The following is a 71,590-nucleotide window of genomic DNA, read 5'->3' as shown; positions in this document are numbered from 1 at the left end:
GTGACCCACGTACACCAGAGAAGGTGTGGACACAAAGATGATCTGCAGCACCCACAGGCGGATGTGGGAGATGGGGAAGGCCTCGTCGTAGCACACGTTCTCACATCCAGGCTGCTGCGTGTTGCAGACATAGTCAGACTGCTCATCGCCCCATACAAACTCCGCCGCCGTGCCCAGGATGAGGATACGGAAGATGAAGAGCACCGTGAGCCACACCCGGCCGATCACCGTAGAGTGCTCGTTAACTTCCTCTAAAATATTACCCAGAAAGCTCCAGTCACCCATGATCGGTCCGTAGCACTGCAGAATGAAGGGTGGGGTAGGGAGGGACATAGAGGGTGCAGATGGACAGGGAGGGTGGGGTAGGCAGGACAGACAGGGGGAGGGGAATAGAGAGTGCCAAAAAAGTAAGAAATGTAGGCGAGACAAATGCAATAAAGTAAAAAAACAAAAACCTTAGCTCCAATTTCTTGCTATTGCATGTGTTTTTGTTCAAAAATCTGGAAAAGCTGAAACTTTTAAAGCTCTGAAACAAAGGCTTTTGAATCCAATTGGTTTTCATTGTAAGAAGATATAAAACTATTTTCCCGATATTTAATTCAAACTTTTAGCAAGACATCGACTTGGCTGGAGTGAGGGCTGCTTCTCAGAATAAAGATGACAAACTATGTTGGACATGAACAAAGTGCAAACCAAAAAATCTCACACTAGCTGTAAAACAAATTCCACAAAACAACTCACGAACAAAAACCAATAAAGGGAGATCAATAATTAATATATAGTACCCTCCTCTCTAAGGTATGATATAGGTTAAATGTAATCAAATGGGCAACTTGCCACAGCTGCGGCTCCGGCGAAGTTGAGTCCTGTCCCGTTCTCTTGGCACCCGGCAGGGAAAAGTGAACTTTTTTCTGCCCTCTTTCCCACCTAAAGCCCTGTCCTTGTCGCCCCACTGAGCAGATGTGAATGAATCGGCTCTGATGGTTGGTTTTTAGTTTGCTGCAATATTTAAGCTTGGAGCCAGACGGCCTTTATTTGCCGGGCGACGTGTGGTGACGCAGGAGACAATAGGATCAACGGAGCCAGAGCAGGGATGTATGGGAGCAGGCCTCAGGCTCCCACACCAACATGGACACTGTACAGCCGGGGCACCGGGTCCATGCACAGCAAGTCCAGCTCCATGCATGCAACTTCCTCACACATGTGTGCTGTATGTAGAAGCACAGATACAGTAGATGAAACAACAACAGCAGCTGATGTGCCTCCAGCGGCACTGCCATGGCCAACATTAGAGCAGAGAGCCAGGTCAGTGACAAACTATCAGCTCAGGCACAGGGATGAAGGAGAGTTTATGTCCTCGTGCATTAACGCCGGACATTGTTGTTTATGCAACAATTCAGTCAAGGTAGCAGTTTCAGAAATGAATACAATTAAACGTTCTCATGTCAAACCCTGAAAATGTTTTTTTTTTATTTTTCACCGGTGGAGGTGATGGCCAGTTTTTTCAAATGTTTTTATTTTATGGATGACTGAATAAATAAAAATTTGTTTCTATTAAAGTATTATCCAAACAGCTACAGCAGGCTGCATGGACACCACAGATTAATATTATCCTCAATCCCATGTATGAATTTTCAAATAAGGTCCATTTTGAACAACTTTGAGTTTCACTATAAAAATTTGATCTTTATTTCTTTGACAAAATTCATAAATCACTGACAGACATTTATTGTAGTTACTGTAATGGTGGAACCAGAGTTAGTAAATAGTAAATAGTCATTGAATAGATTATGACACTAATTTTATCCCAGGTTTTTGAGACAAACTTAATCAAATTAAACAGCAAAATTAAAACAGTTTACCTGTGCACCTGGATATTTCATGGTGTTATTGAGTCATTTCATGGACAATGTACATTCTTGATGATATGTGGAGTGCAAACAGGTTTTGAATCTGCAAATATGGACAAAATAAGAATAGATGAAATTCTTCTTATCTTATTATTTTATCTAATCAGATCCTTCACTGATTAGACAACAGAAAATGTCACACTTTGTGGCAGTGCTTTGTAAACAGAGCAAATTCCTCAGTTAAATGGTTGATAAATTGAACGTGAGTTTTCACATGGTCGATAACTCTGTCCACCTCTGTGCGTTCATTTGTCTGTGCGTGTGTATCATCATATCTGTGTCACTTAGCAGGAATGTGAAGAATGTGAACCACAGAGTGAAAGAACATAGCCTAGTGAAATGTCTCTATTAGGGATGTTAGTCAAATTTTTCCTGGCTCGGGAAAGAAAAACACACAGCAGCGATCTTTGATCACTGAATCATTCCACAGATGCTTAAAGAGAAGTCACAGCAGTGGCCAGAGAGTTTCGTTTGAGGCTCTGAAACCTCCAGATTCTCATTATTGAAACAAGGTTTGCATCGATTTGGCAAGTAAGTTAGATAACTTATCAATAATTCAACAAAACCATAAAATGTGTGACATGTGTCTTTGATTAATGAACTTTACTGGAAGTGCACTTGTTCACTTCTTCACAGTTTATCACCTGACACATATACAGTTGAAAATACAATTTGTGCATGCTAAGATATGAATGCACACAAGAACAGCAGTATTATTTTTAAAGCTATTTTATGGATTTACAATTGATTTGTATGATTATTATCATCCTAATATGATTGAAGACACTAAGTACTGATTTAAATTGAATACTGAGGGGGTAACACAATTTATATTATTAATTATGTGTTAAAGCAATACCAATAAGCGCTAATTAACTTGCCCTAAGCAATGATTGTCACTGTTTGCTTCCCTTTTTTTCCTCAAATATTTAATAATACAATGTTGTCTTTAAGTTAACACATCTGTCTTTTTAAGAATTCTCTCTCATAACAGTTAATCGAAATATGCTTTAAAAAAAACTTTAAATAACTAAATATGTGTGTCATATTTTTTTAGTCTCATATACATACAATACGATTTTCCCATGGAAGTATTTTTCCTAGAAAAAAAAATTGCTGTGACTTGTTTGTCAAACTGGGAAAATGAGACAGATGACTTTTTAAGCTACTGACTGATGATTTTGACATAACAAATGTTGCTTTATTAACATTAAGCAGAAGCTTAACTATGTCTAAATGCTTCAGTGCAAATCTGCAAATCTCAGTAATGTAGAACATCTTGAAACACAACACAACTTCACTATCGTGAAAAACAGACCTGCTGTGTGTCACCAGTGTGATTTCTCTTTGCAGTCAACAGTTAATACGTTCAGTACAAACCTTTCCTGCACCTCTGAAAAGTTTATTTGAAGAAAACTTTTGTTGGCCTGTTATCTAAACTGTTGAAAACTTGTTCTGCCGGTACAACACTAATGTACCAAATCGAAAGAAAGAACACAACAATTACATGGCAGCCAGAAACAGACAGTTTATTTATACTTTCAAACTCATTTCCCTTTGCAAAGAGGGTTGGGGTTAGTTTTCAGGTTTCCATGGTTGTTACATGCTCCCAGGACCCAGGGTTTCATAAGGTGAAAAAGATTTGAACAATGGCAATTTGTTTATAAGCTCACATTACTGATATTTCTAAATTAGTTATCTCAAATATTATGCTCCCTTATCTTTTAACTGAACCTATAAATATGTTCTGCTTTTTTTCTCAAATCTCAAATGAGAAAATTCATCAAATTATAAGGTTGCTGCTTTTTAAGGTGGCGTGGTCTTCTGTATCCATTGAGTGTTTGTGAATCAGTGTGACAAATTGTGGGCCTTTAAAGTATTGATTAACTTAGAAAATAGTGTCCATTTTAATGTATAAACAGGAAGGAAGCACACAGAAAAATGTTGTGTTTTTTACTGTTGTTACAAATATATCAGTGGTCAAAATTAACAATCATTCATCAATAGAAGTCATCACTCCTTATATGGATGTATCTCCTATCTGCCCATCTCATTACGGCACGCCCCCTCTGTCTCTCGACCAATAGCGTTCACGGTCCTAGGTGACATCAGTGGGCTGGTAAACTAGAAAGTCCACCTCTTGATGTCTGCTCTCTGATCTGTTGGTTAGTGGCAGATTTGGCCTCAAAACTGAGCGCCACTGATCCCACGGCTTTTTAAAGTGGATGATGTCATCTTAGAGCAAAAGCCAGAGTGAGGCACTATCTTGCCGTGTTGAGAGTGTCCCCAAATCATTTTGCTACAGTTTCTTTCTGAATGACATTGCGTCCAGGATCAGCACCAGTGTGTATGTTAGCTGACTGGATAGCTAAAACTATAGTCTCCATGTGTCCAGGAGCAATGATATCTTCTTATATAAAAATGTCCCCCAACAAAAAACCCAAATACTGTCTCTCCTGTGGGCGTTGGATGGCACATGGTTGTGTCGAAGGATAGAAGCCATGTTCAGATCTCTGTGGAGGCATCAGGGTGTATCCACTGAGCTGGGGGACCAGGGGACTCCCTTTAAAGAGCTGTGTGTTGGTATAGTGGACGCTTGCATGCTAAGCCCCACGGTGGGCCCGTGAATGGCACCGGGATTTCACACAAAGACATGATGTCATGATGCAGGGTGCGGACTCTATTGAGCACGTGCAGTGAGGCGTGAGGCCAGATTAGACCCCCGAAGCAGGGCACCAACTGGCCGTTAATCAGAATGCTAACACGCTAACAAACATATCGTACGGCGATCTGCCTACGGCGCGATGGTGCCACGCGCTTCCTGCTCGCAGGGCCTTTGAAAGACAGGAAGTAACTGAAATCTTACTTTTGTAACAACCTTATCAATATGATGCAATTCAAGACATACCGTATATTTTATCTAACAATATGCATTATGTGATTCTGACGTGTTGGCAGGTGGTTGGTTTGATTTGGCCTCATGGTTGCCTCTCACACAATGAACATCTCCCACCACTCCCTGAGGAAAAACAGTGTGTTCTTCTACTCAAAACAGATGGACCACAATGGACACATAATGGATGCCTGTGTGAGGTGGAGCCATTCCCTTTGATCCACCTGAGAGTATAGTTTCATGGGTCCCCTGTTTGGCCCCATAAAGGGATCATGTCGTTGTTAGAGCACATGGCTGGTCCGACCAGACTGTGTCTCCTCAGGACGACAGCAACAGGACACAACAAGGACTGCACAGTCCACAGTGCTGGTAGAGCAAGCATGCAGTCTTCTGAAGCAGCAGTAATTACATGAAAAAGATGGAAGAGAGGGTGATAAAAGTTAGAGGGAAGACAAATTGTAAAATAAAGCAGAATTAAATGTAAAAAAAAATTACAAGGTGAGTGAGAAAACGATAAAGTTATATATAATATGCTAAATTTGGTTTTAAATGGGTTTTTTTCCAGACTTGGAGAAGCAACAACAACAAAAGCAGGATCGCCTTTAGTTTTTAGACAAGCAATAACTTATTTTCAGTCATTTCAAATTAACCCAGTGTTTTTCTCAGTGCTGCCGAGAAGTGAAATTCCACTGAAGGTGCTAATACATAATATATTTATAACAACAATGGAACAAATAAATGAAGAAAAAAGTGCTGCTCGTTGCAGAGCCCACAAAGCTCAATATGTTGTCTTGCGTAAACAGATAATACTTTTTTGGGATCACGATAATAATAACCTGTGTGCAGAATAATTAAATATATCTTCCTGGCCATAAGTTGTTTGAAAACTTCTTAAAAATGAAACAACATATTGTGAACTAAAATACTGACAGTCTCACCCCTTGTTTTGTCTTTTCTTGTTGCTAAGCATTTAAAGGCCTGGAGGTTTTGCTGTCAGCTAAAAATGCTGAGGTCAGAGGACGCAGAAGTCTTCTTGTATTACACAGTTTAGAGTTTATTTGAATAATCTATTGAGGCTGATAGGGGGCAACCTTCGCTCAGAAGAGGACGTACAACCAGCGGATTTGAGCCTTTGCACAAACACAAAGGAGGCTTAGACACTTCGAGACATTATTCAGAGCCTTCTGAAAATGAGAGTTAATATTAGTTGTGAACATCAGATGAAAAGACAGAAATTACTGGAGTCAAAGTGATTCCTCGCCCTTCATTTAAGTTTGCATTCACTTTCATCCTCTGAGCAGAGGCCAGAGCTGTGAGCGCACGAGTGATGCACCAAACAACAAATATCATCACCACTTTTTACTTTCTTTTTCATCTAAGTCCTGCTCTTCTAACTTTGCAAAGTAAATGTTTATGCAGCGAGTATATAGTAAAATATTAGAGATTGTTATGTAAGAATGTATTAGACTATGACACTTCTCCTTGAGCCCTATAAGTACATGGTAAGGCAACCATGAAGCAATCCAGTAAATCTCTTCCACATAGTCTGCTACATTTATAACAGTCAGATGGAGTTAAAACTTAATGAGATGTGCTATTTTTATTTTTTTTTACTTTTTACCCAGGTTGCTCTCAATGGTGGTGTTAACAGACAGTATGTCACAATATTATGCCTCCCTCATGTTTATGTCAATACAATGCAGTCGTCCTCATCACCACTGGAAACTATAATAGATAAACTCTACAAACATAGTTAGATTAGACACATGGTCCAATCAATGGTTTAATCAAGTGTGAAAATCCTGCAGCATCTTCCTTTTTCAACGAAGTAGCCTACCTGCAGTTTGTTGCTGATGATGATAATTTTCTCAAACCTTGTTTTTTTTTTTTCTTCATTGAATTGCAGCAATGACAGATATTTAGAAGGAAAAAATGATCAGTGTTAATGACTCAGTTAAACAAAGTGGGAAAAGTTGGCAAAAATGTGGTTTAATCTTTAACAATGTGTTTTTAAAACCTTGCTTTATCAGCAACTTTACAACATCTTTAATATAGAAGTAGCTGTAGTTCAATCACCCAATCAGGTGAAACTCTAATATCTAATATAAAAAAAAGTTTAAAGATTAAATAAACCACCACAGCCACATAAAAGAGAATTAGAAGAATGAACTCATTTGTGATGTCAGTCCGTATTTCTTCAACAACTAATCCTCCATCGTCTCGTAGATCATGACTGAACACCAGTGTTTGCTAAAATTAGTTAATTTGACATTTTTTGTTGGTATTACTCATCTAGTTTGGTAAACAAACACCATATTTTCCTTGCTCACTTTTTTAAATCACATGAGCGTCACTGTGTCATCCATCGTTTCACACAGAAAGGAGGCATTCACAGCAGGTTTAGAGAGATGGTATCAGCGATGCTCTTCGCTGATAGAACATGACCTGGGGACAGAGCTGAGTCCCATGACATAGCACAACACTAAGACCTCAATGGTACAAGGCTTATGCTTAAAGACAGAGACACTCTTGTTTTTGTAGTGTGCAAACGTAAGTCCGTACATATTTGTGCTCGTGTGTGTGAGTTTCATCATTTCTCTTTGTGTGTTAGTGACCTACTACCTTAGTGACAAAGCCTCTTTTTTCTTTGTAGGTTTTTTTTTTTTTTTTTCGTGAGTCATCTGTTTAGAGCCACTTCTTCTGTTTTGAATGGAGGTATTAGACATCAAACCTTCAGCAATTTTCAGTTGGCAGTTTTTGTTGTTTTTCCAAGCCAGCCACTTGTGCACAGACATTTCTCTCTGCACTTTCAAGTGTGAACATTCTTCTCATTTCCTCTGAGAACCAAGCAGTAATTTCTTTCCTGCAATGGTGAGAAAGTTTAAAGTCATTAACAAAGGCATCCAAGCTTCACTGAGTAAACAACGGTGACACTGCAGCAGCCACTTGCTTTGGTGGAAACCGGTGAGGGGAGTCGGGGACGGATAAAAACCTGATCTCAGTGATCTGGAAACTGAGACAGAAACGTGTGCCAGGCAGACAGAATGATTTTGAATATATGTTTTCAAAGGCACATAACATATATAAGCTACATGAACGCATTCACACCCATAGACCCTTCAACATGTGGCACATCTGGTCCCGGGCCATAGCATTGTGTTTTTCAGGGCTGTGTTCTTGTTGCCCAGCTGGACTTGGACTTTGACTATTGTGTTTGGGAGGTCAGATTTGTTGAATTTGGACCAGCCCGCTGTCCTTCATGTGCTCTACTGCTCGCACAGACGACAGTCTCATGGGACAGGGTCATTTAGAGCCTGGAAATGTACAACCAGGCCTTTTAAATGCACTTTACTACAGGAACTGGCACTAAAAACACTCACATACATAAAGATTTTGAGAGCTTAGAAAGTAAAATGCGTCATTATGAAGGAAAAGTAGTGCTTAAAAATTATACTATGTCCCTCTGTAAATATTTTTCACCGGCAATTGTATGACAGTTTGTTGGAGAAGTAAATACAGATTGATGGTTGGTAAGATTACGAAAGAGACCGGTGTGTTTAAATGGTGAGAAGATTGGACTGTTTGGACTCACTACCTGCATTTGTGCCTAAGGCTTCCCCTTCCATGTCCTGTTACAACCCCAGCATACACCGTCCTCCGGTGTCTGTGAGGATGCCCGGGTGTTAAAGGGGCCAGTTATTGTCTTGTGTATATGTTTGGGTGGTTGATATCAAATGCTTGTAATGTTCCACCAGTCAACTTTAATAAACATGTTGATTGAAACATAAACGTCAGAACGTACCAAGAACTAGGAAAAGTTCACAATGCTAACGGCCCTGAATGCCACAATAGTAAAGAAGTATAGCACCAGATTACAGATGTTTTTTTTTTTACTTTTTAACTCTTACAAACAAACACTTAATTAAATGTAAGTGTGCTGCTCACAGACATAAAGTCAAGCACCAATATGGCCTAATGAAAAATGACAGAAGAAGCTGTTTGAAATTACTGACAGGTTCAACACCCAGTAGTTCTTTGTTTTGTTTTGTTTTTGTTTTTGTAGATACTGCACATAATGTACAGTAGCTATGTACAGTATCACCTCCCAACCAAATGACAAACTAAAATACTATTAATCATTAACTGAACATTCTTTCATCTGAGGTTTGTCTTTTGAAACTTCAGGGAAGCTTCACATTGTTCATTTAACATCAGATGTGTGTTGTTGACTCAGGGAATCAGTGGTTGTGTATTGCTGCCACCTGTGTGTGGTATGATGTCCAACATTGGGACTCAGCCCTACAAGTCATAGTCGGCACTATTATTGTTATTACACTTATGCACACAGAAGAGAGGAGTTGAGAGGTGCCTGGTCTGTCCAGGACGACATTAAGACCTCAAGGCACTTAATTAAAGTGAATGTCTTCAATTTGCTAATTGTAATGAAAAGGTAAAAACTAAAGAGCATGAAACACAAAGGACCCAAGATCAAGCGCCTCAGTAACAACTCACCTAATACCTGTTTTAGACACTTTAGACACTCTATGAACCTAAAGTAAGACCTGGAGTGGAACAGTTTTCCTCTTCAACACATTTTAAATTCAAATTCAAATTTTTAACAATTTGTTTGTCTCTTAAAGATTATTCTGTTTTTCATCATGCTATTGTTTTTACTATATTACGTAAAGGACCTAAATCTCTGTAACTTTTGATCAGAAAATATGTTTTTTATATACATTTCTATCACTTTATTTATTATTCTGTGCGCATCCCCAGGGAGGTCCACAAAAAAAGGATAAAAACCTTACACAGTTTGGTCTGATGCATTTTAAATATCATATTATATGTTGTATAGCTGCTGAAGCTTTTAATTTGCATACACTCTCCTAAAACTAGGCCCACTTTGTTTGTTTTTTTGTTTTAGTGGATGTGTGTGTCCCAGACAGTGTGAGGCCTGTAATTAATTTAATTTTAAAGGACCAGGCCCTGCATCAGGAAACCAGCTAACCTGGCAGCTTCACGAAGTCTGGACCTGTGAGAGAGAGACAGGGAGAGAAGGAGGTGAGAGACTAGGCATGAATTGTTCTCACTATTGAAAAAGGAAGTGGAAGGGCAGCTTCCTCCCCGTGTAACGCCGGGCACCATGGGAGGGAGAGGAGAATCGACATGCACACAATGGAGAAGGGGTGGGTGGAGGGCAGACGGGAGGCGTTAATGGAGAGAGGATGTAAGTGCTGTGACTGGATGAGAGAGACTGTAGTTTTCGATGATTGTTGCAGAGCTGAGAGTCAGAACTGAGATGACGCTGTAGAAAATAAAAACAATAAAAAACATTCCAGTCACTAATAGACTAATAGACTGTGTCTTGTTTGGTACACCCGCATTCCCACAGTCTGACCGTGACCTTGCTCGAATGCATCACATATGACTGACTTGTATTCTCGATTGGATCATTTCCTTTACAATGGCTGGAAATTGATATGAAATCACTCTTAAATTCACAATCTCTGATACAATATTGTGTTTAGGGTTAGGAAAAGTCCATGAGAAATGTATTCTCAGCCAGTTTTTCTAGTTTTCATGAGTCTTAAAGGGATAGTTCAACATTTTGACAAATTGGCCCATTGCCATAATCCCTATAGTTTTAGGAGTAGGTTCATTACCTTTAATTGGCAGTGCAAGCTATTTTTAGAAAGGCGGTGCAGAGCCGCGAGCTACTCAGAGCTACGCTACGGAGGCTCATGGGATTTCTTGGTTTCCCTCATCAAACTCATCAAATACACAATCCAACTTCAAAACACTTTCGTGGACAAGTTGTGACCTGCACATTCACCACGCTATGAAATAATAACGGAACGTTACGAGACAGAGTTGTTTTACAGGTAAATTCATGCAAAACCGCTGATGCGTGTTCCTGTCGGGAGCAGTTTTTCTGCAAGCAGTCTCTGCATTTGCTTTGAAAACAACTCTGTTTTGTAATGTTCCATTATTATCTCTTACCGTGGTAAATGTGAAGGTCACAACTTGTCCACGAGAGTGTTTTGGAGTTGTTGGATTGTGTATTTGATGAGTTTGATGAGAGAAACCAAGAAATCCCATTAGCCTCCGTAGCATAGCTCTGAGAAGCTCGCAGCTCTGCTTCACCGTTCTAGCCAGCTTGCACCGACAATTAAAGGTAACAAACCTACTCCTAAAACTATAGGCCCTAGGGATTATGGCAATGGGCCAGTTTGCCAAAATGTTGAACTATCCCTTTAAATAAACACAATGTTACCCACATAACTTATAATACATTAGAATCTGAATTTGATTTATTATCCTAATTGGTTATTTGAAAATGAAAACTGAAGTGGATGATTAGGCCTACTGTATGAGCAAATCATAATGGGGTACATGTATTTGCATATTGACCAGGGTTTTTCTGATATAAAACGAGACCAAAGCTGTAAGTCTAATGCTACATTCATTTCAAACAAATGTAGGGCAGGGACATTGTTTATGTGGGGCAATGTGGGACATCCATTACCAGTTAGAGGTAGAAATTCTCGCTTATAGTTCTAAAAAATAAACAAACAGGTTTCATTTACACTATGCTGCCAAATGCATCTCCCAAATGCAGGACTGCATTACTAGAACTCACTAACCTAGAAACAAACTAGAAAATTTCCTTGCAGAATTTTTTTAAAGTGCCATGGAGGGTGCTGACTGCTCTGTCAGCATAGGAATTGATCCCACGACCTTAACATCAGGAGTCGCACATTGTATAAACAGAGCTAACCAGACAGACACATGATCATCTCTCTCTCTCTAAACAGATATGAAGGAGCTGCCAACCTGTGATCATTTGTGTGAGTGTGTCAGAGGAGTCCCTATAGCTGGATAGCTCAGTGGCTAATGCCATTGACTTGGGATTTTGGAAGCTCTGGGTTTGAATCCCAGTCAGTGCTATGTGGCCATTTTATTTTGGCTGGGTCAACAGAAGAGGAGTTTATTATTGCTTAGGCCAATGGCTGGCTTCATTGGCTTTGGTTTGGGTTGTGTGTCATGCAACATGGCTCTGCATGTTAAGCACCTGTCTAAAGAGACAGAAACCAAGCTGGTGGATGCAGAGCCTGCCACTGTCTCCTGTCTCTAAAGAAGGCAACATCGGAGGGATCAACACATCCAGCTGGATAGCTCAGTGGGTAATACCATAGACTTTGGATTGGCCGCCTGGGGGTTTGAATCCCAGTCATGGCTGTTGCAGAAAATGAGCTTGCTTTCCTATAATGAATAGATGTGAAACGTATTTGCTATGGAGGCCTCAACACACCCAGTTGGATAGCTCAGTGGTAATGTCAGTGACTGCAGATTGGGAGACTCGGGTATGAATCCCACTAATGGCTATGTTGTGATAGCTAGAGCAAGAAGAAGTTGAAGTTTTTCTTTCATTTGTGTGGCCTTCACCTGGCTCCAGTCGCCCTGAGAGGGCTGGAGCCGGTGTGGCCTTAGGCTGAGCCGTGCGAATGGCCTTTGCCTGGCTCCAGTCGCCCTGAGAGGGCTGGAGGCAGTGTAGCCTTGGGCTCGGCCATGCACATTTGTTATTACACAGAAATATTACTGAAATTACACATCGAGGGCCTAAACTTTCATGGCAGATATTTTGATTTCATTGCAGGAAAGTCACTTCTCTGAAGGTGAGTTTTTTGAGCTGTTCTGTTCTCATCAAAATGTTCTAAAATTATGATTTTACACTGGCTGATGGAAACATGGCCACTGTGTTCATCATAACACCTTTCTCATACGAGTCCAGTTGTGTTCCAGTGTTAGTGAGGGTCAAAATTTTCAAGGTGCTTAGATAAGTTAAATTTCACTACGTGATGGTGCTGATAATGCTAGTCCTCATGGGAAACAGCCAAATGTTAATGTCATAAACCTTGGAGGAAACAAAACAACAGGAGGATGAAAAGAATAGGGAGATTTCAGATAAAGTTTCACAAGGGGTGACTAAGGTGCTGAGAAACGCAGTGTAAGAGGGAACACAGAGGGTGTGCGTATCGCTCCGGGCAGGAAGACATGCCTGAAGTGCTGGCACCCTCTGTGTCTCTATCAGGGGAACACATGGCCCCATACAGGATGATTTCATGCCTCCAGGTCCCCACAGTCCGCCAGCCGCCAACACAATGTTATCTACGGATAGGAGTGCCGGCACACACGGTCAACTATCCACCGCCAAACACACACAAGAGTTTCTCACACGTCTCACACAGGGTAAGAGACTTGATTTATGATTTAATGTTGTTTCCTCGAATGAAGCAGAGTCACTTTAACAATGACCAGGACAAATAGGAAGTCATAAAGCATTACTGTGGTAAAGACGAGGCAAAAAAACATGTTTGCCCCCTGCAAAAACAAAGAAACAACACTATATGACCATTTTTGATTTTATTTTATTTTTCAAATCAGCCGCAAAATTGCCCTTTTTTATTTATTTGATTTAGGATAATTCCTGACGAAGGTTCAACAGAGAGGAAGAGGCCATATTTAAAGCCTGAATGGCTTTTTCGTTGCCCTTGGCTGCTGACTACATGTCGCACATCTACTGAAGCTGATGAACAATGCCGTCCTTTCATTCATTGTTTGTTTTCAGGGATGTATGGTGCGCATATGAACACACATACACCCCTCGTCTGTCTTCAGCCGTCACATACACATTCGCTGGACAAAGTCGATCTGTTCGCATACACACACAGTGCACCCGTCTGTCCTCATGTCTGAGTTAGGTGGTTGTCTTGGTTGAGGGGTCTCCCCCCTTCCTGTGTTTGTTGGGCCGCTCCCTCACTGTGGCTGCTCAGTGGGATGCTGTGACTCCACAGTGGTGATTGGGGAGAAAATATCACATTAAGGGTCCATGTTTCCTACAACTCTGTCCACATCTTGATAACCTTCTTCTAAGTAGGGCGGAGGAGGAACTCACAAGGTCCACTGCCCAAGATTTGTTTGCTTTCATTAAGTTATCCATCGGTTAATGACTGCACAAAGAAACAGACAGTTATCCAATAAAAACTTTTAAAATAAAAAACACTGATTGAGGGCTTTCAACAACAGCCCCAACAATACGGGGTAATTAAGGCCTTTTCTCTAGATATTTAGGGTCAAACTTGACTTCAACCATCCTTCAGTTTATTTACTACACCTGTGCTTTTCCTTCTGGGATGTGTATTCCATGGAAAAGGACTGTATTCATTTTTTTTAGAGCCTTTAAAATGTTTAAAATTTGAAACAGTGTGCATTTAATATACTACAGTTTACTGTTGTTTAGCAGCTGCAGGTGGCCTGTCCATTGGTTTCTTATTTTAGCTATGTGTAAATCAATGTGTTTGATTAACTTAATGCATCAAATGACTAAAACAATAACACGTCCTTTTCACTTTAGCAAAAGCCGAATTCATGAGCAGCAAAACAAAAGTTTTCTCTGCTCAAAGGTTTCACTGCTGCTGTCTTTATCAGTTTTGCTATGGCCTGTAAATTTTGGTTGCTAATGCTGGCTCATGTTACTAAACTGGATATATTTATTTATGTTTAATTGACATTTGATTGCTCTTTTTTTAATATGTATACTGTATTTCTGACATTGTTTTGCTTCAACGACATTTTCTCAAGCACATGCACACAGACGGGACTGATGGGAAATAGGAGTAAAAAAACAAACCAACATGGAGACATTTGTCAATTAGACACATAATAAATAACGCACAAATGACCCATATACTGTCGGCATTCACAACCTAGTCATCTTCAATGCCTCCAGTCTGGGGCATCATTCCAGCCGGGGTCAGAGTGCAGCTGGTAAGAATAGCCTCCGTCTATATGCGTAGACACAAACAGTGGTGGAAACAGATGGAGGCCTGAGTGACAGAAGTCTAAAATACATGGGAACTGACCGACCGTCTGCCATGTTGGCTTTTCACTGTCCCTCACCTGTTGGCTCAAGGCTTTGTCGCCCTATAATGAGAAAAAAGCACAGCTAATCATTTACTGCATCTGACCATGCATGTGGTCTCCTCTCTTGGTCAGCTTGTCAGCAGAGGTTTAATAATAACATAGTGAAAAGTTGAGAATGAGGTTTGATGGTTTTGTTGTATGTTTTTTAAGCCAAAGTGGTAAACACTACTGCAGTACTGTGTCGCTTGCATGGAGACATAGTGGGTCAAGACCTTGAACTAATGGATTCATTGTTAAATCATCACATTATATATGAAATATTAAGAAAAATATGGATGCTGTTTGGTTTATTTTTTATATTTTTGAAACAAAAACTTAATTAAAAGACCAAAACAAAGATACAATGAATACAAATCAGAGTTATATTGCCTGTGTAGCCAAAACCTAATGTAGTTCTCCACACCACAAACTCTGCTGTTGCTTGAAAAGCATTAAAACCATAGAAATTAATCTGTGCAATGGGTTACATGTCCCTTGCAGTGAGCAAGGGCACTGTAGTTTATATGAGCCAAATCCATATAAACCATTCTGTTGCTGCAAATACTCTGTAATGCACAGACTGTGTGCTAATCCTCAGTCTAAAATAGTCCCCAACAGATAATACACTATTCATTCCTGCCTGAGTTTCAATAAAGTCGATCTCTCTGTCTACCTGTTTCTGGAAATTACTTTTCTTGTTTTTTAAATTATAGTTTAAATTATGACCATTCTTTAGAAGAACATCCACAGAGTCCTCGGTTGGAAATAAATACATTTTCTGGATGAGATAAAGTAGAGAAATAGAAAAGTGACAATCCAAAGTTAAATAATAAGATACAAACAAGAATATAATATGAAATTGGAAAAGGTTACAAGAGGACAGATGTGAAAAGGAAAAAGAAATAAGCAAATCAAAAAATTGTAATAATAGTAATATCATGGAGATGGTGACTGATTCGAATGGAGGCACAGGATGTTTATGACTGACGACCACATGTCACCAGTCAGTGCGGTAAATGGGTCTGATTGACAGGAAGTGTGTGGCAAAACAACATGCCGATGCAATGGATCACATTTGTCAGTAACTAGAGGCAAGGTTCATGCTGACATGTACAAGTGAGTAACAGTTTGTGCATGGTATTTATGCGTTTGCCTCAGCCGGAACAACCTTGAGTTTCTATTTTCAACCTTTCCCACTCTGAAGTTCAGTTTATCCTCAGTTTTCTCTGGCCGGGGTTTAGGCGGGGTGTATGTGAGGTTGTGATGGCCGTTCAAGAGCACATGTCCATCAAGCCTGGCTTCCCCTGGACTTGGGCGAGGCAGGGCTGAAATGGGTTTGTGTCACGAGCAGGCAGAGGGGTCAGGCCGGTTGGGTGGATTCGGGAAGGTTACACTAATGCATCATGGCAGCGCAGGCTTTTTTCATCAAACACTCAAGTACACACACAGATGCACATATATAAACACATGCAGTTGTTGTGACTCCTCGTTTGGACTTGATCTCTCTGTAAAGCACACACACACACGCACACACATCCAAACCTCATGCTGGCACTGCTGAGAAGCTGCAAGTGATGAGATTAAGTGAAGTCGTGGAACATCACTTCTTTGTTACAAATCACTTCTTCTCTGTTATTCTGTGTGAATGTTGTTCCACTTCTAAATCCATCCTGATGAGCGGCACAATGGAAACGTCAGGCTAGCCTTTAAACTCAGGAAAGCTCCGTAATTAGGAATTTGCAACAGCTTTTCCATCCCTTCAAATGAACGCCTGAGGCTTGAGGCGATGTAAGATGCTCCATGGGCTTTTGTTTAAGGAAATCACAGAAATCACAGTAAACCCATGACCAGCAATTTTTTCAAGACGCAGAGGAAAGAACAGTGTGTCAGTCTTTGCAGTATTCACAGAAAGCATAGTCCAAAACTCCTTTAGGCTCGTCTCTGAATAACTGAATTTGCATGTCATTTGTCATTTTCTGTGTTTTAAGTATCAGTTGTTTTTAGTGTTTAGTGTTTCACTGTGTTGCTAATTGCCATATTGTTGTTGTTTTCATCTGTTTTATGATCTGTAACCTTGACTCTAATTCAAGTTTCCCACTTGGGATAATAAAAGTCTGAATCTGATCCTGAAGGATTTATAAAAAAAAAAAAAAAAAAGACCAAATATTTTGGATGGGATACAGCAGAGATGTGGTTACAGGGGCATTGCTTCAGGCCAGAGATCTAACAGGGTCTGTCATGAGATCTTTATTACTTGAGTTTCCAGTTATATTTATACATGCGAAAACATTTTCCCTGGTTGGTGGTCAAAGGCACAGTTGTTGGGGAGGAGAATTCAGCCATTTAGATCAGAGATAAGGCCGTGTCATATAGAACGGAGAAAACTAAGACAATGAACAGTCGTCATTTCTGAAGCAATGAGTTGTATGAAGTTTGGGGGAATGTGCTGATTAATGTCAGCATTGTGAAAATTATGCTAAAGCTAATATCCAGTTAGCTTAAGACGAAGATGGAGAAACAGTTGACCTGGCTTTGTCCATGGGTAACAAAATGCACCCACCTCCCAGTTAGGGTCAAGGATGCATACAAAAATCAAAAGTCTATGCTGGAGTAAAGCTAAACTAACCATCTCCTGGCAGTAGCTTCATGCTATATTGCCATAGACAGGTTTGGAGAGAATTCGACACATGACAGGTAAAATATGATGAATGACAATAATGAGGATGTTCAGTCACATTTGTTAGTAAAAAAAAAAATGTTTGTACATCTGTGTGCCTCCATCACATGCCGACAGCAAGGGGGAATCAAACCTAAAAGATTCCCATTATATAATGGTAGTGTATCTCTGCAGGCAGTCTGCGGGAGCTGAGAGATAATACTGGGCTGAAACTCACACCACACACAGCGGGAGAGGAAAGAAGGAGGAAGGAAGGAAGGAAAGAGAAGAACGATGATCTGTTTCACTTTTGTTTGTGACTCCCCAAACCTCAGCAAGTGGTTTCAGACCAACAGGAGCTCTGAATGGAGACGGAGTCAAACCAGAGAATAGCCTAAATCATGAACCAGGTAGGTACATTACTTCCACCAAAGCCTTTAATTTATTGCTTTTTTAGTATGTTTACTAGTCTTATCATTTTAAAAACATTTTGTGTCTTCCAAGTTATGTTAAAATCACATAGTAGTTTTGTTCCCTTCGTTCACTCATTCTACTCTATCCAGAATTAAAAGAAAATGTATATGCTTCAGCTTTTTGTAGAAAGAATCAGTCTCTGAGTTGAATATCTGGTAAACTTTGTGTTACATCTCATTTTGTAGGAATTTCACCATGGCTGGCACCGAGCACAGCAAACATAACAGTTGTAAATGTGAAGGAGCTCTCAGTAAATACGAGCACTGTGGAAGTTTACTAAGAGCGGACTTGCCATTGATCCAGGAAAACAATTCCACTTCCCCTCCTGTTGTTGGAGAACACTTCCCAGCAAAAAATAGAGCACCAGGGATGTAAGAAGAAAGGGGAGGTGGGGGGGTGGGGGGGGAGAGGAAGAGGAGGAGATGGAGGAGGAGAGACAGAAGGGAGGGCCACTGGGGGGTGGGGGGGTGGTGGTGGACTCTCGTGATGCCCCTGCCTTTTCTCCTTGTGCCCCCTGTGTGGACTAACACTGAGCTCAGACGCAGTTATTGAGAGGTACCTCCTGCTGACGTTTAAAAGAAGAAGGTAATCCCACCATCATCACGCTGAGCCTCATCTTCACCTGCCACTTGTCCAGAGGAAGACCTTAGGGCTCAGACCAGGAGCCTCTACGTCTTCAGCAGCAGCAGCCGTCCAGACAGCTGTCCTCAAGCAGAGCAGCAGGTAAGCCACCAAATGAACATCAGATATAACAGGTTATCACAAAACAGCTCTTACTTACGAGGTGAAATACTGACAGGATGCAGACATTTGGGTAAATGCTATCAGCATCCTATATACTTCAAATCTACACTGTAGGACTTAGCGATGCAGAGCTGGGACGATGTGAGCGGGAGGCCTGGTGTGTGTTAGTGTCGTCCCTGTCGTCCCGGGCAGGTACAGTACAGCTGTCACCCTGCTCACTCTCACTCCTTTCATCTGGCTCTGTCTGTCTTTCTCTCACTCTCCTCTCTCCCCATATTTCTCATAAGGGACAAATACATTCAAACAGAGTGCGGCACTGGAGACTGTAATACACAGTGCCACCAGCAATGTGTACATACTGAATGAAAACTCAGAGGAATCGCTTCCTGTTACTACAAGGAGATGACTAAAAATGTAGGAATCAATTATTCATCTATTGTGTAACAACTTATTTTTTTTAAAAAACAACAACAACATTAAAGTGTGTTTACTGCTTTTGTGACGTGTATTAAGCTCTTTTGGGCTTTGACAAAAAGCATAAATGAATGCTGTTAATATTATATGGCTTTATATACTTAATATTGTTAATAAATCAACTTAATAATGAACTAAAAATACTATGAAAATGAATGAAAATATACTTCTTTGTTGAAAGGTGCTGCGTCACAGGTAAAACAAAGGATATGAGAGCCGCACAGTATCTCAACAGTGATGTAAGAAATACTCTGATTCTTTTATGATTGAAGTTATCAATATCATGGGGTTAAAATGCTTTATCAAGAGTAAAATATTTCTTTTGTGATTCCATTTCACTAAAAGTAAAGAAGCAGTAGCAGGAGAGGTGTTACTGGAAATATGTGCTGCAATTATAAAAGTAATAGTATGCACTATATGCAAGTAGAACATAATTATACACTGTATTGATGATTTATAATGAAAGAGAAATTACAGCTGACTGCAGAGGAGCTAACCTATTTTACTTTTTCCAACCTCAGGTTTAACTTCCTGACTAACAATAAAACAACTATATGTAATCATCAATGATGATCATGATTACATCATTACAAATGTACTGGGATAAAAAGCAAAACCATTCTCTCTGAAATGTAACAAGGGATAAATGTATGTAGAAATAAAAAAGAATACTGTGAAGTATAGTGAGGTATGAATGCCTTGGACTAAGTTTATACGCTGTTGTAACAGAAAACAGATTTATAATTAAAACATGAAAAAGTAAATCGATTGTTTCTTAGACAACAACAATAACAACAGAGAAGGTGATAGAGTACGTTATGCAACCTTTGTTAGAGTTTTTCTATTTGACACTGCAAACCCATCGACACTGAGCAGTGTTAACATTAAAGTGAAAACAAACTCCCTGCACAGTCATAAAAAAAGACTTTATGTCCCAGTGGAATAAAATACAACAAGCAAAAAAACACAGATGAGATTACAGAGTCTCTAATCCAATACACCGCCAAGAAAGAATTTATCTCTAACCACTAACAAGATAAACTCCAAAAGATACAAACCAAAACAAAAAGTAAATAACAAAGATAAAAACACGCCAAACATCTAATCAGTCACCATAAAGAAGCAGCAACAATGCAGGGATTTCAATCAGGAGAGCGTTAGTGAGGATTTTCCTCTGTGAACACCTTGCAGCTGTCTGCTCTGACAGTTCCAATGTAATGCCATATGCAGCTAAACAATGGATCATAGCAGGGCTGTGGGTCTGTGTACAGTAGTGGGCAGATGAAGAGCCAGACAGCCATGTAAGGTAGCAGGCAGCACATCGGCCCGCTGGCTTCCGCTGGTGTGACTGATATATGGCAGCCTAGATCCATGCTGGTCTGTAAGTGCTGACAACAGGTGACTCACATGAGTGGGAGGTTTTCTCCCCCTCATCCCGCATCAGGTCCACTTTGTAGGTCACACTATCCCTAACTCACCCCTTCCAGCAAACCAATACGGCTAAACTTAAACATACTCATCCTTGATCGTAATCCCGGCACTCGTGGGAGTGACGTGCACCGGACCCCGGCAACTAAACAGCTGCTGCCTGCAGTGCATACTGGGTTCGACTCTCCCCACATGTTAAAGTTCAAGTTTAGAAGTCGTGCTACAAATACAACGACTTGGACTTGACACATATTGAATGCACAAATGGTGATTATAGAATAAATAGGGCTTGTTTCCATCTTTTAATCTCTCCATCATGCCTCATAAAACAGCATAGATCCGTGAGGGAGTAAAAATAGCTATCGCTGAGCTGAATAACTGTGGCCTGGGTATGTTTGGCATCTTGTGTGCAGGTCTGTTGATTTCAACTGCGGCTGACGAAACTTGTGTATGAATGTGCGAGCACAGTGCGGTTGTGTGGTTTGGTTTGACGTGTTTCTCATGCTCCGCCACGGCTGTTCCACTGAAAATGAGCTGTCACAACACTAACTTTTACTGGGAAATATATTTTTGTAATACAGGTCCTGGCATAGAGGCTCATTTATTTGAGTGGTAACTTGTAGTTTTTCCACTTAAGTAACAACAAGCATACAGGAAACAACTCATAAATTCATATAAACAATCATCAAGCCACAAATGCAATTAAAAAAAAAACATTTAGAGGGGTAATTAAAACATCACATTTCAAACGTTTAATCAGAAGTAGTTATTGTGTACTGTAGAGTACACAATCTGATAATAGTAACAATAAAGAGTTTTATAGCTAGAGATGAGATGAGGTTGATTATACCGTCTTGGCTGTATGAAAGTCTTTCCAACATTTTGATATGGAAAATGGTGATGAATGTTTCATTACTGATTATATATATATTATTTCAAGGATATTAAAACACTCACTCACACTTTAGATACAGGTTAAAACTGTCAAATTAAATTTAACAGTAATGTACAATTTTTGTTTCTTGTTTTTTCCTATGTTATGCACTAAGGTGTTTTGTTGTTTTAAATCTGGAGGAGTAAAACAACTGGATGGTTTTTACATTTATTTTTGAAAAACTTTATCAGCCATTACATTATTTATTGTCAATGCATAGCGCTCAAATTAGCTTAAATGGAGCAAAAATCCCCAAATAAATTCTGAACCAGAGCCAGCTACATAAACATGTAGGCTACTTTTAAAGATGGTCTACAGTAGTACCTTGCTCTTAAGGCCAAATTTGGCTCTTTATAATATTTTTAAAAATCCAACTTCGGGCCCCCCCAGTGTGGGTCTCAGTGGCCAAATATTTCCCTCTAGAATATGTCAAATACTGTGGAGGTTTTTCGAGGAAACAAATGAGTTTCCTCACTGTGTTTTTCTCTCTAGTGAAAACAATACATTAGTTTGTCAGGTAATGTGCTTTTTAAGCCGCCGTGTTGAGATCCTGTGTGAGATTGTAGAAAACCCCACTTCATCTCATAATAACACAATTGTACTTAATGCACAACACAATGTAAATACTTTTCCTTTCACTGATGTTAGTCTAAACAAGCGCCATTAAAGGGAAGCAGGCCAAGAAAATGTATACCAACCCTATCATCTAATTACCTGTATGTTTATGAGGACAGCGTGGGGCAGGCAGTGTATCCTGGTCCTCGATGAGGATCCAGGCTCTGTCAAACATGGTTTAGTGCTGAAAGGTGCAGATCACCGAAGGAATGTTTAAATCAACCCTGCCCCCTGTTGATGCTGCTCTGTGGATACACTGCAGGCTGAGAGGGAATAAGCAGCCAGTGTCGGGGCAAGGAAGCGAAAAACTGATGGGGGGGGGTTGTGTTTTTAAACTCATCAACGGGAACTAAACTCTTTGTTATGACAGTTAAAAATCACACTCGGTGATTCTTTGATGTATAAATCTGTAACCACCGCTTCATGTGCCAGCATGCGGCAATGAAAACCCAGCCTGTGAAGCTTCAGACTGGGGGTTTCTCCAGCCTGAGGTGCAGTCTCATCCGATTCTGATTGGACTGGAGTCACTGCCCTCTAAGGTAAAACTGAGGCTGGTCCAACAGGCCTTCAGGATTTATTGTTGTGTTACAGGGTAGAGGAAACACACAGCCTTTATTCCTGTTGCTCTGCAGCCGGTCACAGCAGCAGCAGCCGTCACTTCACACCGATGCAATTTTAATAGCTGCACTTTCTCTCTTTGCATCTCTGAGCTGCCTGGCTACTGTCCACACCAGCCCAGTCAGTGTCAGCGCCTGCACATCTGACCAGAGATGTGCATACAGCAGTGTTCAGTAAGTCCAGTCTAAGTGTGAGTTGACCCTGATGTGGGGAAGTGACAGAAGCTCCTGGCTGTAGTCCATCCACAGTCTCACTTTCTCACTCAGTTTATCGCAATATCTCTGCAACACCAATAATAGACTTTGTTTCTATGTAATTTTTTTTTGACTTACCGACACACACAAGGACAAACACACAAGGACACACACTCACACTGGGATCACGCTTCGATCAACGTCAAAAGAAATAACTCGGAGGTACATTATATTCCATTTGCGCAGTTCGCCATTCTGAATACCTCATAACCAGATTGTCCATTACTTCTTCCTTACTCTGCCACAGCAATTATAAACAGATATGACAGCCATGATGGTCTACAGGCGAACCAGACGGCTCAGCAAAGGGCACAATGTATCTCAGTAAATCCCTGGTTATTGCCAGGCTTCCAGAGATCCAGCAGGAGCACGCGGGTATCATCAAGAGCCAGCGGTGGTGCTTTTAGAGAAGTTGACTGGAGCAGCTCGGACGTACCCTCTTTGACCTCCTCCCCACCCTCCCTCCCTCCCACTCCCTTTAATACCTTGCTTCCTTTTGTCCTTCGGAAATCATAGTTTGAGATTGCTTCCTCTGAGAACAGGATGAGGCAGTCGAGGGAAGGCGACGGAGACTAAACCGATGTCTTTCCTCAGCAGATCTGAATTCCAGTTTGTCTGCTTTACTCCGAGAAGGAAAGCTTCCACTCCCACCACTGGGTATGAACAGTAGTGTGTGTGTTTTTTTTTTCGTTTTGTTTTTTTATATGTGTGCCCGGACTCACATACCACATTATAAATATTACTAAAAAAATGTATATCTTTATTTTACACTGTTCAAACTAAACAAACCACCCGTCACCGTCTCCCATCGGGATCACTTTGATTTTTTGTACTTAAGTCATGATGCTACACTCAGGAAACTATCACAAAGGTTAACTTTGAATTAGTCCAGAGGGACATGGATCTGCTCTTGTGAGGAAAGTCTGTTGTCCGTATCAGCTGATAAAAACCTGGCTGTTTTAACATGGACCTCCTGCCATTGTTTTTTTCCTAGACTCTCACCCTTCCTCCTCCCCCATCTCCCAGTCTGTTTGTGATTTACTTTGAGTAAAGATCATCATCAGCTTTATCCAGTCAAGGCTTTGAGCCAGTTCCCCTCAGTGGGACCGGGACCCGCTTCACTAACTTGATGATCCATAACTGGTCTCCGACTGTGACCAGTCTGACGTAAGGGGGGTATTAGGTGCATGCTGGAAAACAAGTGTCAGAGCGCAGACTTTCCTGTGCTGTGCATTGGCGTATCAGCCTTGGGCGTGGAGAGAGTCTGAACATTTCCTCTCCCACGTGTTGTCGTGGGGGTGTTTTGCCTCCTGCCCCTCCACGCTTTGCAGATAAAGAGCCTGACGCTCTGATTTTCCATCTTATTGCCATATATATACTTCATAGAGACACTGAGGGAGGGGGGAGAGACAGATGGCCATGGTCATTTAAACCATCTCTCTCTCTCTCACACATAACCAGTGTCAGCCAGGAAATTCAGAGCCCTGCACAGTGGACTAAGCAGTAGAAGTAACGTGTCTCTGTTGTGGGGAAATGGAAGCAGCCGCTTATGGATTACACTTGGAGGGAGATGAGGGGTGGTAAGAGAGAACATCAAGTCCCTGTTTGGCTGTTTTCATTCCCTGTGATTGTAGTGATTATATTGTATATCCTTTCCTACCTGACACACCATTAAAGTAACAGTTTGTCTTAACACATAGCTATTGAGCAATGTATATGTTTTCTATAACCTTGCCAAGCAGGGCAATAATTTCAGACGGGTGACGTGTTGGAAAAAGCTGTCAAACTGTTACTTTCGGTCCTCCTTCCTTATGTCATCTTGTCTTTGATGTGTAATTGCCTAGTAAAAGCTGGAAGCGGGCACGTCCAACGCGGTGCATGTAGATGTCGTAGGTCACTCCTCAATGGGGTTTGATGGGTTTTCTTAACCCCTCGATGATGGGGGTCATTTACGGCGCTCATAAAGCTGCCTAGTGAGCAGCCTTATAGGGTCATTCTCAGCTGAGACTCGCCAGCCTGTCACTGCCATGTTTGGGTCTTTCCCAAATTCTCGCTTAATGCTGGAGTCAAAAGGTCAAAGTACACGCACACAGTTACACACACACAGAGTGGATAGATGGAGAGATCTGATTGACACTTTGATATGGTTTGGGATAGCGGGATGTGAGAAGGTTTCATCCTGGCAGAGAAGCAGTGCACATCAGAGCTGGTGATCTGGTGTTTGTGAACGACGTCCAGTGGTTTCGTTGCCACAGGCGAGATGGAGACAGCAGCAGCTCACACTGGGTCACAGCATTAAAAGGACAAAGTCTCCCAGCTTTGATTCACCCTGTGACAGCAGGTTATACCCTCTGTCTCTCACTCATATATAATCTAGAGTGGGTCAAGAGGGAATATAAACATACATAAAATAATATTGATATCATTTTTTTTTTTAAAAACAACCTCATTATTTACTTTAACATGACTCTTAAACTTCCTTTTCCTCCCTCTCTCTCTCTGACTCTCACTCTCTCTCCCTTTCTCTCTCTCTCTCTTTTGCTCTCTGTCTCTCTCCCTCATGGGAAAATGGTCATTCTCATGCCACGGTGTCCAGTCCTCAAGCAATTCACAGGCAGAGAAGCTATTTTTATACGTATGATGCGACACACAAACACACCGAGGTCATTCCATCGGCAGGAATATACAGGACCTACAGCTGTCTATGACTGATTGTCTGTATTTATCTTTTTCCCCCGCTCTTTTTCCCTCCTCTCCTGCTCCTGTCCACCTTTCTCCACCTCAGTGACTTCACCTTTTCACCTCTACTACTACACCCGCTTTCCGCCCTTTCCCTCCACCCTTTCCAGTCTTTGTGTCTCAGGTGTGCGCTCGCCGGCCTGTGAGCAGTGATGGCGGACTGGACTCTCCTGGGGAATTTCCTAGAGGAGGTCCAGGAACACTCCACCTCGGTCGGGAAGGTGTGGCTCACCATCCTCTTCATCTTCCGCATCCTGGTGCTGGGCACGGCAGCCGAGTCCTCGTGGGGCGACGAGCAGAGCGATTTCCTCTGTGACACCCAGCAACCCGGTTGTACCAATGTATGTTATGACAGCGCCTTTCCCATCGCCCACATCCGCTACTGGGTGCTGCAGATTGTGTTTGTCTCCACGCCGTCCCTCATCTACATGGGCCACGCCATGCACACAGTGCGCAGGGAGGAGAAACGGCGGAGGATGGAGCAGGAGGAGAAGGAGGGGAGAGGTGAGGGTGGAGAAGACCTGGAGGGGGAGAAGGAGTACCTGCAGCAGAAGGAGACTGGGAAGCTGGTGGGATCTGGAACTGATGGGACCGGCCGTATCCGCCTGAAAGGGGCGCTGCTGCAGACTTACATGCTGAGTATCTTGATCCGCACAGTGATGGAAGTGACGTTCATTGTAATACAATACCTCATCTATGGGGTTTTCCTTAGAGCGCTGTACTTGTGCAAGGCCTGGCCCTGCCCCAACCCGGTCAACTGCTACATGTCGCGGCCCACAGAGAAGAACGTCTTCATCATCTTCATGCTGGTGGTGGCTGGGGTTTCCCTCCTGCTGTCTGTGTTGGAGCTCTACCACCTCGGCTGGAAGAGCGTCAGACACTACATGCGCAAAAAGATGATCAAGAAGAACAAACAAAGAGCAGTGACGGTGTCCGTGTCCACGGCCCTGGAGCCCAGCAGCCCGCCGCGGCCCTCGGCCACCTGCACCCCACCTCCTGACTTCAGCCAGTGCTTGGCAGCCCCGGGCTCCATGGCCCCCCTGACCTCCATGGCCTCTCACCCCTTCAACACCAGGATGGCGCTGCAGCAGAACTCGGTCAACATGGCCACCGAGCTGCATCACAGCTGCGACAACCTGGAGGACGAGGAAGACTTCCTGAGGATGAGATACGACCAGGCGCCCACGGAGCTGCCCAATAGCTGCTCCCCATCGCCGCTGATGCACTCCGGTTACATGAAGGACAAACGTCGCCTGAGCAAAACCAGCGGGACCAGCAGCCGGGCTCGCCAAGATGACCTGGCGGTGTAGGCCCATGACCTATAGAAGGAGGGAGGGCTGGACCTTCAGAACCGAAGAGTCGGACAGAAACATCAGATTGGCATGAGACAAATATGAGACGGTGTGTAATTTCTGAGGGGAGAATTCAGAACGTGAGCACATGTTAACTATGCAAACTCTGGCATTCAGCCCTGACACTTGACTATAGAAGATGGACTAAATGTCCACATTAGAAAGACACTCTGACACCTGCAAGTGGACCATGTAAACTTGACGCATGTGATCTCTGTGGACACATGACAAACTGGCAACCAAACTGCAAAAGGAAATTAATTTTGAAATGAAAACAGGGTAAAAGGAGTGATAACCTGACTATTGCACATTTAATCTTTTACTTAAAATGACAAAAAAGAAAACAACTGGGGGAAAGGGACGAGAATGACGTGACGCATGGCGCTTGGTGTGAGCTGACTAAAGCAGTCCTTCATTGTAACGCGAAATATTTCACACATCTCAACAACTCAACTAGTTATAGATTAGCCTATGACTTAAAATAGCACAACACTCGACTGCAAAGATTAATAGATACAATAAACTGTGAAGCTTGCTGCGCATTAGCAGGGAATCAAAGTAAAGTGCCTTATCAAGTGTAAAAGAAAACAAACATCTACACCTGATGCATTTTCAATCTTTTGTTTTTTTCCCAAAATCCACGGTAAAGGCGTAACTTTAAAAGAAGCCACTTGTTGTCTTGTTAACCTGATTGCACTGCACTGCAAGGCAGCAAATATAAAATTTAAGAATAATAACTTGATAATCTGAAAAAGTGTGAGTTAAACTTTATTTGTATATTTGACATGAGTGTTTGAAGCTTTTCCTATTCAAAGAGGAAAGAAAACGTCCTTGTTTGATGGTAGTTATGAGGAGATCCAGCCACTTGGTGGCAACATTGCACTTAATGTTTTTCAGTATTACTCCTAGAGCCATTGTGTAAATACTGAACTTGTCCCTATGCAATGTATATTTTAGGTGAAGTCTTTGAATGTATTTTATTTCTGTTGTCTGTTCTTACTGTGTGTAGAAGGATATATAGATACGTATAAAAAGTTGAAAAATGAACATACTTGCAAATGGAAGTTTTATCCTACAAATCTGTACAAAATAAAAGCCATCTTGTTCAGCCTACAGTGCTTTCACTGCAGTTGTTGGTTCTGTCACACATTCGTCATCACTAACCCATCACAAATCAATAAATCATCAATAAACCATTGTTTGTACAGTGTGTTCTGTGGTTTTCAAGATGTGTGATTAATTTGGGCACTTAAACTAGTTTGTCACTGCTCTTAGATTTCACTGTCAATATTTGACCAACTTGTCTGAGTAATGTAAATATGGGAATGCAGGTACAACTATAAGTGGAACTTAAGACAAATAGATACAAGCTTTTTTGCATTTTAGTATCCCATCAGCACTTCCATTTTCCAGCTTGGTGTCACGACAAACAGCCAACTGGAGACAGACTGAGGAAGATGTGGAGTATTTACACAATACAGAGGCTCTGCCAGGAAGATGAGCGCTGGTATCCGAGTTGATCCTTCACAGGCTGAAACTGAGTTGGAAGCTACGGTAGATGCTGCCATTTTGTTCTTCTTGTTGTTTTCTTATTGGGTTCTTTTCTCCTCTGCAAAGTTACCCTCATTTCATCAGCGATAAACCAGCAGCAGTAGCCAGAGTTGTAGTACATTGTGAGGCTTTTCATTTAAATAAATTTACGCTTTTTGAAAATCATTCATGGACAAAAACAATGTAATGTATTTGCCTTGGTGGGCCTTAGACTTATTGCCTGTGCTCATTTATTTAAAGAACTTTGCCAAACATTAATTTCTCACATCCTCTGTACAGACCTGTATAAACATGAATAAGATTTATTTACACTGACTGACACATGGTATGGTGGGTATATTCCCTTATATGATGGAAGAAGTATTAGGGTCATTGACTTCATCGAACGTGAACTGACATTGAGTATAAGTAGCATAATCCACTGCAACAACAAATGTGAAACTACTCTAATAATGCAGAATGACATTTTATAGGGTACTATTATATAACACATTAGTGGATTGTTATTACAAGTAGGAGTTATTTCTACTACTACTATAATGCAAGGAGTGCCACTGTTACAACACCCCACTACCAGGGTAGGTTGTAACACAACCTGGGGTAAATTGTAACAGTGAGATTAAAAACTAAAAACTGAGACCAAACCAAAAAAACATGCATCTATGTAAGTTTATTGTGCATGTTCCAACACTAAAGCATCTTCCTATGGTTCAGTATGAATAAAAAGAATTCATCACTGACGGCTAAATGAAGAACAGTGACAGTGGTGTAGATCCTAACATTAGAAAGCTCTGACCTCCTGTTGAAAGGTTTCCATTCATACATGTTCAGCATTCACTGATATTATCAGAAATATGTTCTTAAGAATAAATAATAAATGATAAATAAAGTAAAATACAGAAATATGTTCTTAAGAACATATTCTGATAATACCAGTGAATGCTGAACATGTATGAATGGAAACCTTCAACAGGAGGTCAGAAGCAGGTCATACAATTCCAGGGAAGATGGTGACACTCTTAATGACACTTACAGTAATAAAACAACAAAGGTAAAAGGTGTAACAACCATCCCCACCCCTGTCAGCCATTGTTTGACTATAGCTGTACCACCATGGTGGTTTAAAATAAACATTGATGAAATGACTCATATTTTACCTAAGAACCTGCTCTTTCATCTTGTACAAGTTACCTAATTCAAACTTCAACAGTATCGATAGTTAGTCAAAATTTAGGCTTGGTCCAAAATATTAGTTTTTGACCTAAAAATTTGTTTTTTGCCTGTAAAACCTACACACTTATTGACACAGCCACGCAAATTCACATGCAATGCCAGGGAGTGAGTGGGTAGGCTACACATGATATTGATCACATAACTCTAATGTTATCCCTGATTGATGCTGTTACAGCCAACAATCCCCAGTCTCCCCCAACTGAGGAAAAAAAGAGAGAAAAAAAAAACAATACCCCCATGATTGTAGAATTGTCTATAGCCTACAACTAAATGGCAAAGAAGTAGAGAAAAAATAGAGGTTACTATTGATTCATGTAGATCTGCCTGTAATGATTATATTTATCAGGATATGATTTCTGGCTCGTTAATTAATTTATCTCTTGTCAGAAAGTGCAATCTGACCAATAAGAATGGCCTACCAATAGCTAATAATTTGGCATATTTGAACAAAGAAACACCCAAATGGGTAAGTGGCTATAAAAAATTTAAAAAAAAGTCTATCAATTATGTGTCCTCTGTCCATGCACATACACTGTAGGCCCATGTCCTCTAGAGGGAAGCTGCTGACTTTGCCACATGTCCCCCGCCGCAAATTTTTAACACGAATAAGAAAAAAGACGGAAACTCGGTTGGTTGTTTGACGAGAATCTAGGGAAGTGTAGTTTTCTCTCTGCAGCTCTCACGCCTACGTCTATTGAAGAGCGGCATCTGTTACCCTACAATTCCCGACATGCCTGCTGGTTGCAGCGCGCCGTGAACGCTGCTGAATGACAAGTGAATTTCTTATTTAACTAAAACACTACTGTGTCTTTTATCAAGACCAGCAGGGGAGCTTCATTTTCATCTCCCGCTAAGAAAAAAGTAAGTCCCACTTAGCTGTCACTAAAACGAGTTTAACGATGTGGCCCGGTTGACTGTTGACACGGAGGATAAACTTCGTGTTTTCATGTTGTGATGCAGCTAGCTGGTTTTAAAAGAGTAAATTGACCGAGTGTTTGTTTGACCAGCTTCCGGTAGCGACGAGTTTGTGTTTGGTTGTCAAGTTTAACTTGATTAACCTGTATTTTTTTTAACGGCTGTGGTGGAAATGAGGAGCTACAGATAGACGACGAATTAAAGTAAAATACAGTAAATGAATGGTGAAATGTTGACAAGCGGTCTGACTTGTGTGACTGGTATGAAAAGGATGTTTACCTGCTCACCCTTGAGAACACCTGTAGCAAACTAAAAATGTCAAAACTAAAATGTCTTAATACAAGAAACTATAAAGTTGAAGACCCAGTCCCATTGTGGTCCTTCGTAAGACAGAGTTGTGCTGAAATGTTGTCATTGGGTCAATAATCGTGCCAATTTTTTTTAAAATAACGTTACAGAAATGAAACTTACAAGTTTCAATTTGTGATGGGACAGACATACATTTTAGATTTCCCACCTGCCATTACTTGACCTTTTTAAAAAGTTGTGACAGCAAAATATTTTCTCTCAAGTGCCAAGGTAGAGTAGGCTACACCTGTCCCTGGCACCTCTGACCTTTTAAAACTTTTGAAATACACTGGATCTTTGTTCTTATTAGTATTATCCACCACAGTGACTGAGTTGTGGTTTCATGGATACACTGTTTGGCAAAGGCAGCATCAAAACTGCTGGAGTAGCTGTTTGTAAGGATGCTCTCTTCTTGGGTTTCAAATCCATCACAATTTCCCTTTGGAAACGTTCTCTATATAAAGTCCAGATCCGATCATGCAGCCTACATCTTGATCTTGGTCATGGTCTTGGTTGATCAAGGTCAGGGGAATCCAAACCCAACACAACCCCTGAATAAGATATTCTGAATTATCTGTAGTTTTTCCGCAGACTTTCAAACCATAGACCCCTAAATTCAATCCGACACCAAACTAAAGCATTTCATACTAAGAGAATTAACCAGTTTTGTACTAAACTACCAAAGATCTTGCTCTGTGATCCATGACAAGTTTCGACACGTATTGACTTTGTGCCAACTGGCACTGTGAAGGTGTTGTTTTTCTATCTGTAGTTAGTTACACCAGTTGGGCATCTCATTTAAATTTGACTTAATCTAAAATTTATTTGGAAATGTTGAGTTGTGTTAGAGTTACTGTTGGACTGTAGGTTGCATAAGCAACCCCATTTGAATAGGTCTTTTGGTATTTGATAAAGAATTGATAATGAAAATAATCATTCGTCTCTTACTACATAGCACAGAGGAAGCTTGAGTGGATGTTTCACAAGACTGTTGGGTAAAAGTTGGGCGCTGACTCAGTTGAGCATTTCTTAACATCACCAGCAAAGGCATTACCTTTTTAATTGCTTGATGCTAATAATTCATTAAATCTCACAAAGATAATAATTTTTCCTGTTTTTTTGTTTTTGTTTTGTACAGTACTGCCATGAGGAGTCTTTGGTCTAAAGCCAGTGTCTTAGGTTCAGTGTCCGTAGCTTTCGGCTCAATGCTGTGGTCACAGAAAAAGACCAGTCCAGACGAGGTAGCTTCCTGTTCCTCCCCTGCTGACCCAAATCCAGATTCTCCCTACGAACTAAAACTGGTCCAAGTCCTGTTCCGACATGGTGCTCGAACTCCACTGAAGTCAATACCTGATGTCATGGAGGTAAATCCCCTCAACCAATGTAATGCTTATGTCTTTTTTAAAAGAAGCAATGCCACCTAACATCTCTAAATAAACAACTGTGCGATTCCTTGTTTGTGTCGTCAAAGGTCCAGTGGGTGCCGACGCTCTTGAAGCCTCCAGCACACACCGACATAAACTATGTGGTGACAGATCTTCAGGGCGGCCCCAGACCCTCTGCTCCTGTAGAGGACAGCTATCGAAAAAACATACTGACTGTGAGTAGGTGTGTTTTGTGTTGTTGAATTCAGTCAGACAGCAAAAGGGATGACGGGACGCATTCAGGTGCAGAGACTTGTGTAGTCGCTTGCTGGTAAGGTGCTTTGTGGGAAGGTAAAAGCGGGGGGAACACAAGGAACTCAAACCGTCTCTAAAATTTTAAACAAAATATTCAAGTGTAAACCATCCTAAAGTTTCAAAAATGTCCACACTCATAAAATTAAAGGAAAGTGATGTAAAACAAAAAAAAGCCAAGGATCTGCTCCTTTTATTGGATCAGCACTAAAATTGAACTGGCCTGTGCCCCATCTGTCCACCCCCTTTGGTGCTAATTGGTTCAGTTCTTGTGTAATACACCTAATAAACAGACACTGGTGAAACTTAACCCCCTTGGCTATGGTAATTCTGACAAGCCAGTGGGACATTGTCACATCTGAAATTTAGACACATCACAGCAGGAACAGCACAGGCTGAGTAGCATATTGATGTCACTCAATGTAGTTGTGCCAGTGTAGAATAGTTTAGACACTCACTGAGACCAGGGAGTCGTCAGTAATATCAGTTGTCGCCACCAAGGAGGTTATGTTTTCACCCAGGCCTGAGATGTCATTTTTTTCCTGATGTCTGACACGAGTCTTATCAGAGGTCTTCAGAGGTCTATGTTGGCTGAATGCCCTTGTAGCTGCACTAGTGCTTTTCTTGCTTTGACCAACCTGTTGTGAAAAAGACCTGTAACAAGTGATTTTCACCGACTTACAGATGTGAAGCATCCTCTGGGCTCAGGAAGTCCCATGCTCACATATTCATTCTTCAAATGTGTTAGCTTTCCCCCTCTAGTGGCCACTAAGATTCATTACAAAAATGACATATGGCATTAAATCAGGTTCATTCATTCACCTTCTCTCTGTAATACAGTTGAACTGTGTGTGGAGCTTCCTAGTGAGATATTGTGACACTGTGTCCATGGAAATCTCAGTTTTCTGTGCTGAGTTAGCTGCTTTGCTAAAGAGGTTTAACTCCACCAGAGTCAGCTTTGCGAAGTAAATCCCACAGTTTGGACTCCTGCCATGCTTGTAACACATTTACTTTGGATTCCTGCAATGCAATCGCAGGTGTGCGTCTTGTCGGGCTAAGCCACGCGTGTGAGTAAAACTTGATCCTGTTTGTCGCGTTTGGCAGGGCGGCACGTTCCCCGGTCAGCTGACCACAGTGGGCATGCAGCAGCTGTATGAGCTGGGCAAGAGGCTAAGGAGGAAATACGTCGAGGAGATTCCCTTCCTCAGCCCCACCTTTAGCCCATCGGAGGTTTAGTAAGTGCTGCACACCACGACACATAGCAGCAAAACACTTTTCTGTACTCTGCAGATTTGATGCATTGAGCTTGCGAGTGCGGGACAAAAGATATCGGCCTAAATGCTTCCCCACTTTTTGGTTGGCTGCCTTCCATAACCTCTTGTTTTCCATTTTCAGCGTGCGCTCCACCAACATAGTGAGGACCATTGAATCTGCCAAGTGCCTGATAGCAGGGCTCTTCCAACAAAAACAAAGAGGTAGGGTGGAGAAACCCACGTACAATGTTATTTATTCTATTCTGGTTCTCATCTCATCTGTTTGTGCAATTTTCCGCTTCTGCTTTAAGAAATCGTGCATATTCTAACAACGGAGGCAGAATCTGAAGTCCTGTATCCAAACTATCACGGGTGCAAGCTGCTCAAATTACTTGGCAGGTACGTATAGTGAATTTTCATCCTGGGCACACAGTCAGGCCCAGGCCGTCCGTCCTATGCATCCGTCACCCAAAACTGCAACCTAGAATAATGTGTTGTGCAAAATTATAAGCAGGGTTGAGATGCTCCTGACAGGTTGTCATGGTGAATCTGTGTTTCGCGGCTGACTCTGTGTGTGTTCTGTGCAGCCACCGCTGGGCAGAGTCGTCCACCCTGCCAGACATTGCAGCAGACCTGCAGAGCATCCAGAGCGCGCTGGGCATCGCTGCTCACCAGCACGTCGACTTCATCCTCATTAGGGACGACATGGTTGCCAGAGAGGTGACACCGCCATCTCACGATTCGTATGACTTTTATTAGGTCTCACCACTAGCTATCAGAATATGTATGATTTATTATTATTATTAAGACTTAGCTTCACCTGAGGCTGCAACAGAGCAAGCGGCTTGTTATGTAAGATGAAGCTACACGACAGGGTTCAGTAAGTTTATAAAGTTGAAAAAAAAAGGCTGATCCAGCAGGATTTGACTGTTAACATGGTGTGTTTAATTGAAGCTATCTTAAAATAGATGTGTCAAAGTGTCAAATCCTAAACTCAGTCAGTGAAAGAAATGTTTCTTTTCTTTTCTTTTCTTTTTTCCTCTCCAGCCAGAGCCGAACACGGCAAACACGCCTTACATGCTTGCTAATTGTGCTCCATCTGGTATCACTTACAACTCATTCATAATAACAGACAGGTTAAAGCGCCGTGAGCCGTATTCTACCTAAACAGAAATTAAAGCTACTTCACGATTTGAAATGGTTTAAATCATTTAATATTGACAGCGTTCACGACAGAACTGTACGGAAATTAATTATAACCAAGGGGAAAATGGAAAATGTCTCTCGATATGATGACAGCGCTGGAAAAGAGAAGGTGCAGAAACGTCACCTCAGCACTTGACGGCCAATTGTGACCGTGTCGCTTCTGCACATTAACAGACACACGGCCTGCCCTGCCCACCAGTGCTGGACACCTGGAGGAGTACAGTGGAGCAGAGAGCCGTGGACATGATCTGCCATATCTACGAACCCAGCAAGAGGTCAGGTTAAACAAAGTCAGCAGAGGGTTGAGTGTTTTGAAATGGTAAATTCAGAGAACAATAACCCCTCTATCAGTGTCGATAAGGAGCATTTACTCGTATAGAGTTCAACAGGCCACTTTTTTGCTGTGTTTTTGCCATGCAGGGAGAACTTGCAGTTGTCGGTTGGACCACTGCTGCACATATTGTTAGCCAACTTTGACGAGAAGCTACAGGAGACACCATCTGAGTCCAACAGGTCGGACACCTCACAATAAACACACCCATTTGCACACATCCTGATTATGATTGATTTGGTCTTGATATGGTCTGCTGTTAAAATCCTCTCTCAAACAGGAAGATGTTTTTATACTCGGCACATGACACCTCTCTGATGCCCTGTCTGATGGCTCTGGGGATTTTTGACATGAGATGGCCACCGTACGCAGCCGATATCACTCTGGAGCTGCACCAACACCGGCAGACCAAAGAAGCCTTCATCAAAGTGTCGTACATAGGCGAGGTAGGCGATGAGAATGTGTCCACGTTTATTTGAGAAGCTGTTTTTTGTTCTTTGTGATTTACTTAGGATTTTGTGTCTTTCTGTAGGATCAACTGATTCCAGGCTGTAGTGGAGTCTACTGCCCCCTGCAGGAGTTCAAACAGGCCCTGTCAGGATACTCACTGAGCTTTGAACACTACCAGTCACTTTGTGACAACACAGAGGGCAAGACCAAGCCCTGAACCCTCAACAGACCTTCACACCTGAACACAGTGACAATACACTCTCACAATCGTGCACCGTTTCTTTCCTCATCATTCACGTCCTTAGTTTTCACTCCATCCATCATTATACTCTCACACTGTCAGACATTGTGGGGGAAAGTCCTGGATTACAGCCTCCTTTAGTTTACATTAGGCTTTTCAGTCCATACAGCTAAATTAATACACTGGTAATGACACACTGGCAAGTGCATGTGCATCATGATTTTGCGATGCTTAGTGCATAGGTTTCCTTTGGATGCGCCTAATTTGTTTTGTTTTAAGATTAAAGATGGCTGTTACTCTGTTTCTCTTACTGTCAACAAACACCAAAAGACTAAAACCAACAATTTTGTGCAAAATATTTAAGAGCTATTTAAAAAATGCATAGATTTTAATTTTGTAATTTTCCTAAAATAACATAACAAGGTTTTGCAATCGCTACTCAAAAGTAGTGAGGAGCAAGTTGAGCCACTGGAGTTGTGAAATTTCTGTTCATGTTATAAAGGTTTTTAGACAACATTTTGTGTCTGGCACAAAGGAATAAACTCAGTCATGCTTTGCCAACAGGTGACCTTTGTTAGCAGGATAAACATTGGTTTTGCTCTTTGTTGACAAGAAAAACAGGTTATCAGCCTTTGTCATCAAAGTATTTACACTTGAACAATGTGGCATCATAACAGCCTCTATGTAATTGCTGATGCAATTCAGTCATATTTCATTCCTCAGGGGAATACTAAGCATTTCATGTACTGTATCTGTTTATTGACAAACGGGTGGAGAGAGCGGATCGTACATTAGTGTGTAGATGGATGTCTAAACCATGTAGAACCTGCAGGAAGGAAATTTGTGTTCAGGTTTGCCTTCTTGTGGGGATTGATGATAGTATCAGACCACAGTCTCAAGTATGCACGAACACAGGCACATTACATAGACCTGAGTGTTAGTGTGTTACAATGATACATATACCTCATCAGCAGATTTTTCCCATGACCTGCTGTTTAAAATGTTGCGTTTGGTTTGGATTGCTGAGGCATAAATAAATAATTTGATCAATGTTATGTCTCTTTTTTTTTGGTTCACACCACATAAGGGGCTCTTCCTACCAGCAAAGTAAACAGCTAGTTTAGACCAGTTCAAATGCAACAACAAGCTTGCATCTATTTTGAAAGTGTGGTGTCCTCTGAAAATAGCTCTCACTTAAGTGCCTCCTGATAAAATGTCAACTTGGCAATGCTGCGTCTTAGTATGACTTGTTCTAACTGAATGTTGGTAAGCTGGTCTGACGTGTATAATGACAAAGACAAGCACCCAGTCCGCATAACCGACTGAACAGCCCAAGAGCCACATGGACACACGCACGCACACACTACATGGACAACATGTATATACCAAAACAATATCTTTTATTTGTAGTCCATCACCACAGCCCTGGTAGGCTATTCTGCACCAAAGCCAATGGAGAAACACATGACAAGCTTATACAATAGAGAAAAGAGGAAGTCAACTGGATGGTAAGCAGTACGTGTTTACATTTCTTTGTGTCTCGCTCTGGACACCACACCTGCCTTACTAAATTTTTACCAGATCTACCTAACTCTAGTTCTATAATACCTGCCGTGGTGCTCGGCCACTCCTGTCCCATTCTGCTGACCATTGGGGGTTTTATTGCTGTGGGAATGATTATTACCCAGAGTCAACAAGAGAGTCAAAACAAAACAGGAACACAACAGGAACAAGAAGAACACACATAGCACATCTGGGTATTAGCAGTATTATTCACGCTGGCGAAAAAGTTGAGTCCTGAAAGTTTTGGAGCACGAAATCGAACGTCATCCACGGGTTGAAATGGACTAGAGATTACCACTGTGCTGCAAAGCTGCCAGGATCCTCACACTTAATGTGTTGCTCTCAATGGTAAAAATAGAGAAAGAAGACGCTTTCTGCAGACGGTCCATGTTTGTGCTTTTTTAATAATACTATTATCTTAATGAGGTCATAGTTTGGTTTGTTATACACTGGAGTTACAAAGGAAATTAAAATAGACTAAAATTCGAATAGCCCACCAATGGTAAACAGTACAGTATTTTTAGGGGGCATTCCTCCCCCAATGAAAGTTGGGTAAGAGGAGTTGAGAGGTCACTGATAGAATGCCTATACATACAGACACATACATACATACCACACAAACATAGTCTGTCAAGCACGCATACGCACTCTCACACGTATATACTGTACAGAAACAGTCAAAACAATGGAGCGAGAGACAAGATGGAGTTCCACTAAAGTCTTCACAAAGCACAAATTCTTCTTATTCCTTTCTCGTTCCAACCACTTTCGTGACAAATTTGTTTTTTAAATTTGAAAAAAGTAGACATATACTGTAGCATCTCCACGCTGACTTTTAGTTAGGTTGATTCCTCTTTGACAACAAAGTCATCTTTATAGTCAGATAATCAAAAAACACAAGAACAGTTTTGCGAAATTGATGCACAACAATCCCATACATTCTGAAGTTCATGAGTCAAAATTAAATGTTCTTGTGGCAAAAGTACTCCAATCTGGGCCTGTCCGAGTCTCCATTGGAATAGTTCCCACAGGACATGACTGTTTCATATTATACTTTCTTTGAGTCCATCAGAGTTTTCTGAACACGCTCTAAATGCCATGATCTTTACTCCATCCTTGCATTTTGTCCAAGAACATTCTAGATACAAGGTTTCTGTTGGATTAGAACATTCCAGGGCCCGGACTGAATCCCATGTCCATGTCACGTGGCCTCATCTGACCCCCCATCATCATTGTCTGCTGCGGGGGGCCACCCATGCCCTGCAGTGACATCATCATGTTAGGTGATCCACCAGGGCCTGGGTGGGCCATTTGTCTCCCCTGCATCATCCCTCCCGGACCCCCAGGGGACATCATCCGATGCTGGGGGCCCATCATGCCTTGGCCCATGAATCCTGGTGGCCGCATCGAGTTGTGGCCAGGGTTGCCCATCGGCATGTCTTGGGGGCCCATTCCCCCGCCAGGCCCCCCTGGCATTCCCCCCATCCCCTGCATGGGCATTCCCATCCTTGGTGGGCCATCACCCATCATGCCCTGCATGGGGAAGCCAGAGGGGTGTGGTGGTTTCCCCCCAGGGTTGTCTCCTCCACCTCGGGGGAAATAAGACAGAGTCTGGCTGGGTTTCTCTGATGGGATTATCCTGGACAGGTCAAACTCAGGAATGCCGGACGCTCCCGGCCGCATCACCTCATGAAGGTCTGCATCGCTGAATCCACCTTGCATGTTGTTGAACTCTGGCCCTCCAGGAGTATTGGGCTTGCACATACCCCCATCACCCCCTCCCCCGTGAGGCATGTTCCCCATCCGTCCTCCCATAGGTCCACCTTCTCCCTGGAAGCCCATGGGATGGCCAGGGAAACCTTGAGGGCCAGGACCGTTGTGTGGGGAGAAGGGGCCTTGCTGGGAGGGGGACTGGGTGAGGGGGTATCCCTGGCTTCGGTGGGGGTAACCCATGCGTCCCTGGGCCATCATTTGAGGGTTTGCCATACCAGGATCTTGGGGATTTGGTGGTATCATCATGCCATGAGACATCATGCCTGGGCCCATGTTAGGAGCGTTAGGAGAGGGCATCTGTGGAGGCATGCCATGGGAGAGGGGCTGGGATCCCATTGGATTCATACCCAGAGGGCTGAGGGCAGGCATGGGTCCTGCGTTTCCTGGTCCCATCATACGTGGATTGCCTTGGTGGTTCATTGCCATACCTGTATGAACAAAGGATGGTTAATATAAATATGGACCAACTTTGATGGAATTGAAACCACAAGTTAAACATCAACAAAAAGACATTTCCGATATCTCACCATTATTATTCACTGAAGGCAGGTTAGGGGAGCGAGCTGGAGGCGAGTCGTCATCGGAGCTGGCAACGGTCTTTATGGCATCATGGTAGAGTGGAGTAGAGCTGGGCATCGCAAACTTGGACATGCGTGACATCATGATGGAGAGAGGGTTCTGGGATAGTGTTGGCTCAGGGGGTATGGTATACGGACTGCCAGACGGGACGTTGCCTGGGAGGGACATGGAGCCAGATGGAGCCCCTGATGAAGGAGGGGCTGAGGGAGGACCATTACCACCTAGAAGACAACACCACAAGAAAGATATGATGTTACAAGGAGATGATAAAACTTATCTGAGGTTATAAACAATCTGCCACAAAGTGAACAGTCTAATTGCTTCTTAACAATAGTGATACCCATTGCATTGGATTATGGTCCTATGGCCACAAGAGGGAGCCACTGGACCATAACCCACTCAACCCCACCCCTCATACAGATGTGTTAAATCTCAAGTGATGCACATGATCAATGGCCTCCATCCATTTAATTTTCTGTTTTGTATTCTTGAACTGTTTTCAAAAGCATTGATAGTCAGATAGATTTAGTCCAGTATTTTATAACTAATATTAACAACAATCAAGATAAATATCATATTTTTCACTGACAACTGAAAATTAAACACCAACCCATTCAAAAAAAAAATCAAAATAGTAACTGAAATATTGAATAAATAAGCAAAAAACAAAAAAGAGAAAAAAAGCAAAAAACAAAAAAGAGAAAAAACCTGAGAGTGCTGATGGAAAGAGAAGAGGGGAGAGAAGAAAGCTTGTTGTACCTTGCTCCATATTCCCCATCATGTTTGGTGAGGTGATACTGAGGGGAGGCTTGCCACCCTGAGGTGGTACTCCAGGACTCTGCATGGGTGGTTTTGGTGAGGGCGCCCATCCAGGAGAAGGGTTGGGAAGAGAAGGAGACCTCATATGAACAGGAGAGGCACCTGCTGATCCCATCATGGAGTGAGGGGACTTCATTGGTGCTGAAGTTGGAGGAGCTGTTGGGGCATTGGGGCCCGTGGGACCAGTGAGCATGCCAGCCAGCTGGGACGGTGTCTGAGGGGATTTAAGGTTTCCCGAGGGAGAGCCCATCATTGGGGACTGCACTTGCCTCAGAGGTGGGGACTTCAGTGGGTTGACACTGGGAGAGTTCCCCCCTCCTGCTTGGACATTCAGATCTGCTGGTTTGCGGCCCCTCTGACCTTGTGAAGGGCCACCACCAGGGGGGAGGTGATTAATACGGCCATTACCCCCTGTTGGTGTAGATCTGTGCTCTGGACCAAAGGCCTGGTCAGCATGAGGACCCCTCATTCCTCCAGGACCCCCAGGGAAAGGTCTCCCAGCCCCCATAGGAAAGTCTCCTGGCTGTGTCTGCTCAGGGAAGACAGGACCCTGCATGGGCCGGCCTTGTGGACCCATGCTCTCCATTGGAGGTCCTCCCGGTCCTCTCATTCTCATCATCTCATCTGGACTCATATTCATGGAAGGATCTCGTATTTTGGAAGGGTGCATATGAGGTCCCGGCCCTGGACCAGGACCCATGCCAAACTCGGGCCCCATTTCCCTGCCCCCCATTCCCTGGAGCCTAGATGATGGACTCATAGGACCATCGCCAGGCATTCTGGGAAACATACCCATGCCGTTACCAGGTTCCATTCCACCTCTCTGATGCCCCATCATCCTTTGCATGTCCATCATCATCCCAGGAGGGAGGCCCTTCTCTCCAGCCATGCCTTGGTGGAACATTGCTTCTTGAACTGACTGAGGATTTGGGAAACGTTCACCACGACCCCCTGGACCAGCAAACATTCCCCCGGGTCCTCCAGGGAAGCCTCGTGCATCTCCCATCCGTGGGGGCATGTCGTCGGGCCAGCCCATTCCAGGCCTCGGGGGTCCCTCCATTTCAGGGTTCATCATTCCAGAGAAACCCGGCATCCTCTGCATGTGTGGTGGCATACCTCTGGGGCCAGGGCCGGGGCCCATGGCCATGCGTTCCTGATAGTGATCTGGTGGACCACCTGGCCCACCCCACATCTCTCCTGGGCCCATCTGGTAAGGAGGTGGGGGTCCTCGCATCATACCGCGTGGGCCGTGTGGGTGCATCATCATGTCTGGGGGAAGTGGCCGGTGTTGCATTTCTTGTTTCTTCCTCTTCTCCTCATAAAACTCCTGTTGTAACTTCAACCAAGCCACCTGTTCTGGGGTCATCTGATCTCCGTCTCCACAGCCTCCTGGACCCCCCATATGAGGACCCATTTCGTCTTGAGGAAATGGAGGCATGTCCCTGGGACCATGGGGTGGGCCAAACGGTGGACCCTGTGGACGAGGCCCTCCTGGCCCACCTGGTGGTCCAAGGCTCTGTGACTGTGCCATCATAGCCTGTAGGGGGCCCTGCTCAGACCTCCGAGGTGCGCCGTCAGGGCCTCCGTCATGAGGTCCCCCATGGGGCTGTTGGGGACCGGCTGGTGGGGCATCACGGTCATCAGGGAAAAGCATGCGTTGGATATCTCGCAAGGTCTGCAGGGAGCGCTGCCGATGCTCTAACTGTTCCTGGGACAGACCCTCTGTGTTGGCCTCCATGTTCAGCAGCTCCTGGGCCAGCTGCTGCTGTTGTTGCTGCTGCTGAGGTGTCAGACCCGCTCCACCAGATCCTCCACCCTGCCCTCCTTCACCTGCTGTTGGAGGGTTGAGGCCTGCCTCAGGTTGGGTGACAGGGGGTTGGTCAACTGCAGCTGTAGTATTACTGGGACTACTGCCAGGAAGATTTTTGGATTCCATGCCGGCAGCGGATGACCCTTCCTGTGGAAGAACACCCGACTGGCTCCCTTGGTTTGAAGGCTGGGGTGGGGCTGGCTCTGCCATGCCAGGTAAGGACGGCTTGGATCCAGGCTGGTGGCTCTGATCTTGGGCATGGGATGGGGGCTGCTGGGGAGGCTTGGAGTCATTTCGGAGGGCGCTTGCTGCATTGTTCTTTAAAAGAGAGGAACAGAAATAAGATTAATTTGTGACGCTCGTGTGATGACGAGGTATATATGCTTATGTGTGCAATACAAAAAAGCTTGAGTGTGTCCTTACCAGGAGGAGGTGAGCTTTGTCCTTGCTGTTGGAGATGTTTTTCATGTGGAAGGCAATGATATTTTCTGTATGGCCAGTTAGAACTGCATCAGCTGCCCTGAGGACAAGAAGACAGACAGTCAGATATCAGTCATCAGACACAACAAGTGTGTGTGAGTGAGTGAGTGAGTGAGTGAGTGAGTGAGTGAGTGAGTGAGTGAGTGAGTGAGTGAGTGAGTGAGTGAGTGAGTGAGTGAGTGAGTGAGTGAGTACAGTGGGAAAGATGAATGAGTAGTAAATGGGACCATGAAGGTAATCCCAAGGTCAATAGACATGGCAAACTATTGTGCGCGCACACACACACACACATACACACACACACACCTTCCCTGAGCATCATCTTTGATCTCTTATTCCCAAAGGAAAGTGTTAATCTAAGCCAAGTGTGTGCTCCCACTGAGAAACACACATGCTTTGGCAGACATGCAAAATGGATTTAGGCTATAACTGGGAAAGTTGGGGCAAGGAAGAGACATGATGGGAGGCAACTATCTTAGTGGCATACGCACAAACATCCACAACAAACATCAAAGACAACTACAACCACTGATGACAGGGGCGCAGAGTTACACTTCAGGCGACTGACATTGTTAGTAATTCCATTTAAGTTTGACTTGCAACTCCACAAAGGGTTTCTCTGTGGGTGTATGTTTTGCTTAGGTATAAAAAAAATCTACACACCAAGATGATGTATTAATTAGTCTGTCTGAACACATTAGTATTTAAAACTTGTGGCAATAAACAAACTGTAAAAATTAATCATTCAAGATGTGGATATCGAAGCATGGCACAGCTCCACCAGAGCCTCAAAATATACAAATGGTAACTCTCAGCGTCCTTACTTGTTGGCCATCTCCGTGGTGAAGACATAAACAAGTTTTGAGCCTGGTTTCTGACCACTCGCAGGTTCTGTTGTGGATCCCTGGCCTCCCAGTGTATTGTGGGAGGGTGTAGAGGAGCGACTGAGTCCGGCATTGGAGGTAGAATGTGTGACCGAGTCCTGGGGCTTCACATCGCTGGAGTTACAGTCTGCAGGAAAGACAACAGGAAAGAGCATGACTTTAGGACCAGCAGAGGGTTATGGGCAATGGAGTTTTTACTGAGGAGCTGTCATAAGTCAAGTTGATCAGTGGAGCGACCGCTACACATGCTTGGATGCACACGTTAACACACTTACTGAAGAATCCTTTGTCATCTTCGTCACTTTCTCCCCCAGAGCACCAGTCAGCTCCACTATACGGCTGCCTCCTCTCTGCCACACACATCCTCTTCACCCTGCTACTGTCTGTACAGACACACACAGAGCACTCACTGAGCTTGGTCTGAGTGACAGTAAGGGACTACAAAGTATATACTGCAACATGGACACTGTTGCCTTCTCTAACAACTTGTGCTGTATACAAAAATACAAGACTATACATCCAGCCCATTTTTTTTTTAAAAGTGGTACACCATAAAGGGAACACAACTCGAACCAACCAACCACCAGGAACTATCTGAGCTTTTCCTCCAATAATCAGGGCAAGAGCTGTCTCTACAGGAAGTTGTAGGTGTGTAACCACTAAGAAGCAGGAACAAGTGCAACATAAGCACTACAGACATGGCATTGCTTAAGTACTGTAGCTATTCTTTCCATACAGGGCAAAGCATTTCATTCAAAATACTATTAAAAACATTATACAGAAACTAACACACCATGATCAGCCTCTTTTCACCTTTCATTTGAATTATTTTTAAATTAATTAAGAAATTTAAATTCACAATGTCAAAATTCGCACTTGACAGGGACAGCTTCCAACTCCAGCTACCGACTGGAATCAGACAATGTGGCAATAATTAGTCCTTGGCTGGAGTGGTTCTTACCTTTTTCTTCACTGGTGGGTGTGCCGCTCTCTGGCTGTTCGAATGACTCCACTGAGGTGCTTCTCTCCCTTTTGACTTTAACCTTGGAGCTCGGACCAGAGGTCAGACCCTGGCCATTCTTCAGCCCCATGCCCCCTGCCACATTCTGAGCCCCTTTAGTGCCCAGCGTCTTGGGATCACAGGGTGAGGGCTGTGATTGGCTGCCAGTGCTCCCTGGTTTCCCCTGATTGGGCATTTTAGAGTCCATCTGGGCGGCAGTGGAGGGGGACATGACAGGAGGTGATCGTACCATGGCCTCCGTCTTAGGTTTAGGGCTGACAGACAAAGGACAGAGAAGACAATTACTGACGTGTCTAATATATTCACATTGTGCATTAGGAGAACAATTTCATTAAAACAGGGCTAAACGGCTGATATTTTACAAATGAAATTTTAATAACTTCCTCCACTAAAAACTCCCTTAGTTACTCTGCCACGCTTCCAAAATGTTATGTCTTGTCTTCCTTCATATATTTGTGACCTTGTTTCCACTAATGAAACACACACAACAAGGAGGAAATGGGGCATATCAAGCAAAAAGCCTGGGGCTTGAAGTTAGGTTACCCAGTAGTCATGCTCTGGAATTGGGCACAAGCCAGACTAGAAGGGGGGGGGGGGGGCACTTACTCAGGCAGCTGGCTATCCATGAAGTCTGATATCCCCCAGCTCCCCACTATAACTTGTACCCTTGTTACCCAATGTGGTAAGCAGGAGAAGTGGTAGAGGGAAGGCCCGACGGAAAATTATTGTTCTTTTTGCCCTCTTTTTTTTCTATGCAGCCACTAATCACTATATCATTATGACATCTAACAGTTGGCATCAAAGTCTGTGAACACAGGCTCCAGTTACCAGCACTGGGAATTCAACGCACACAGTTAAACCTGAAGGAACAGGCTGCAGAGACACGGACCATCAACAAATCACTGCTGCTTACTAGTTATGAGAGCAGCTCAGTTCAGACAAGCAGGACACATCCAACTGGCAGAGAACTCCCTTACCACACCCTAATCTCTTTCTCTGTGTCTCTCTCTCTCTCTCCCTCCCTAACACACACACACACACACAGAATGGAATAGCATGGAATAAATGCCAACACGTCCAAAAAGCAGAGCCACAACTTAGCACACTGTATGTACGTACACACAGAAACATGGCTAGTAGAGAAAGAAGGCAAAGCCTGAATTTTGGCAGTCCAGACCGCCGTTTCCCGAGGCTCCAGAACCATGAGTCAGCAGGGAAAACTTCCAAGCACAGTGTACTCCCTGACCCTGGAACAGCTCTGGATCGCACATCAAGACCTTTCAGGTAAAATAACGGAGCAGAGACGCTGATCTTAGATCTGCATTACACCCAACCAACTCTTGCTTCCTAAAACAGTCTTGTGAGAAAGTAACGCACTGAGGTTCGTGTCCGTTTGATGACACTGCCAAGATTCAGTTTTACTACTGATCACAGAGGATGTACACACACGGTAACAACTTTCCATGGCTGCCCTCCTACATTAAAAAATATGCATGTTAAGTAAGATACTTCTGCTACCAACCAAACCACTGGCATTATTAATGGTTTCTCACTGTATTTAAATAGATGAAAAAATCCCCCACAGGATTAATATGACAAAAAAAAAATGCTGTATAAGGGCCGTGGTTGGAGTGTTCTGTAAACTTGCTCCTGATCAGCTCTTTCAAATTTCAAAATTCAGCACATTATGCACCTTGCAACTACTAAGATATGAGAGTTTTCACAACATACCAAACACTAGAAAGACGGATGCACTGATGACTCCGTAACCAATCGCATCAGTCACAATATGGCTTAAATTGGCATCTGTACTAGGCTGAACTCAGAAAAGCTTTTTTTTTTTTTTTTAAGTAGCCTCAGTGTTTTTGATATCCAAGTGAGACCTGTTTCACTTCATTCTGCTTTTGAACAAAGCCTTGAGTGTTTATATTTCTCTCTTCCCAACTGATAATAAACACTGGCAGATACTGTTTATTCATTTTTCATCGTTACTTAATTATTTGAAACAGGCTTTGTTTCATACTTGGACAGAAGCTTGTTTCTCCCGATAAAGTCTGTTGATATTCTATTGATGTGAAACGGTGCAATTAAGTGGCTCAGTCATCAGCTGGTAGTAGTACACGAGTTGTAAAGGATGAAAAAAAAAACTTGATTCAGTCTCACTAACAGGTGAGAACAATATGGGAACAATATGTTTAACATAACACAGGTCAGTGAAATTTGACTTCTGCTTGGCGTACTGTTAAAAATGGTGCACTGCTGTTCATAGGCAGTCTGGATTAATTATCCAATTTCAACCAACGTTCAGATCAGTGTTCAACCAATTAGGCGGTTAAAATAACCACACACATATTATCTCATAATCACCATAACGCAGGCACATGTTTTCTCCTCACCTCTGTGTGTTGGTGGACGGGGAGTTCTTTAACCTATTGGAGTGCATTGATGGAGCTCCTAGGACTACGGAACAGGGTGGAGTGATGAGCTGGTGGGGACTGCCGGTGTGCGTGAGCGGCGCTTTTGCGCGCACGTTCCTTGAGCCAGGAACAGGATTCCCAATGTTGGAGAGGTTTCCCCGACCGTCCTTGGCCTCCTCTCGCTCTTTCTTCCCTCGCTCCTTCTTGGTGAAATGTGTCGCTGCTGTACCTGCCGCCGCTGGCCTCTCCTCTTGGACCTCCAACATTCTCTCTATGTCCTTGTCTGTGTGGATGTGGATGTGTGTGTGCGTGTGTGTATGTGTGTGTGTGTGTGTGTGTGTGTGTGTGTGTGTGTGTGTGTGAGAGAAAGTGTGTAAAAACAATAACAATAGTCCAGGAGTTTTCTCTTGTTCAGTGTAGATTTACGAAACTCCCCCAAGGGGGCTTTCAACGGCCCTTGGGCACACTGCAGAGAGAGAAGAGAGAAAAAGGGACAGTTAACAACACTGAAAAAGGAACCACAGTCTGAGCAAACTAAAAGCTACACCCACCCAAAATGTTTTTAGTATCAATCTACCAGTGTAGGCTTGACAGGTGGCACACACAAACTTGACACTTCAATAGAAGACAGCCATTATTTATGTTAATAGCACCACCTGCTTTTCCTGCTACGACCGGTCAAATCATCTACTGAGAAAAAAAACACCCGATACTTTTTCAAATGTTCACGGAAACTTCTCAAAACTCTCTCGTCTCTTAATCTCCATCGGCACTGTTCATCGGTGTGCGTGCGTAGCGTGAGGAAATAGCCAACAGCAAGAACCACATTTTATGTACACAGAAAGGCAACGCTGACAATCTACGTACATCAGCCACCTTGAAAACTTCTACTCAATCTCTGATGGAGCTGAAGCAATAAACTCGCCAATATTAGCCTATTGCGGACATGCGATATCCGTGCATATGTCTGCCAATGAGTAACAAGAATCTACAGCAAAATATTTATATATGAGGTCAGCTAGAAACAGTGCCACCATTACATGCTGGAACATTTTTTACTTTGCTAAATATCTTGATTTTTCTTTGTTAAAAAGTCTTGATTTATGCGATTCTTGTCAAAAATGTTTATTTTACGTGTTTATGCAAAATAATGAGTATTTAACCTCTCACATATCAAAGTTGGTATTGGCTTTGAAACTACAAAGATTGTGCGTCGGGTATCATGTTAACTACACAAATAGCAGGATTAGTTTGTAAGTGTGGCAAACACAGAAGTGTGGTGGTAGAGAGAGAGGGGGGGTGGGTAGTATTGTGGTCCAAACCAACCATCCGCTGTGTGTTTTTGGTAAGTGAGCACAAGAATTGCATGAGAATCGTGTTTGGGGGAGGGAGAGAGAGAGAGAGAGAGAGAGCGGCCCAGTCAGTCAGATTACATTGTCATCCTGAAAATATTTAGGAGCTCTTCCAAAAACACTCAACATTGTAACTGGCTCCAGAGTTCCCCTGGGGAGAGGGAGGTGGAGAGTTTGGAGGGTTGCAGGGGGGGTGGGAGGAGGGGGTGGGCTTGGGTGGAGGGGGTGTCACTTATGTCTCTCGCTGGTCTACGGGAGAAGTGATTTACAACTCTGGGGGCCACAGATCACTACTGCTCACGAGCAGAAGCTGGCTTCCACACATGGAGCCCGTGCATCCACATTACACTGATTGGCCTAACCTTTGAATATAAAAAACACACTCTGTGTCACCAGTGGTGGCTGCAGCGTGCTGATTATTGATTGCTGAACTAGTGATTTGGCTGCACATTCAATTACAACAGAGCTGATCCAGGGAAAAAAAACAAAAAAAACCTTGATTCTAAGTGAAATGACATGTTTTATTTTGCGATACAACTTGCTTCAATATGTAACTTTGGACAGAGAAACTGCAACACACAATGATACGCGAGTATATTCTGCAACACACAGAAGATACCCAAACTATAGATCTGACGTTAAGAGTAAAACAGTTAGGACCGCTACCCTCCTGTCTGTTGTTTCAAGAGTCTGTGTTTTCCCTGAAGTACGGGAAGGAAGACAATGTATGAGGGAGGTCAAGATGAAAGAGCGTTTAACACAGAGATGCAGTCTGATTTTGTTGCTGACTATCATTTGCCCATCAAAGTGAAGCGCTGGCTTGTGTAAGTCACAGTGGGGAAACACCTGCCAGAGAGCAGCTCACAACCAGGAGACTGTGGATGAGAGCATGCAGGGCTTCAAGCTTCTGCCAGAGGGAATAAAAATGGACAGTGTGGGCAAAACTCCTGACAACACACATCTGAGAAGGGTAAGGATGAAGGTGGCATGTACGCATCAGGAACATATTCATGTAGATAGCAACAAAAATATCACTGTAACTAACTGTATAGTAGGGCTGCCCCCGACCAAAGAATTTCTTGGTCGACCGTTATTGTTATTGTTATTGTTGGCGATTAGTCGACTAATCGGTGCGAGTCTCTGACTGCAGCGGGGACTGCTCATGGATTATGGGACTGTTCCATGACACTACTGTGAGACTGACTGCCGGTGAGTGCTTTGGGATTGGGACGGGGCTAATCGTTGAAAACAGCAGTGATACGTGCTTTCACGTCGGAGTCTCCAAACTGTAACATCAGAAAAAGTCGCCTTTGCCAAAAAAAATAAATAAATATGGACCTTTGTTCAAATAAGACCAATAAAGTGTTAACTCATAGGCTACTGACCACGTTTGACCATGTCCAAATGGCCGATCTCAAAGGTGGGAAACCAGGTCAGCTGTCATATTAGAGAGGGCATAGACCCTATCAACTGTTCAAATCAGGAGATGGGTGCATACTTTAGTTAGAAACACACCTTCTGCACTCTACACACCCAACCATGGGCATGATTGTCCATTTTGGAAAGATACAAACATTCTTCAGGTGCAGCCTCCTCCTTTCAGAGATCAGTAAAGCACTAAGCCTGGAGCACAGTGACCCCTTTAGCATGAGGGGGGGTCTATGTGTATTTAAAAAGTTAGTTTTCTGGCCTGCTGTTGACAGGTGTGGATGAGCAGAGGCTCTTTTGTCCTGACAAACCTAAAGATGAACCTTAACCGAGATGAGTGAACAACTGTCTGGAGACGCAGTAGCTTTAGAAAATCTGTTCATCTTGCTGAACTTTCTTTGTTCTATGTCAGAGAACCAGCCTCCGACCTCGTTTTGGCGCCGACTAGCTTGTATTCCCCGAGGAGGTGTTATCTAAACCTAAACCCCAATCATACACAAGCGTGTGTATCGTGTGCACGCACATTGAAACTAACTGCGTGACCTGCCAATCACCTGTTCCCTCCAATCACACGCTAATGAGACACTAATTGGGTACCTTGCTGACATGACTGTCATAAGCAACGCACCGGCGTACATACACACCTTCGAGCGTGCGCGCTGCAGCCAGTCACACACACACAGACACACAACAAAAGCATGGCGGAGGTATTCACAGATATTTCTCTTCCTCTATCTCCAGTAAAGACGCTGAACTGTCTATCACGGCGCACACGAGGAGCTGCAGTGCATGCAAGTTAATGGGAAAACAGTATAATGAGGCTCTGAAATTGAGCTTTTTGCCTGTGATATAAATATGAGGTTCCACATGAAAAGAGGGCAGAAAATAGTTCAATTCAATTAGATTTGGGTTTTTCCGATGCGGGTGGCACTAAAAGGGAGCATTTCATTTCATGCTTATGTAACAGTCATCGTACGCTGGCTGGGTGCAGGGTAGACAGTAGACCCTTCCCAGCTACGTCACCCAAATTCCTCTGAGGGGGAGATGGGAGGATTCATGCCAGTATAGTAATGTACTGGTATACTCCACTGGTAAGGAGTGGGATCAACAAGAAAAGGAACCTTAACCTTCCAGCAAACCTCGTCCATCTGATTAAAATTTTAACACAACACTGCTACAAAGACATTATTTTAAAAAGAAGGGAGGTGGGTTTTTTGGTTTTTTTTTTGAGGGGGGGCACACAAGTGCATACACACACACACACACACACACACACCATCTCTCTCCCCTCATCTCAGCCGTGCTGTTGGCTGTAAAAGGGCCTGCTGATGTTTCAGTCTTATTTATGCAAATCCCATTTTGCAGTTCAGTCACAATGGAGTATTGCTCTCACTTTCTCGCTCTCTAGCTCCCCTACCCGCTCTCCGTCTGCTCGGCCTCCATCTCAAGAATTTCTTTAGCCCATTATTTGTTTAGGGCAATATTAGAAGCATTATTTCCACCCCTCCTTGCAGTCTTCTGCAAGAATATACGAAAAAAAAAAAGAAGAAACCCAGCGCCATCAGCAAAGAAGCGTGTAGTCTGAAGAAGCTGCAGCCAGCTCTCTCAAACAGAAAAAGCTTTTCCATCTCCTTACACAGGGGCCCAATTTATATGCACCTAATATTCATTCAAATCAAATCAACACGTATGAAATTGTAAGTCAGACCTTTGTAAGAGAAACCCAGTGAAAGGATTTTATAATCTGATAGGTCTGAATTTCGCTTTTACTCTCAAATTATTCCACAGATTCTGCTCTGAAACAGAGGTCATTTTTAACATTTGAAATCCTGGGTTGCCTTACAAAAGCAGAGTCAAAAACGATTTCAAAAATTGCTTTCAAAAGACTGGAATGATTTGTATCTCGAGTTGAGCCAAGTAACTTTTCTTGAAAAGAAGCCACAGGTGGTAATTATGGGGTGAATGGCACAATGAAATTCCATACTTAAAAAAAAAAAAAAGCTAAGTTAATGCTTTCACTCTGTCATCAGTGTCGTGAAACAAGGTTTAATAGGACCAAAAGCTGGAAACAACCGTGTGTTTACTGTCTGTTGTGATATGAATTATAAATTTTGCTTGATGAGAGCCTGAGGACCAAAGCCCTGGAAACGAAGTGAGTAAAAATGACTGACAGCGTGTCAGAGTTTTATAAAAATCCCTTTACTAAGAGAGCATAGTCATTAAGTCAGTGGCCTCAGTTATGCACCATCTTCAGCTTAAGGTCAGAAAACATTAGTGACCGGTTGTACTCACACAACACAAAGTCGCGAACATGACTGGTGCGTTTTATTCTTTGAAAATGACCTAAAAAAGCACCAATATATTATCACTAATACACCACGTCCTCAGTCTTAACTAACAAGGGCTAGTTTTAAATATCCAACAACTATTAAACCTCACCCATTAGTGAAAACTTCCATTAGGTCATTATTAATTAATCTGCCAATTATCTCTTCAAATCGATTAAGTGTTGTCTATCAAATGTCAGACAATATTGAGGGGTGATGGAGTCATGCCATATGTTTAATTTGAAACATTCAAAACACCATGAATATTATCTTTATTATCATATATGACAAAGAATCAGAAAACCCTCACATCAGAGAAGCTGGAAAAGGGTTCACTTGGAAAAAATTACGTAATGTAATGATTAATTGTTAAAACAGCCTTTCAATTTTCTGTCGATTAGCTTATTAATTACTTAATCAACTTATCTTTGCAGCTCTAAATTTCAGCAGATAATTAATTACTGAACAGCAAATGTGATCCGGTATGTATTGTGCTGTAGTGAATCAAGTACAAAACCACAGCACTTCCTTGAGAACAACAGGTTTCCTGATATAACTTGTTCCTTCACATACCTGTCTGACTGCTAGTGAAGCAAAGGCTAACTGCAAACAGAGCTCATTCAAGTCTACTTAAAGAAGCAAAACCTCCACCGCCGTCCAATCAAATTATCAGTTCGACGTCCCACAGCGCCGTGACTGAGGAAACATCTGCGCGCTCACCTGCAAAAGGTGACTTCCTGCCAGCGCTAACCCAACACGCCACACCCTGCGTGTAACACTCGAGACTCGCTTGGCACACACAGAATGCGAGGAATGCAGAGTGTCACTAAAGATAGAGCTGTGACGGTGCGGACGTAACATTTGACATAATACATCTACTGTGTCCAGGAAGGATACTCATACAAGTATGACTGAGCTGCTGAAACCAAGCTGCACAAATATTTACAGTGAACATTTAAATCATTCCGCATTCTCCGAACTCTGAACTACTCCCAAAGTACAATGGCAACGACATAGCTCCATCCTTCTCCACCCAGGTCCTCTCTCTTCTTTCCCTCTCACTGACACTGTGACCCTCCGTCTCCACTGTCTCTCCGTCCAGCATTTGGCGACAACAATCGCCGTCCTCGATTAATCCCTTTCCCGTTCGTCTGCAGAAGAAGCCCCTCCATCCCTGGGGAGGCGACATGTGTGTAATGTCACATTTTGTCATATCATATCGTGGTGACAGAAGCCGTGCCATGTCCATCACAATGATGGAAGAGGCAATGAAAACAGGAGGATGGGAGAAGGGGTGTGATACAGATATACCCGTAGGAGGAAGGGGGGCAGGGAGGGTGGGGGGGGGGGTTATTACACAAGTTGATCTCTTCACAGAGAGTATGGGTGGGTGTCTTGTCTCAGACACACACATACACACACACACGCAGCTGACTCACTAGTGACACATCTGCTGGCGTAGGCTGGGCACGGTGCCATGTGTGGCGGCCAGCTCCAGCAGCAGGACTGGCACTCAGCACTCCAGCCTGCTCTGATCTCCGTCTCACACACTTCACCCTGCGCTTCCATCTCCGTCCATCTGCCCCCCGTCTCTGCGTCTCTGGTTAAGTGGGTGTGTCTTGTTTACACACGCGCGCACCACGCACACATATACCTTTCCACTGCAGACAAAGGAGACTGGTTAACTGGTAACAAATCGCCGTTATTACTCTGACACAACGAGCATGGGGTGCAAATTAGGGGAGATCCGGTATCAAATGCTAAGATTTTTTTTGGCCTAAAATCTCATGGTATTTCATGACATTTCACACTCTCCTGATACACTGCCAATAGTGCCAAATACAGTGCAATTATTTCACACCATTTACCTTGGACTGTTAAATATGAAACTAAACATTCACTTAAATACAGACAGTTGGAGTGTGGCCTACGGTAATTTGGATGTTCATGATTAAATTAATTTTTTTTTTTTTTTTTTTAAACACAAGTTAAGGTATGCAAAATGCAGCTGTGACAGATGGCTTAGTTACACTGGGCTCTTCACACTGCCCACACTTCAGCCACTTGAAGTACACAACAAGTAGGTTACAGGTCTCATTCTCCTCTGCTAGTGCAGTGAGGACAAACATCTGCTCAGTGTGTGCCATCTTGAAGCAGTACGATTTCTTCTTTCTCATAAAATCATGCTCTCTATTGTTGAACAGTGGAACTTTGCATCCACAAACAGGCGACCTGTGGCCACTCCTAGATAGACGAGGAGGGGGAAGAAGCAGGTCAACTCAGACACTAATAAGACAGACCAGACCGTAGACCCGAGTTGGGACGGGTCCAATTTATACATAATCCCCCTGATCCGAGTAGGTTCTGTGCAGGACAACGTCTGATACACGAATAGATTCTGGCGAATTTGCCATCAGCTGTGATTATGGGGTGTGTGTCACACTGCAGAGCAAAATGTGTTTTTGATGCACGACAAAACTGAAGCACACAAGCAAATTATATATTGCTACTGTTTTGGATTACGGCTGCCTGTTAATTGGTGGCACATCGTGCTGAACCACCAATTAACTGTTGGTGGTCTCCATTTGGGTCTGTTCAAATGAACCGTAATTCAAATCCAGTCCTAATTATCCTCTGGTCTGCGTCTAAATTGTTTCAGATTCCTGTTGGATTGGGGCTTTGTTTTTGTTTTTTTATATTAATTTACGAACGTAGGTTAAGGCAGGTTCTCCACAGGCCCAAAATATTGAATCTGTGAACAGACCTCATCTGGAACAGTGCTTCTTTGTGGCCAAGCAAAATAAAACTGCTAAAAAGGCAGACGTGCTGTGTTAATTATGTCCACTGTAATAAACGGCAGCTCCAGTGATATTAACAAACACACTCCTAGTGTAAATGCGTACGCCGAGAGCAAATACGCAAAGCTTTTTCCATACAGTGGGTCTCTCTCATTTGTGGATCAAATAACAAACCAAACAGAAACACCATTTGCTTAAGAGAAACTCGGCTGCCCTCTCTGCAGACCCCTTCTTTCCTCCCTTCCCTTGACCGTGCTCTCTGGTCCGTGACTCCCTCCTTCCATCCAGACGGTCGCTCCCACACTCGGGCCACATTCCTCCCTTGCTCATGCTGGGAGGACGTCTCCCTGTGGCCAAAAGCATTGTGGGAAATCCCAACGGCCAGGCCCTACAGAGGCCATGAAGACCACTGAGTAAAAGTGTAAAGGAGACTTGCGTTAGTGGCGTGGTCAAAAGGCTCTTTATGCAAGCCACCGTCTTGCCAATACACTACTCATTTGCCACGAGTAGAAAAAAAACCCAACGCGTGTCACATTCATGTCTTGACACCGAATCTCCTAACAGACAGCACAGAAACACATATGACCGCATTTCAAGTGGCAGTCAACACATCCCACGCTGTGCAAAAACCTCAATTTAGCGCAGTTAGAGCATTATGCAGGACAGGGGTGAGCGAGTGCTTCCCGAAAGAATCTTTTTGTACGTTAAAATCATCAAGCAGCAGAAACAACTGGCTTCTCAACCTGTCAAACCATGTGACACAGCTCAGGCATCTCTACTGACCTGGCATAACAACTGACAAAAATATATTTAACTCAGAGCAGAAGACTCACAGAGTATACAATACATGTGCCGACTCCTCTCTGCTATCAAACAACAAAATTAGCACTCTGGAGAGAATACGAGCCAGATTGTGTCCCTAAATTACCCCAGTTTGCACTGGTGTGTCATTTCCATGGAATTTTAAACACACTGGCTAAGACGTGCCCAATTAAATATACAGGCGGAGAGCAATATACACACATAGTATCGCACATAGAAATACCCACATGCGGCAGTACTTAGCTGCTCTAATAACGTCCAAGCTGCTCTGAAAACTGCGCTACTTCATGGCATCTACTCTTCCCATGAGTTGGAGCTGTTTGGATTTCTGTCTGAGCCTTCTTTAGGTTTCTCAAACCCCACCATTACCCCCATGGCTGATGTGTTGAAAGCGTACAATGTATTGCTCGTGCAACCCCATGTAAAATTATGTTCTGCCAATTATTCCTGATGTTAGAGACATGATGAACTTCCTCCCTAACCTTAACACCTTATCTTTTCAGGAAGGAGGAGGCGATAATGTTGTTACACACCCTGTTGTCATGCCTCAGTATGGCTGTACAGCTCCAGGTAGCTGCTCTCATATGAATTCACACTGTGAATTTGAGGTATATGGTTGTTTTTATCATTACGTTCAAGATGGATACGACAAATGACTCAAGGTGCAAATAAAAAAGCATTGATCTATTTTGTTTATGAGCACAGGCAGCAGCTCAGATTACCATAGCGAAGGGGAAAAACAACAGAGGATGAGGTAACTTGAGTTCAAATCCAAGGTGTGGCACCTTCTTGGACGTCACATTTTTATTTATTTTTTTAATGATGTTACTCTTGATAGGACTAGGGTGGTTTGTAAACCAAAACTATAGTAGGACAGCAAGTAACATGCTTGTACATCCATTAGCACCTAATAGCAGAACGGAAGGAACCTGTTGAATAACCTCTCCGATATACACATGTGCTTGTGTGCTCTTTTTTTAACACTAGTCTGTCAACACATCTATTCTTGTCATTCATCCATCCACAACAAAACACAATAAAACTAATAGAACCCCTGAACAACAAACTATCGCTTGCATCTAAATTTAAGTCAATATTAACACAGACAATAACACGGACAATAGTAAATTCAGGTGACGTTTGTATGTGGTTTCATTCATTATCAACGCACTACAAATATGTGAAAATAAAAATTTGCTTGTCTATTTATAATGGTATGACTAACAAAGGGAGTGCCTGCCCATCCTGGAATAAAGTGTTCAGTTTTTTAATGACACTGGGCCGTTAATGCAGTCATGCAAAAGACCTGCTCACAAGGGTGCAAACTGAAACTGAAACCATATCTGAGTGAATCACACCTCCATTCACATTTCATCTTAATGCCCTCTAATTAAAAGAATAAAAGATTACATTGAACAGGTAGTGTAGGAACAAACAAGCCACCAGCTAATGATTATTTTCATTATTGATTCATCTGCTGTTATTTTTCCGTAATCAATCATTTGGTCAGTAGATTGCCAGAAATATGTTGAGAAGCTTATTACACTTTCCTGAGGGAGGGTGACATCTTCAAATGTCTCTTTTATTAGACTTGTATTACAAAGCATGAAGATATTTAGTTTAGCATCACAGAAGACAAAGAAAAGCAGTGCATCTTCAATGAGCTTTTGTTTCCCCTCTTCAATACTCTTGATTCATATCCTCGTCTACATCTTGATGCTACTGTAGTAATGTAAATTTCCCCCTGTGGGAGTCCATTTTATCTTAAACTGGGAAGGTTATGGCATTTTTGCTCAAAACTGACTTAAGTGATTAACGCTTTATCAAGACTGACTAATTGATTAGCAGACAACGAATCATTTCAGCACCAATAAACAATACTTAGCTCTGTGAAGCTTTTCTAATTTTCTCACAAACGGCTGTGAAAGATGACAGAAGACGTTCTACAAAGCACTGACACATACGCACCATCACTAATCAGAAGCTCAACTGAAGAACATAAAGGCTTTAACATACCAGAAGCTTCCTCTCATTTACACTGACATTTGAGTCAAAGAACTCTTGATAGTGACAATTTGACACAGTTGGTTGATGCTTATCACCGGCTCATAAAATTAGCAGACTGATTTCAAATTAAAAAACCAAAGCTCTTTGAATTATGTCACATGCACCAAGTTATATGGTAAACTGAAGTGGAGAATATCAGGAATCTCATTTTCTTCCCGCTGGAAAAAAAAAAAAAATCACGTGGTTAAAATAAATCAATAAACATTAAAAATAAATGTTTAAATTCCGAGCCACAATGAGGTGGACAGATATGGATTATCCCTGAGTGCCTCTACCACTCAGTGCTTTAGTTTTGGCTTACGCCTGTGAAAACCTTTAAAACTTTAAGAGTGTGTTACTATCTTTAAACGCCGGCGAGTTATCATTGCGTCATGGTGCTGTGTGTGTTAACTAAACTACGCTAACTAATATCAGCTAGCTCGGCTGCACTGCGGCCTGGCTGGCTGGCGGCTTTCAGCAAAAAATAGTCGAGGTGACTGCAGGTCACGGCGGCCCCCAGGTTCCACCTGAGAGCAGCTCTGTTTGCGAGGACCCCTCCCCTCGGAGCAGGAGGAGCAGCCCGTCTGTGCCATAACTGTCAATCACAGCCAAGAAACATGAAAGCAGATTGATAGGTACATTCTGACTCAGCCAGACACATCCCTGAGGATCCTGTGTGGGCAACAATCCCACCACAGATCAACACATATGAGACCAAGACCTCCTACACTAAAAAGATATGAAATGCAGCTATTAGAAGAACATATTCATGTGTACAGCTCAAACTGTCTGGGAAGGCACAATAGGCTGCAGAGACTTACTACTCAGAGCTGGTCCTGGGAGATTCATTTTTCTAATGATGTCCTCCTATCTTTATTTTGTCTTTAATACGTTTCTAAGCGATGGTCATAAGAATCAACAAAGAAATTGATCAAACGAACAATAAACTGAACACAACCATTGTTCTATACTTACTGAAAATCTCTTTGGCATTAATTACTTTAACATGAGTAATAGGCAATTGTTAACAGTAATGGTTGACTCCGGTCATCTATTTTAAGCACTTAACACTTGTTTTGATTTTTAATATCTGGTGGGCTCCTTAAACAAAAGAGCCTTATTCACTAATCGTTGTTGAACCATTATCTATCTACGTCTTATATTTTGGTGTATTATTATCTCCCATTTCATTTGATTGTGGTGTTAACTTTCTTTTGCCATGTGTAAATATGTGTAAATCACCTTGTAGTGTGGTCAGTATTAAATGTGGATCAGTCACACATCAGTCACCATCAGCACCAATACTGATCCAACACATCAGCTCATTTCACTTCTGATTTTAAATGACGGGGACGACGTGACAGCTGGCCATTAAGACTTGCTAGAGGGGAAAATGTACAATATTTGCAGGTATCAATGAATCAATAGCCACACATCTAGTGTCTCATTTCTTACAGCTTATCAACTTTAATATTTCCTATAATTTTTTTGTCTTACACCAATAGATTTTCATGTTCTGTAGAGACATTAGACAGACTGTAGCCGACATACTTTTGTAAATAAATGTATGTCACGATTTTACATACAGTAATTCAGGAAAGTTTAAGTATATTTATTCAGCTGAAGATCTCAATACTGATATAATTGGATGACGGCTACTTTGTACAACAGAAATAATCCATTATCACTTGTATTTCCAAACAAGTCTTACAGACCTACGACGGCAGATCGGAGGGTGGGGGGGGGGGGTTAAACACGTTAAAAACAAAGTAGTATTTTTCTGCTCCCTGGGGATTGTTAAATAATTATTGTACTTTGGGGGCTTGACTATTGTGAGAGTCATTCGGGGGACAAACTAATTTCCTTAATTAATTGTGAATTGATGTCTTAATCACTATACAAGGTAAATGGAAAATTAGTCAGTTCATGCGCAAATTGTTACAAAAATGATCAAAATTAGCCTACAGAGTGAAAAATAAACATTTCAAGCAACAGAAGAAAAATAATCTACTGTATGTGTGGGGAGGGAAGCCCCCTGCCACCCACTGAACAGACGATGAGGTAGACCGCCCCTCCAACGCATCCCTCCATGTCACACACAACACAAGCCTTGAGAGTTTTAATTAGAAAACCCATGAAGCAAACAAATGCACGGAAACATGAGAGGCCAATACACAGAGGGGAAAATAAATCCTTTGCCGCTTTACATCAATATCCATTTCCCTGCATCCTTCACCTCACTGTGGTTTTTGGTTAACACGCTTCGGATTAGATAGCAGATAAATAAACAGTGTGCACTGCGTTCTCAGGAAGAGCGCCCTGACCGTGTTGTGTCCTCAGCATGTGCAGATCAGAGAACGAGACCAATCGCTGCACCGATAGTCCAGAGCAGCAGCGCCGCTCTGAGAGTCCTTTCCCTGAAGCCGATTTCCTTGAGCATCAAGAGCAGTCGTACTGGGTCACAGCTCTACAATTCAAGGCCTCTCTCATCAAAATGCAGCTATCAACGTAGACACCTCTACAGATAAATGTCAAAGAGATAGTGACCGATGATACAGGAAGAGCCTGTGCTTGACTTGACACCGTAGCATCATAGCAGTGTTAAGTTATCAACTTATAGCACCAGTGTCTCTTTGAGAGCAAGAAACAAGTGTTCACTGCCACGCTTGATATTGTAACAAATTGTGAAACTGTATGAAATGCTTGTGAGGAAATCTGGAAAATATAGGTGTCCCATTCTTCATGTTTGGAGTATCTAAAAAAACAAATACTTGACTGCTAGGCAATTTCTGTTTGCAAATCACTCCTTTGTTCACTCATTCACCACTCCCAAGAATGCAGAAACTCAGTAAGTTCACTCTAGAGTGAGTGGTTTTTAAAAAAGAACAACAAAAGAATCAGGATTTGGGAAACGTACAAGTCTCTGAGAGTTTTCCATCATATGTAGCAGGAATAAGACTGTTAACTTTGGGAATTTTAAGGGCGCTATGGAGGCGCATAAATTTCACGCAGACATGTCAAAAAACGTCAAAAACAAATACAGTAGTAACAAAGGAGACCGCCTATTGGTTCATACACTATGCTACATGGTTAGCGTTTCTACATATTTACAAAGAAGAAAAAGCAATTAAAGAAATAACAATGACCTAACTGTATCTACGTGCAAGTGTGCGTTGGACGTGTGCATGAAACAAACTGGGTGATAAAGTGTGGAATCAAAAAGAAGAAAGAAAGAGGAGGAAGCGTTGAGCTGGGTTACCTCAGAAGCCCCCCTGCCCTTTCAGCAGGGCCTCATATGGAGAACCAGGCCTCAGGTCCCCTGGGCACTGATGTCTGCTCTCCACTCGACTCCTCCCAGTCAGCCACGGAGGCTGTGCAGGAACCTGGCCCACTCGCGACACTCTACCTACAGCCACAAGTCATTCACACCTGGACAAGAGAGAGAGAACTTTGCTTACTGGGTGAAACAAACACGCAAACAGGCAAGAAAAAGCACTCAGTCGCTCGTGTTGACAAGACAAACATGTAGCACACAACACACAACCAGTGTAAAGCTCGGGTCATTAGGGGCTACAGTCACAGCGTATAATCGCCTTTTTAAACCCAGATACTCCTTCACACTTCAGTTATCAACCAATGTGCTCATAAGGGACTACAAGACAACATATGATACTCTGTCAAGGGCTTCCTTGTTTCTTTGCATCCTGGAGGACGTCCCCCATTCTCTAATTATTAACTGTGGCCACTAGAAAGTGACTTTCTGTTTTTTAGGAAAATCACCAATGCAAAAGGAGATAAGGCGCAAATAGTGAGCATAGAAAAAAAAAGATAAATATGAAACTGCCTCAAGACGATGCAACAGATGCACATTCATGGCAGACAGCAGTGTTGCCTAGCAATTGAAGAGATCAGAGTCCTGTAACAGGAAGGTCTGCAGTTCAATCTCAGCAACTGGCATGTATGCCTTCGAAACTGTCCTTGGATGAGAATGTGAACCCCTACCTACTAACTCATAAGTCGCTCCCAGTAGCAGAATCAGCTAAAATGAGTAAAAAAGGAAAAACTGAAACCAAGCACAAAAGCTGGCTGAGATTTTCCTCTTTAAAAATTATGATTAAAGACAACATCACGTAACATCCAGCTAATGCAACGCTGTGGGCCTTACACTCAGTTATTATAAATCTGAGCAGTCTTTGCAAAAATGTTGAATGAAGTAAAAATAAATTATTCAGGGCCCTTGCTAAATAAAGTCACAAAAGGACAACAAGATTTTACTTATTAGGGGAGTGAATTCATAAAAAGTCCCAGGTATCAGATGTCTTTTACTTCACAAAATTTCTCCACCACAAGACCTGTGGATTTTTATTTCACTCTCAATTCAAGTTATACACGACTGCTTCAACTAAAAAGACTGAACACATTCTTTGCCATGTTTAGCTTCTCTGGTCCTGCCAAGGTAACACAGCACAATGCCACACAAGTTTCTTACAAACGGGCCTACTCGAGGAAGTCGTCCTAAAATAGACATTTACAAAGCTAAAAGTCTGCAAATAAAAAAAAGGTAAAGCAACTCAACAACTACACAGACTAGACTCGCCCCCCCTTAAATCTCAGCGCCTCACTGGACAACTCTTGGCGGACAAAGTAATTCCATGGCGCTTGAAACTCCAGGAACTTTTTTTTTTCTTTTTCCTAAAAGAAGTTGTTCCTGTTTCGCCAGAGAGCTGGGGGGGGAAGGGAGGACTTCAGCACTTGCATTCATGGAGCCTCGGCCAGCGCAAACAAAGTCTTCCCCGAAGAGGGAGGCACTGGACGGCGGCTGAGAGAGCGAGAACAACGACGTCGGTCACAAGCACACAACAACAAAAAAACACACACACACTCACGCATACACACACAGAGAGAAATGAGATTCATTTTCGGGCTTTGTGTGTTAATAAAACAATTCAGGCCCTCCTTAGGCAAACGTTCATTTTCAAGTTCTGCTCGCTCCGTTAACAATGTAACAATTAAATCGCTCGGCATATGATAGGGCTGGCCGACACAATCAGCAGCCGAGGCCTATAATCTCGCTACGCGTTTATGTATCATATCAAGCACATTTTTTAATAAAGGAGATACAATACCAACGGTGTGGTACTCCCGAAGAATGCAAAACATGCACGCTGCATTGTATCCTTTTTTCATTTTCACGAAGCACGGGCGGTCCTCCAGTATAATGGGGTAAAAACCAATATTTCTCCGCGGGTTTTACACCATGCCGAAAACATCGTGAATAATCCGCTTTTGTTGCGCTGGGAAGAAAAAAAATATCGGCGTTTACGGTTGAAAGGGTGCTCGCTTCGCTGTCTGCCAGGCCAGACACGACGTGGGTTTTGCTAGCCAGCCTTCGGGGACAGAGGCAGAGAAGAACGGATACCGGAGTGAGATGTCCCCGGGAGGAGGACCCGCGTGTGCCCGTTGCCAGGAGGCGAGCTGTGGTACCGACACTTTCCACCTGGATTTGAAAAAAAGGAGCCACTCACCTGAAATGTTAGCTTAATTTCCGTTTTCCTCCAACGACGGATATATACCGCACACCTATCAAATCACAACATTATCACGGTAACATTATAAAATAGAAATGTGTCTCCCCCCCTTTCGCCCGAGCTTTCCAGTGGTCCTACTCCATTACATCCCAGTTAAGATTTCCTGTCGTATTCCCCCCCCTCCCTTTCTGCGCGATGGTTTAGCCCGAATTCTAAGTAGCAATTCTAGGTCAGGTCTGTGTGCCAGTGAGAACGTTACTGTCGGACAACCGACCCGAGAGACACCGCTGTCCTCCTCCGTGTCACACGGTAAACACAGAATATTATATAAAAAACACATCTCAGCCGTGCTTCAAAATCCACCCACCTTTATTTTGGTGACAGCGAACTTACCCGCGTGAAAGAACGTGGGAGTAGTAGCTACAGCATCAAACTTGTGCAAGTTCTCACAGGAGAAGCTAGCTACATCGGCACCTGCCACGGATGGACCACCGAACCGACCTACCAGGCACAGGCCTGTTGCCCAGGGGTCTGAGGGGGTCATTGGGGCCCCCGGGCCACGGCGTCTGTGAGAAGTGAGTGTTGACATTTCATGAATGACAGTCACAGAGCTTACTACAACACTGAATCGTCTTAAAAGGATTCAAAACAGTCTATAAGAGGTGCAACAACCACAAAGGCGCACAGTAAAACTCCCACAAAAGGAAAATGCCTACAAACACACACACAAAATTATGAAAAGGGGCCACAACAGTCAAGATAGATGCAAAAACAACAACAAAACAAAACAAAAACGAATTCATGCATGCAGTTAGACCACAGAGGAGCTAAAACCTAGACTTTAGACATTTTATTGTCCCTCTAGGGAAATTCTTTTTCACCTATTGACAATACCACTAATGTTTTTTTAAAGCAGGATAACATACAGTGTTCAACTACCAAAACAAAACAACACAAAGAGACACAAAAAAACTACATATAAGACACAGACCAACTACACAGACAAAACAACTACACAGACACAAAACAACTACATAGAGACACAGAACAACTAGCCCACACAGAGACACAAACAACTACAGAGGGACTCACAGCGACTACATAGAGACACAAAATATAGAGACTGAAAGAGACATTCATTTATCAAAATGACTCACAAAGAGACATATGAACAAGAGACGTGGAGAGACACCAGGAGATGACAGAGAACTATCAACCACAGAGAGACTGACAACAACCACGAAAGAGGCAAATTGCTATAAAGAGACAAAAAAAACTTCTTTTTATGACTTTCAGTCTAAGAATCACTGGAGGCCTTTGGCCTGTCTGTGCCCAGGAGCCTATTTTTTTCCCCATAATCCATCTGTGGTATCTGCCCAATTATCTTGAAACAACATTACAAGTGTTCAGAGCTTCTATTTTGATAATCTGTTCATCACTGGAAACACTTTTTGAACCCAAAATGCAACTTGTTCCAAGTTCCAGCCTTTCTGTGAGGAACTGGATAGGCTACTTCAAAGTCCCCCTCCTTCCAAAACTGTTTTACTTATTGTTACTTTAATAGGATATTTGACCTTTCTTTTGCTGAGTTTGATACAAGAAAGCTGTGTTCAGTTGGCTGAAGGGAGAACATTTCTTCACCTAAACTATATAGGCCTATGCAACCCTGCAGACATACACATACACCAAGAATGGACCTTTCGGTGAAGAAAAGGACATCTTAGGTCCAGCAGTTACATTTTGAAAAGGGAAATTATTATATAACCAGGCAACTGAGCTTTTATATTTCATAATTTATATGTTCTTTTTAGGTTCTGGACTGTTAGACAAAGCATTTACTGATCTAAAGATCCAATGTCTTGTGAAAATATAGATCAAAGCATTTATGAATAAATCAAGAAAATCATTGGCAGGTTAATAAATAATACATATTATGGTTAGTTGCCACTTACTGCTATAGTCACTGCTGATACATAGCCATTTTGTTGAATTGCCCAGCTGGTTATTTTTTCGTCCAGATGTTTTTTCCCCTCCATGAAACTGTCAGTGTTGCTGCAGCTGTATTGGACAGTGTGGTCCTTTTAAAAAAGAAGCATTTACTCAGCTACACCTGCATTTGTAATAAAGGGACACTAGAGCAATTTTGTAAAGTCAATGTAAGTAATAAGAGAAATATGTGTATATACAACAGTACAAACAATGCCAGCAAAGGTTATGATATTCAAGTTCCAGAAACCCTGGATGCTATTATTCCCATAATCAAACCAATACCAATTTTCATCAGATCCATGTTTTTCAAATTCTGTGTTTTCAGCTTATGACTTATTTTTCTGTGCTTGGCATTTGAAATCAATGTTTCCGGCTCATGAGAAACTTTCTGTTGTAAATCTGCACCCGTCATGCGCAACCCAAAATAATGCTGATGACATCATCAATAGTTATTTTCTCAGACTTTACAAAGTCCCTTTCAGAGCCTCAGAAGACACACAACAGTTGTCACTGTTGCAGTGGGTGAACAGCACGAATGGATAGCGCACTAGGGTTAGTTCATGCACACACAACTTCAGACAGACCCTCCTGGAAGACTGTCACAGTGTTGCACCCAGTCGATCATGACAAATGAAAACAAAGAGCTGGAGAGAGACGTTCAAACCCGGTGTCCTTTCTCATCTCCACACACATGGTCAGTGTGTGAATGTCAAATTTAAGGTGTTGGAAAGTTAAAGAAATTGCTACTGACTGATGAGCAGTGTAGCTAATGACAGGAATAGATTGATGCCACTTGATAAAGAGAATAATGTTTAGTTACAGCACACTCACACTCACATGCACACACTGCTCAGACAGTGACTCTCACAAGCCTCAGAGGAAGAGTGAAACATTAAGGACATGCAATGTGAGAGTGGTCCCTCTCAATATTTAATCAAGATACATTTCAATTCTAACCCAAATGTATAATCAGGACAACTGGGGATTGAATGAATTGCTGTTTAACTGCGCACATTATTAGTTGCCCTGATTGTGTGTGCGGTGTGTGTGTGTGTGTGTGTGTGTGTGTGTGTGTGTGTGTGTGTGTGTGTGTGTGTGTGTGTGTGTGTGTGTGCTTCTCTCTTGGTGAGAGCTGGTTTAGGCTCTCAAAGTGAAGATGTTTTTGCAAGCATTGAGGGTGAGAGCTCAGTTTTCCATTCACATAACAGTTTATATGTACAAAGGCAGAATCCTGAGTGTGTTATATCTATTGAGCTGTTAAGCTTTTGTATGAGCAGTTTTGTCAGTAAATTTCACTTGGCAACAGGCCCCCACAGTCTCCAAGATGGCGAGAGCGCTTGGAAAAGGCCCATTGTACCAGCAGATTGGGAACCGAATGGCATGCTCAAAAGTTTTGGTTGCATTTTTTAGCGGCCAATATTTATATTATTTGGAGTTATGAACTATTATTTTTAATTACTTCAAAGTAACTTGATTAATAATTTTGTTAGCACAAGTTCAGAAAACAGAAAATTGTCCATCGCTATTCCCCAAAGCACAAGATGATGCGTTTAAACCATAGACTGTAAAAAGAATGGACGTAGCGTCCGTGACGTCACCCATTGGTTTTGGGGAGTCGTTTTTGTGACTCAAATATGGCGGCCTGAACAGCGCCATGTTGGATTGGCCGGCCGAGAACCCGCCCACTGGCCTCGAAGCAGCCTGTCTCCGGAGCTGCTCGGACCTGTCACTCAACGTTTCCGCGCCCTGATTGGCCAGAATTTTAACCTTATAACAGTAAAACTATAGAGTTTAAAAAAAATTCACCCCCCTCAGAGTGTGTGCGGGGGTAGAAACTATCGATTGAGACGAAAAAACGTTCTGACACCAGGCTTTTAACATGTTTACTGAGGATGTAAAGTCGGCGATTTTAACATGGGGGTCTATGGGGAATGCTCCCTTCTGACACCAGCCCCCAGAGGAATCCGAGGGGATTGCAGTTTTTTGAACGCGGAAGTGAGCTTCACTTCTCAGACCGACAACTGCCCCCTTGGTTTAAACTGCTTGTTTAGTCAGACCAGTGGACTAAAACCAAAGGATATTCAGTCTGAAACCACAAAGGACAAAGAAGAACAGCAAATACGGGCATTTTAGTAGCTACAATGAGTGAATTTGGGGCATTTTTGGCTTAAAATGACTAAATTAAGAGCTAAACTGTTGATTAACCTAATTGATTAGTCAACCAATTATTTCCAATCAAGTTTCCGCTTGTGTTTGCACACTGAAATCAGTGTGACGCCACAGAAATCTACATCTGTATGAACCCAATTAGTTTGTAACTGTTACTAGTGCAGTAATTGTGTTGTGAACTGTTTCTACCACATGTCCAATGATTCTGTTTAATTGAAATGATGTTGTCGCATGTGCAATAAGGCTATTACCTCTCACAGTACTATTGTGAGAAATTGTCAGTTTTTTAAGCCAATATGCACTTCCTAGATTTTCTTAAATGACTTTTTTCTCTTTATATAGGCTACTTGATCTATAGATTGTGTATTGATGTGTGTGAGGATGTTTGTCTGGGAGAAGTGTGTTTGTGTAAGTGTGTCACTGGATATAAACTATGTTGAGCCACAGAGAAAATGTTGTTGTATTTTGACACACAATGACAATACAGGCACTCTATTCTATTCTATTGTATTTTATTCTATTCTTATCTCCATAAGCCCTGTTTGAGACTTTCTTTCTTTCTGTCTTGCTTTCTTTCTGTCCTTCATCTAACATACCATAAGTGTCTCTGCATTTTTCGTAAATGGGCTGCGGAGCATCAGCTACATAGAGGCCTTTTACGGCAGTGAACATTGTGGGATGACACACTGTACAAGGGACACACAACCATGGGATGAGAGCTGCATAGTTGTGACTTTTGACAAGCAGGCCATGGCTACGTTGGACATGTTTGTGCATGCTAGCAGAGATCAGTGACACACCACAAAGCTCTGTCTCTCTCTCTCTCTCTCTCTCACACACACACACACATGCGCTCCCTCCCTCTCTAGATCTGTATGTGTGTGTGTAAGTGTGTGGGTGTGTGCATGTGTGTATGATAAACCCCACTGGTGGAGTAACAGTAGACTGGCAGTATTCCCAGACTGGGTTGCATTAGACATGCACACTAGCAAAGCTCTTCAGGTCGATGTTCTGGCTCTCCAGCTCTGCAACTCTCGGGCATGACTAACCCAGAATACTTTGGAAACGGCAAAACAAAAAAACCCAGGCTCTGCCCAACGTTACATTAAAACAACTGGAGAGGCTGAATTGTATTTATTGCGCTACATTCACTTAATTTGTGTGTGTGTGTGCATTTGCTCATCTGCCGCCTCCTCCGTGCGTGGGCGTGCATGCATCATCTACGTGTGAGCGTGTGTTTAAGCAGGACACCAACATTGACTCTTCACTTATCATATTACCATCTGCATTATTTAAAGCTTCGATAACAGTCTTATGCTGAGGGAGACACACTGTAGGCGCAGAGAGGAAGGCTGAGGTGGTGGGTAGGCGTGATAACATTTTATGAATAAAGACGGTAACTCTGGCAAAAGAGCATGCAGAATATTAACAGAATACTACAAAACAGACAGAGAGTCAGTGTCCACCCCCCGAGGAGGTGTGGTGTGTCAGTGTAATGGAGCTGTGTATTTTCTGGCCTGCAGCTCTGTCGGCCTCTGGTTTTAGTGTTTGTTCATTACCAGGTATGTTGGCGATGCCGTGAAGAACACCAGGACTGGGTTATCAAAATACTGAGACAGTGAGCTCACTCGCACAGTAGTGAGGTCACTTGCCAGAGTGTGGCAGCCTGACCAATCATCAGTCAGCCTATTATCATGGTATGCAGTGTTGCTATGAGTAACAGCGACAAGCACTGCCTCACAGATCCCTAATGATGGCTCATGCACTGAGATGCTACCACTTGGCCCTTTTCTATTTCAAATCTATTCTTCTCTGTCCTCCGCACTTACTCCAGCACTCCTGCTCCCTTTCTTTGTTAGATTCCTGACATACTGTGAATTAAGTTTCAACATCCTTTCACCTCGTTTCTTCCCTCTTGCCTAGTCCCCCCCCCGTTCCTGTTTACTGTCCCCTGCAGCAGTGTTTTCTGACTCTTCCCCTCGGCAGGTGAGTGTAAACAAGCCGGAGGACCGAAACAATGTTAATTAACCGATCATTTACGAGTCAAGGCAGACCCCAGAGATCTAAACAGTTGCCCACCCACCTGCATCTCACCATTTCACTAACTGGACTGTTAATGACTAATCAGAGGCAAGAGCGATTAGATCGCCTCCTAACGAGACGGATTTATGATTGCAAGAGTCCATTATGCCCGTATGGCTGAGGCCCCCACAGTGATAACAGAGACTAAACTGAGGTCCAATGGTAAGAATGAGCACAAGTACAGAATTATTAAGAGCTGAATTAAAACATCAAAGTACACTGACTCATTTATTAGTGCTTAATTTACTGTTGTGCCTGCCTGAAGTGGGGCTATTAAAAAAACAAACAAACCTATGTACAGTGTTGTAGTTCCCAACCTGGGGGTCGTGCCTCACCAAAGGTCACAGGAGAAATCTGAGGGTCCTGAAATGATTAAGAAATGAAAGTCTGTCACACAAATTTGTATTTCTTTTTAAATGCTTCTGTTTCGTGAAATATTAAACAATATAATATCCCCAGGCCTCAAACAGTTAAAACAGTTTGAGGAGTTTACAGGGGAAATGTCTTTTTAGTGGAACTGTTAATAGCTCACAGCGGTGGCGTTGTTAGGCCTATTTTAGGGGGGATGAAGCCTCCCTAAAATATATTTAAGCCCCCCCAAATAATTTGGTGTTTTTTATTATAATGAAATATCTGTGAGATGCGTGCTGTATAGACGATCTCTGTGCACGCAAGCACCAATCCTAACATTTTGCATACCAAAATGACGGGGAAAAGTTGAAAAGCAATTTCTCAGTCTTTGTAGCAGTTTGTGAAATTTTGTGCTTGCGTGTTACGTTCACTCACATCCTGTGCATCTCCTGGGGGCTAAGCCCCCCCTGTCCTTAAAACCTAGTGACGCCCCTGGCTCATATACCTAGACTGAAACCTGAAATGCTATATCTCTATTTGTGTAATCAAAAAGTATTCTTAAGTGGCATCGTTTGACTCAGTTGGTTGAGCAGGCGCCCCATGTTTTAAGGCTACGGTCCTCACTGCAGGAGGCCCCGGTTCGAATCCCGCATCGAGTGGCCCTTTCCTGCATGTCATTTCCCGTCTCTCTGCCTCCCCCTTTCCTGTCTCTCGCTCTACTGTGCTGTCTATTAAAGGCTAATAAGCCTGTTCTTGAAGGGAAATGTAAAATGTAACTGAGAGCAGGAGGTGTGGTTAGGTTTAGGTGTTTGGGTACTCGATGCTTTATGGTCATAGGGAAAGATGACGGTTTGGTTCAGTGCAGGAAAAACTCCACAGTGACTTGAATCACAAGACACAACACAGTTAACATTAAACCAAAACCACAATATTTCTCGAGCCTCAACCAAAGTGCTTTTATTGCCTAAGCCAGACCACAGATGGGACTTGGGATGTAAGTCTTGGATCTCTGGCGTTACAGCCCCCATGCTTTTTTAACTCGCCCTCCGTCCACCCCAACTAACCTCCCTGTGACTCTGGAGCAGATCGAAAGT

The 71,590-nt window shown here is 42.8% G+C and overlaps 4 protein-coding genes across 10 annotated transcripts in view; 2 read left to right on the top strand and 2 right to left on the bottom strand.

Annotated features, from left to right (window-relative positions):
* The window catches only part of LOC146965115 (gap junction alpha-8 protein-like), a 2,608-nt gene extending 1,602 nt beyond the window's left edge, over positions 1-1,006 (bottom strand). Inside the window, exons 1-2 of one of the 2 annotated variants that reach the window (XM_085764578.1) lie at positions 838-1,006; positions 1-300 (exon numbers count right to left, since the gene is read on the bottom strand). The exon at positions 1-300 is cut by the window's left edge and continues 1,602 nt beyond it. In XM_085764578.1, coding sequence (XP_085620704.1) covers positions 1-285 — 285 coding nt within the window. In that variant the 5' untranslated portion in view covers positions 286-300; positions 838-1,006. The remainder of the gene's footprint in view (positions 301-837) is intronic. The other variant, XM_085764579.1, reaches the window with a different exon arrangement.
* A 17,075-nt stretch (positions 1,007-18,081) lies between these two features.
* Positions 18,082-28,247, top strand: gja5a (gap junction protein, alpha 5a). Of its 4 annotated transcripts, none has more exons than XM_085765350.1 (3): positions 18,359-18,619; positions 23,561-23,620; positions 25,749-28,241. In XM_085765350.1, the coding sequence occupies exon 3, from the start codon at positions 25,855-25,857 to the stop codon at positions 27,010-27,012; it is 1,158 nt and encodes a 385-aa protein (XP_085621476.1). In that variant the 5' UTR covers positions 18,359-18,619; positions 23,561-23,620; positions 25,749-25,854; the 3' UTR covers positions 27,013-28,241. The 4 variants fall into 4 exon arrangements, with proteins under 4 accessions (XP_085621475.1, XP_085621476.1, XP_085621477.1 ...); XM_085765351.1 differs by lacking the exons at positions 18,359-18,619; positions 23,561-23,620 and adding exons at positions 24,423-24,543; positions 25,560-25,598; XM_085765349.1 differs by lacking the exon at positions 23,561-23,620 and having other exon boundaries at positions 18,082-18,619.
* A 2,306-nt stretch (positions 28,248-30,553) lies between these two features.
* acp6 (acid phosphatase 6, lysophosphatidic) lies at positions 30,554-37,309 on the top strand. The gene is made up of 11 exons (XM_085765346.1): positions 30,554-30,699; positions 32,240-32,465; positions 32,573-32,701; positions 33,882-34,012; positions 34,173-34,252; positions 34,342-34,429; positions 34,618-34,750; positions 35,411-35,511; positions 35,657-35,749; positions 35,848-36,013; positions 36,100-37,309. The coding sequence occupies exons 2-11, from the start codon at positions 32,247-32,249 to the stop codon at positions 36,232-36,234; spliced, it is 1,275 nt and encodes a 424-aa protein (XP_085621472.1). The 5' UTR covers positions 30,554-30,699; positions 32,240-32,246; the 3' UTR covers positions 36,235-37,309.
* A 330-nt stretch (positions 37,310-37,639) lies between these two features.
* Positions 37,640-64,204, bottom strand: bcl9 (BCL9 transcription coactivator). Of its 3 annotated transcripts, none has more exons than XM_085765344.1 (10): positions 63,903-64,204; positions 61,637-61,806; positions 47,584-48,070; positions 45,128-45,441; positions 44,442-44,549; positions 44,107-44,293; positions 43,226-43,322; positions 40,933-43,120; positions 40,122-40,394; positions 37,640-40,022 (listed from the first exon to the last, which is right to left on the bottom strand). In XM_085765344.1, the coding sequence occupies exons 3-10, from the start codon at positions 47,868-47,870 to the stop codon at positions 38,983-38,985; spliced, it is 4,494 nt and encodes a 1,497-aa protein (XP_085621470.1). In that variant the 5' UTR covers positions 47,871-48,070; positions 61,637-61,806; positions 63,903-64,204; the 3' UTR covers positions 37,640-38,982. The 3 variants fall into 3 exon arrangements, with proteins under 3 accessions (XP_085621470.1, XP_085621471.1, XP_085621469.1); XM_085765345.1 differs by lacking the exon at positions 63,903-64,204 and adding an exon at positions 63,508-63,876; XM_085765343.1 differs by lacking the exon at positions 63,903-64,204 and adding an exon at positions 63,504-63,859.
* Positions 64,205-71,590: the final 7,386 nt, after the last annotated feature.

This window comes from Trachurus japonicus, chromosome 21, assembly GCF_045865225.1.
Source record: "Trachurus japonicus isolate A0001 chromosome 21, Traja_1.0".
In the NCBI taxonomy this organism is placed as follows: domain Eukaryota; kingdom Metazoa; phylum Chordata; class Actinopteri; order Carangiformes; family Carangidae; genus Trachurus; species Trachurus japonicus.
Note: the sequence above shows the minus strand (reverse complement) of the source record. Positions and strands in the feature narration are given on the sequence as shown.

Excerpts from the sequence above, each read along its gene's own strand:
- gja5a (XM_085765348.1), top strand. The coding sequence starts at position 25,855 with ATGGCGGACTGGACTCTCCTGGGGAATTTCCTAGAGGAGGTCCAGGAA.
- acp6 (XM_085765346.1), top strand. The coding sequence starts at position 32,247 with ATGAGGAGTCTTTGGTCTAAAGCCAGTGTCTTAGGTTCAGTGTCCGTA. Across the intron at positions 34,013-34,172 it reads TTTAGCCCATCGGAGGTTTA|CGTGCGCTCCACCAACATAG; the intron begins GTAAGTGCTGCA and ends TTCCATTTTCAG. Across the intron at positions 34,751-35,410 it reads ACGACATGGTTGCCAGAGAG|ACACACGGCCTGCCCTGCCC; the intron begins GTGACACCGCCA and ends GCACATTAACAG.
- bcl9 (XM_085765344.1), bottom strand. The coding sequence starts at position 47,870 with ATGTTGGAGGTCCAAGAGGAGAGGCCAGCGGCGGCAGGTACAGCAGCG. Across the intron at positions 44,550-45,127 it reads ACCCACCAGTGAAGAAAAAG|ACAGTAGCAGGGTGAAGAGG; the intron begins GTAAGAACCACT and ends GTGTCTGTACAG. Across the intron at positions 44,294-44,441 it reads AGATGACAAAGGATTCTTCA|ACTGTAACTCCAGCGATGTG; the intron begins GTAAGTGTGTTA and ends TCTTTCCTGCAG.